Source organism: Halichoerus grypus, chromosome 4, assembly GCF_964656455.1.
Source record: "Halichoerus grypus chromosome 4, mHalGry1.hap1.1, whole genome shotgun sequence".
Classification (NCBI taxonomy): domain Eukaryota; kingdom Metazoa; phylum Chordata; class Mammalia; order Carnivora; family Phocidae; genus Halichoerus; species Halichoerus grypus.
The window spans coordinates 124,553,609-124,625,697 of NC_135715.1; the positions used below are offsets into that span (position 1 = coordinate 124,553,609).

Consider the following 72,089-nt stretch of genomic DNA (forward strand, 5'->3'; position numbering starts at 1 on the left):
CACATGGAAGACAGTAAAAAAATTCTATCATATATGTCAGTTGAATACATAAAGAAAGGTGAGAGCACAAGCAATATTTGAAGATAAATTGGTCAAAAATGTTCCTAAACTGATAAACCTATAGATTTAAGAAGTGCCTAAAACCAAAACAGGATAAATAAAAGAAAAGCAAAAACAAACAAACAAAAAAACAAACAAATAAAAAGAAAAAACAAGGCACATCACAGTAAAAACTGCTGAAAACTGAAGATAATAAGAAAAAATTTTAAGTACCAAAAATAGGTCCATTTTCTTCAAAGAAATAACAAAAAGAATCACACCTGACTTTTCATAGAAATGACAGAGGCCAGAAGAAAACAGAATGATATCTTTAAAGTCATGAAAAAAATGTATCTGTCAATTTTGCTCAGCAAAAATATTCCTCAAAAATAAGCTAAAACAAACATATTTTTCAGGAAACACAAATGAAGAGAAATTTTTGGTAGCACATCTCCACTAAAAAAAAAAAAAAGGAAAAAAAAACTAAAGGGAGATTTTATAAGTGAAACTTTAACTAAACTTTATTCAGAAGAAAAATCAGTATAGATGCAAAACCAGAACTACAAGGAGGAATGAAGAACACCAGAAAAGGTAAAGGATAAATAAATCTTGACTGGAAAACCATTAATATTTGCTGGGTTTATAATATATAGAGAAATAAAATGCATGATAACAACGATGCAAAAGGTGGGAGAACTATATGGAGTTAAAGTGTCCTAAAGTCAAGCATTTTCAAGGAAGTCATAAGAGAAAAAAATTGATCTCATTGTGATAAGTCAGTGATATATGATGTAATCTTTAGGATAACCACTGAAAAACTATTAAAAAAGTATAAATACAAGATGCCATGGAGAAAATCGAAAGAACAACAAATAGATTTGTTTAATTAAAAAGAAGACAATACGGTTAAGTGTCTGCCTTCAGCTCAGGTCATGATCTCAGGGTCATAGGATTAAGCCCCACATTGGGCTCCCTGCTCAGCATGGAGTCTACTTCTCTCTTTCCCTCTGCCCCTCCCCCAAACTCGTGCTCTCTCTCCCTCTCAAATAAATAAATGAAATCTTTTAAAAAAGAGAAGACAATAAAGGAGAGAAAAAGGAGGATAAAACAGGTTGGATAAAAAGAAAACAAATAAAGATGATAACTATAAACCCCAATTTATTATAATTACACTAGATAAAAATGGGTTAAATACTACCACAAAACATTTGAGAATTTCAGACTTGTTATAAAAGCACAGTTCAACAATATTCCAACTAAAAAGCATACCTTAACTGTAAGGACACAGAAAGGTTATAATTAAAAGAACGGAAAGAGATATGCCATCTAACACTACCAAAAGAAAGGTACAAATTTCAGAAAAACTACACTTTAAGGTAATAAGTGTTAAAACATATTGAAAGAGATACTTTATAATGAAAATGGGATAAATGCATGAGGAGAATATCACAATTCTAAATTTGTAGCCACCCAGTATAAAGCAAAAATTGATATAAATAAATGAAGAAACAGACAAATCCACAATCATAGTAGTGAATTTTCACTCACCTTTCTTAATAGGTGATTGGATAGACAAAATAGCCAGGAAGGTTATGGAAGGTCTGAACAATAAAATTAATGAACTTGAGCTAATTCATACTTATAGAACAATGAACCAAACAATGTCGGAATATTCATTTTTTCAAGTGCAAATGGAATACTTGCCAAATTTTATGTGCTGCAACATAAAGCAAGGCTTAATAAATTTTAAAGACTCAGTCATTTAGAATATGTTTTCTGACTATGGAGGAATTAAGCTAGAAATAAATTAACTAGAAAATTCCCACCTTTTAAAAAATTAAACATTGCATTTCTACGTTGTCACACATAGAAATTAGAAAATATCGTGTACTGAATGATAAGGAAATCAAAATAATTTATCAAAACTTGTGTGAGGTACCTAAAGTACTTGAAGACACACATTAGGATAAAAGGCAGAAAAGGAACAATCTAAGCTCTTATTTCAAGAAACTAGAAAAAGAACAGCAATCACAAACAAAATAGAAGAAAGAAAAGAAAGATAAAACAAATGATCAATGGAATAGAAAACAAACTTACAATAGAAAACAATTTCAACAAAGCTAAAGTTTGGTTATTTGAAAAGACTGATAAAATTGATAAACCCCTAGCAAGACTCTTCATGAAAAAGAAAAGATACAAATTGCAAATATTAGGAATGAAAAGCAGGCATCACTACAGATCATCCAGACACTAAAGTTTATTGAAAATCAAACCTGTTATTAAAAGCCTTTCCACAAAGAAAACTAAGCATATGTCACTTCACTGAAGAATTATTGTAAACATTTCAGAAGAAATAATACCAACCTTATATAAATTTTTCCAGAATATAGGAAAAAAGGAGCATTTTCCAACTTGTTTCATGAAGCCACTATAAACCTGTTACTAAGGCCTGAAAAGGAGTTTACATGAATAGAAAATCATAAGCCAATCTCTTTCATGGATTTAGAAGCAAAAATCCTAAACAAAATAGAATCAAATCTAATAATATAGAAATGGATAGTTCAACAAAACCAGGTAGAATTAATTCCCAGAATGTAAGAATTCCTTACAAAAAATGCAGGCAGCCTGATAGAAAATGGACAAAAGACTTGTACAGGCACTTCTTTTTTTTTTTTTAATTTTTTTTATTGTTATGTTAATCCCCATACATTACATCATTAGTTTTAGATGTAGTGTTCCATGATTCATTGTTTGTGCATAACACCCAGTGCTCCATGCAGAACGTGCCCTCTTTAATACCCATCACCAGGCTAACCCATCCTCCCCCCCTCCCCTCTAGAACCCTCAGTTTGTTTTTCAGAGTCCATCATCTCTCATGGTTCGTCTACCCCTCCGATTTCCCCCCCTTCATTCTTCCCCTCCTGCTACATTCTTCTTCTTCTTTTTTTCTTTCTTAACATATATTGCATTATTTGTTTCAGAGGTACAGATCTGAGATTCAACAGTCTTGCACAATTCACAGCACTTACCAGAACACATACCCTCCCCAGTGTCCATCACCCAGTCACCCCATCCCTCCCACCCCACCCCCCACTCCAGCAACCCTCAGTTTGTTTCCTGAGATTAAGAATTCCTCATATCAGTGAGGTCATATGATACATGTCTTTCTCTGTTTGACTTATTTCGCTCAGCATAATACCCTCCAGTTCCATCCACGTCATTGCAAATGGCAAGATCTTATTCCTTTTGATGGCTGCAAAATATTCCATTGTATATATATACCACATCTTCTTTATCCATTCATCTGTTGATGGACATCTTGGCTCTTTCAATAGTTTGGCTCTTGTGGACGTTGCTGCTATAAACATCGGGGTGCACGTACCCTTCCTGATCCCTACTTTTGTATCTTTGTGGTAAATACCCAGTAGTGCAATTGCTGGGTCATATGGTAGCTCTATTTTCAACTTTTTGAGGAACCTCCATACTGTTTTCCAGAGTGGCTGCACCAGCTTGCATTCCCACCAACAGTGTAGGAGGGTTCCCCTTTCTCCACATCCCCACCAACATCTGTCGTTTCCTGACTTGTTAATTTTAGCCATTCTGACTGGTGTGAGGTGGTATCTCATTGAGGTTTTGATTTGGATTTCCCTGATGCCAAGCGATGTTGAGCACTTTTTCATGTGTCTGTTGGCCATTTGGATGTCTTCTTTGGAAAAATGTCTGTTCATGTCTTCTGCCCATTTCTTGATTGGATTCTTTGTTCTTTGGGTGTTGAATTTGATAAGTTCTTTATAGATTTTGGATACTAGCCCTTTATCTGATATGTCATTTGCAAATATCTTCTCCCATTCTGTCGGTTGTCTTTTGGTTTTGTTGACTGTTTCTTTTGCTGTGCAAAAGCTTTTTATCTTGATGAAGTCCCAATAGTTCATTTTTGCCCTTGCTTCCCTTGCCTTTGGCAATGTTTCTAGGAAGAAGTGGCTGCGGCTGAGGTCGAAGAGGTTGCTGCCTGTGTTCTCCTTTAGGATTTTGATGGACTCCTGTCTCACATTTAGGTCTTTCAACCATTTTGAGTCTATTTTTGTGTGTGGTGTAAGGAAATGGTCCAGTTTCATTCTTCTGCATGTGGCTATCCAGTTTTCCCAACACCATTTGTTGAAGAGACTGTCTTTTTTCCATTGGACATTCTTTCCTACTTTGTCAAAGATTAGTTGACCATAGAGTTGAGGGTCCATTTCTGGGCTCTCTATTCGGTTCCATTGATCTATGTGTCTGTTTTTGTGCCAGTACCATACTGTCTTGATGATGACAGCTTTGTAATAGAGCTGGAAGTCCGGAATTGTGATGCCGCCAGCTTTGCTTTTCTTTTTCAACATTCCTCTGGCTATTCGGGGTCTTTTCTGGTTCCATACAAATTTTAGGATTATTTGTTCCATTTCTTTGAAAAAAGTGGATGGTATTTTGATGGGGATTGCATTGAATGTGTAGATTGCTCTAGGTAGCATTGACATCTTCACAATATTTGTTCTTCCAATCCATGAGCATGGAACGTTTTTCCATTTCTTTGTGTCTTCCTCAATTTCTTTCAGGAGTATTTTATAGTTTTCTGAGTACAGATCCTTTGCCTCTTCGGTTAGATTTATTCCTAGGTATCTTATGGTTTTGGGTACAATTGTAAATGGGATCGACTCCTTAATTTCTCTTTCTTCTGTCTTTGTACAGGCACTTCTTAAAAGTCAATACTTGAATTGCCATAAATACATGGAAAGGTGCTCAACTTTACTGAACTTCAGGGAAAAGCAAATTAAAACCATAATGGCATATACTATACATTCAAACTGAGTTTTGAAGTAATTGGTGGTAACAGTGTAAATTGGTGTAACTATTGTGGAAAGCCTTTTAGCCATATCTACTAAAGCTGGTCCAGCAGTTCCACTCCTGGTGTATGTGTGTTCACCAAAATATATGTACAAGGTTGTTCACTGTGCACAGTTCATAATAGTTCAAGTTAGAAATAAACCAAAATGTTCATCAAGAGTAGATTGGATAAATACATTGTAGTACATTTATAAAATGGCATGACATATGCCAATTGAACAATGCAAATGAACAAACTGTTGCCACACAAGCAACATGAATGAATCCCACAAACATAATGTTGAGCTAAAGAAGACAGTCAAAGAAGAGTACATAGTACAAGAAATCATTTATATAAATTTCAAAAACAAGCAAAGCTAATATATTTTGTTAAAAGTGAGGAGAGAGGTTTTCTTTCAGTTAGTGACTAAAGTGGACACAAGGGATGATTCTAGAGTGGTGGTTATGTTCTGTTTCTTGATCGGGTGTTGATTACAGTGTGCTCTTTTTTTGTCTTTGTTGTATTTTGACACAAAGTTTACTTTAAAAGGTATAAGGAAGCTCTTAGATAAATTGTTGAATGTTTTTGGACCAATGAGCAATTCTCTGTTAACTCAAGAAACTCTTTCCAATAAGGAGGAAAAGGGAAGATGGGTAACAAAAGCTTTCCTTCTTTTACCCACAGATCCTACGCATGCAGAGGTATAAGAGGGTAAGGTCAGTGTGAAGCCGGTGAGAAAGAGAATTCCAGATAAATGGAAGATTGGTCTTATTGGGAAGGAAAGGTTTGAGATAGAGGCCTTCTGGGTAAAGTGAGGGCTCTGTTTGAAGCAATTTATTTGTTCACTGTTAGAGTTTTGTGACCATCAGATAGAGATGCCCCAGAGATGTGGGGCATGGGAATGGTTCCTCAACCATCAAGAAGTTGGTTGAAATCATCCATCACAGAGGATGGAAGATGGTCAAATAATCTTAACTCAGATTCTAACCTAGATTATCTGTTTGTTTCCTATCTACCTTACACTAGGAAGATTGTGTCTTCCCCAAGAGATGAAGAGCTAGTTTACTTGTTCTATTATTTTGGCTTTCCAAGTACTCTTGTGTTTTAGCCATAACATAAAGTGCTAATTGGACGATAAAAGAAAGCCCAAATTCCACTTTGAAAAATAATAAGGTTTGTAACTTCTATCAGTCAAGTTTTCACCATCAGCTTATTTTTTTCCCCTAATTAGAGTACTGATTGTGTGTGTGTATGTGTGTATATGTGTGTGTGTGTATCTGCTAACAAAGGGGGATATTAATTTTCTACTCCTTTCTTTGATCATAAAAAAAAAGTTCTTGGTGTACAAAACCTGAGTTTCCTTTGTCTCTTGGTCATGTTTCTACTTGTGTAACTCTCCTGAAAGTCATTGTTAGTTTCTTACAGAAACAAAGAATGACACGAATAAATTTGTTTTACTAGGGCACAAAGAGAAGCTTATCTGGGTCTAATACTGATGTTTATATGTTGTTAATACACACTTAAATGACCTGAATGGCTATATTAGAAGAACCAATTTAAAAATATAACCAAAGATGAAAGGCAAACCCACTCAAGATAGTTTATGATTTTAGCTCTCAGAAAATTGTAAATGCTCAGCTGCATTAGATGTAAAAAAAAAAAAAATCCCTTCCATAATATTAGCTGAGAAAATGGTACATTGTAACAATGCATATACCAATTTACCACTCAAAAGTCTTAAGTAAGTAAAATAGTAAGTTAGAGCTCAACAATATACAATCTAAAAGCCTTCCAGAAAGGTCCATTGCAATAACAGTACATTATTTTTAAGAGCTATTAAATGCTGTGCCCATGCTGGTTTATTAATCCTCACAGTCTTCTGAAAATAAATAGAGGGGCACCTGAGTGGCTCAGTCAGTTAAGTGGTTAAGGGTCCGCCTTCGGCTCAGGTCATGATCCCAGGGTCCTGGGATCGAGCCCCGCATTGGGCTCCCTGCTCCGCGGGAAGTCTGCTTCTCCCTCTCCCACTCCCCCTGCTTGTGTTCCCTCTCTCGCTGTGTCTCTCTGTCAAAAAAATAAATAAAATCTTAAAAAAAAAAAAAGGCAATAGGTAACAAAGGAAATCCCCATGGATGTTCATGAGCTTTTTGTGACAAGAGCACCAGCAGGTGGCTGAGCCCAGGCTTCCAGGTCCTGAGCACAGGGCACACGGGATACTGGGTGGTGGGCGGCTAAACTGAAAGAGACCTCCAGGCAGAGCACCTCAGAGCATGGTCTCTGCCTGCACTGACATCACCTGGGCTCCTGGAAACAAAACCACACCGATAACAGCAGGGTCCCGGCACCCATCTGAGTGGGTTTTGGACATTGATCCAGAATCTCTGGGTGTGGGGTCAGGGAATCTGCACTTTGATTTTATTTTTGACCAAGCTTCCCCCAGGGACACTGATGCTCACTGCGGTTTGAAACCTGTTCCCTATTCACCTAGGTGGCTCAGATGGTTAAGCGTCTGCCTTCGGCTCAGGTCATGATCCCAGGGTCCTGGGATCCAGTCCCGCATCGGGCTCCCTGCTCCTTGGGAGCCTGCTTCTCCCTCTCCCTCTGCCTCTCTCTCTGTCTCTCATGAATAGATAAATAAAATCTTTAAAAATAAATAAATAAATAAACCTTCTGTTTAAAAAAAAAATGAAACCTATTCCCTTAGAGGTCATCTAGTCTACTTCCTCATTTTCAGATGAGGAAGTTGAGTCTCAGAGAGGGGAAATGACCTTTGGAAGGTCACCCAGGTGTTCAGTGGCAGAGCCTGAGTAGATCCGGGTTTGTTACTACTCCCAGGCAGGCTCCTTTTCACCACACCTTGTTGCTTCTGAGAGAATTCATTTCCTCCTCAGTGAATGTATGAGCATCCTAAGAACCAGTGCTATACACTCAGAAATACGACTCCAGGTAGTTCTGAATTTCTCTAACTTCCATATTTTATCTGATTTAAAAAAATACTGTTAAGGTCCAAAGAATATGGACTAATTAAAACTAACTCCTTCTTAATGAAGGGGGGAATCAGAGGGGGAGACGAACCATGAAGAGACTATGGACTCTGAGAAACAAACTGAGCGTTCTAGAGCAGAGGGGGGTGGGGGGATGGGCTAGCCCGGTGATGGGTATTAAAGAGGGCACGTTCTGCATGGAGCACTGGGTGTTATATGCAAACAATGAATCATGGAACACTACATCAAAAACTAATGATGTAATGTATGGTGATTAACATAACATAATAAAAAAAAAAAAAACAAAGAACGCCTTCTTTTCAGCTCTTCAGAAAGCGGGAAGGCTGGGAAACCAGGAAATCCTCTCTTCTACGACGCATGGAAGTGTGATAATTTCCATCCAGTGAAAAAAGACAATCCTGAAAGTTACAGTTTGTTATCCAGTAGGACATTAGCCAGTTTTGCATATAACTGAGGTTTTTTTTTTTTTAAGATTTTATTTATTCATTTGAGACACAGAGATACAGAGAGAGAGAGAGAGAAAGCATGAGCAGGGAGAGAGGCAGAGGGAGAGGGAGAAGCAGGCTCCTCGCTGAGCCAGGAGCCCGATGTGGGGCTTGATCCCAGGACCCTGGGATCATGACCTGAGCTGAAGGCAGACGCTTAACCATCTGAGCCACCGAGGCGCCCCATAACTGAGCTATCTTATCCTAACATTCCTTTATTAAATTGCCTAGAGACACTTGTCCTCTAATTCTCAGTTGAACCAGGCTTAATATCTCATTGGTTCCTTCATTAGTTCATGAGTTAAATACAATCTTGGACATACTCATTATGTAGTTGAATACGTGTTCTCTAAACTTTTAAAAATTGTACTTTAACATGGTAAATAAATCATTGTAGAGGCACGAAGGAGTGAGCAGCAACTCTAAGAAGTCTTCCCTGACGCCACTGGAGTTCCTGGCAATTCCTCTTCTCATTCACATAATGTGCCCCACGTGCAGAACATGGCTCTCGTACACATTGCTGTAAACACCTGCTTGGGGCAGGGACCACTGCAGGGCTTTGCATTTCATTTTTTGTTATTTGCATGTGGCAGAGACTTAAGACATTTTTGTTTCAAGAATGACTGCCTGGCTTTCCTAGTGGATGAAGATCCATCACAGCAGCGAAGGCTGACTGAGGGCCAGGACCCTATTGTACACATGCATGCACTTGCGCACTACTCCGCTGTGCTGAAAGAAATAGGGCTAATATGGACAGAATTGTGAAGAAGTTGCTTAGTTTTTGGAGACCTCCTTCTTAGTTGAAAAAGTAATAATAGTATACACTAGTACTATTTAGTGCACATGTATTACATATTATGTAAAGATAAGCACCTCTAGTCATATAACTATATGCACATGTATATATTATTTCAACCTCACAGTACCCTAGAAGCTAAATAAGTTTTCTTACCCCGATTTTCCAGAGGAGGAAAAGAAGCACAGAGAGGGAACTTACCTGACAAACGTATGCATCCAGTATGAGACACAGGATCTGAACTCTAATTCCAAAGCGCAGGAGTCGATGCAGATTTCATCAATGCCTGGCTACAGAAGCCGAAGCAAGTTACTTAACTTCCCTGAGCTTCCACCTCCTTATGCTGTCCACATTGCGGGGTTATGATGAAGATCAGAAACAATGCATGAAAAGCCTTACCATAGTGCCTGCCGTTGTCAGTGTGGAACTAAAGCTAGCAATCACCGTGATGGTCACTGTTACCCTCTTGGTTAACTTCCTCTTCACATGGGCTTGCCTGTCCCATTCACCTGACCTTTCCCTCACTTCCAGTATTTACAGCCCCTAGAAGTCAGGTCTCCAAGCACAACACAAATACCAGGGTTTCTTCTTTGAAGATACCGCCCCACATCCTAGAGCAGTTCTTCCTGAGATTTAAACCTGTGCAGGAATTCCCTGAGGGTCTTGTTACAATGCAAGTCCTGACTCAGTGGGTCTGGACTTGGAGCCCAAGCCTCTGCACGTCTAACAAGCTCCCAGGCCGGTGCTCCTGCTCTTGGTCCCAGCTCCGCACTTGGCAAAGGCCCCATCTTTCTATCACTTGCCCTCTCTGCCCTCTTACGTCCTCCAACCTAGTCTCATCCACTCAAAGACTTGTTTTTGGCTACTGTGGTAATAGAAAAACTATGGATATTCATGATTTTCTCAGGTAACAGATTTGCATTTTAATCATCTCCTTCAGTTCATCCTTTCCCTCTCTTTGCCACCTCCACGCATAGGAGGAAGAATCACTGATAATTTTACACAGCTGTGAAGAAGGACTAATGTTTGGTTTTTTAAAAAAGATGTTATTTATTTATTTGAGAGAGAGAGAGTAAAAGCAGTGGGGAGAGGGCGAAGCAGGCTCCCCGCTGAGCAGGGAGTCGGGTGTGGGGCTGGTTCCCAGGACCCTGGGATCATGACCTGAGCCGAAGGCAGATGCTTAACCGACTGAGCCCCCCAGACGCCCTGAGAGACTAATGTTTGTAGGTAAGAAGGGATAAGGGGTAAGGTTAAAGAGTGAAGAGGAAGTTCTTTGGTCCTGTCAAGTCACTTGTCCTAATGGCCATTTACTTGTATGGGTCTAGTTATTGAGTAAATAAAATAACTCACTGTAATTTCAAAATTCCTAAAACAGGCGAATGAATGTTCTTCTCTTACGAACCTATCTTTCATATTAAAAGTGGGTTATGGATGCCAGCACAGTACTCTTGTAGAAAATGTTGATTAACTTTTTGTGCAATTGAGCTATTAATAGGCAGTACTGTGGCTCTGGAAAATCTAACAAATAGTGACAGAGCCCAGTGAAATGATGCGGTGATTATCTTATCCTTTCTGCCCAAGACTAACCAGGGCCCTCCTACAGCAGCCCTCAGGCAAACTCTGCCCTTGGGGAGAGACTCAATGAATTGACATAATCAATCCTTCCTTATCCAGGTTTATAAATAAATAATTCTTAGAAAACAATCCATTTTGAATATATATATATATGCCTTCTCCAAGTGTTATTCATGCTATACCCATTTCTTTCAGATTAGGACATTGATTCATAGAGTTTTTATATCTGAAGAAATTAATTGATATCTAAGGAGAAAAAAGTCAACCATTCAGAAATACCCAGTTTTATTGATCATTACTTAGAAATATACTTTGCAACTGCCAGTGTGTTTTGCATTTATCATCATCATCATCTGGAATGTGGTAATGCCCCCCTCATTTATTACCTAAGTGTGCAAACACAGCAATGCCTGCCGGTAAGGGATATGTAAGTACAAAGGAGCATACTTCAAATGTTTACGTTGAGAAGGAGCTGCCGTTAAAAGCAGTTAACTTTCTGCTTGTGGCTGTCCACCCAATTGCATCCCCTAGCTGCTCCTGCTGCCTGCCCAGTCTCCACTTCTATCTTGCTGTCAGACTTTGACAGGCAAGAATCAAAGACAAGGAGATGACCAATATTACTTTTTCCCTTTACAGCTAGGGTTTGAGCACGTACCCAAGTCAGGCAGCAGTCATTCAACAGGAGGCTTCTGGCAAAGGACTTCCTCCGAGATAAAAAGAGATGCATGGAAAGTCTGTCTCTCTTCTAAATTTTGGAGTGATTATGTGAAGATAGAATACGCTGGAACTGAGACAGCCATTTTGTAATCACTAGAGAAAAAGAATTAGGACAAAAGTAAAACTCTGAGGAAGGAGAACAGAAAGTTGAAAAGAACCTGGGTGCTCAGTGACATTATGGAGTTCTGCCTTCAGTTGTGGAACTGCCCCTGCTTCCAGACAGTTTGTTCTGTGAAATGATAGGTGCTCTTTTGTTTCAGCCACTATTAGTGTTCCTTGCAGCCCAGAGCACCCTGACTGGTGTTCCGGTTTTCTAGAAAAGAGCCCCTGGGGTTGTGACTGAATACTTCCAAGGCAGAGTAAGCTGTGCTGTTTGAGCTCTTCCTGAAGTGGCAGACAGCAGAGGTGTGGTCAGCTGCACTTGGAAACAGGTCTATCTGGTGGGAGAATTGGCTCTCCCATCCCTGATTGAACAATCTGACTCTGCTAACTTCCTGTGCCAAATTCCTGGTGTCATTTGTAATAAAGTCTCAGGTTTGGGGCCAGCGGTGATTTTTTAGAGCTTTTAGTTTCATGGATAGGTAGACGTTTGGGGAAGTTTATTTCTCTGAATATAACCTATACAAATTATAGTCTCTTCAGTCATACAAGTGGAATAGAATTTAAAAGCAAACTATTAACAGGCAGGGGCCAATCATGTCCTTTGCAAATGATGTCACATATAAAGGTCTTTTCCTTTATATAAACTGTTTTCACTGTTACAAGAATTATCTAAAATTGAGCTCATATCCTCAGACTACACAGTGATGAAAGGGGATTTGTGTTTATGAACAAGGTAGTAACTATGAAGTGATGCAATTCTATTTTTGGAACCTTACAGGAGCCATTTGTAAATGGAGGGTAGAGGGTATGTTGATCTTGCCTGTCCACTTCTCTTTCGATTTTTATTATAGCAAAAATTCCTTTTTGATTTAGATGAATCCCCTTTTGTACAGATAACTTTTGACTTTCTATAATCACACATTATTGCAGTTATTGTTTGTGTGTAGGACATTCAACATTCAAACAAAAGTGAAGATTTTGGAATTATTAATTTCTTACCATTTTGGACTTCCAGCCCCGAGATTTTAAATGCTTACATTATGAAAATAGTAGTTAACCTCTTTCATTTCCTTCATGTTATCATGATACTTTTCTAAATCTATTTTTATGTGTCAGTGAAGTTTGCAAGCAAAATGTATTTCATTCCACAAACTACAAAAGAAAAGAAAATAAATTCAGCATAAGGAAATCACACTGATCGGTACTCATTAAATTTAGAAAGTATAAGAGCTAAGTCATCAAACAAACAAAAACAAACAAAAAAACAAGGTAGTGTCACAGAGGTCATTGGATGACAAGAGCCACAAAGATGCTATCACATCAGCTGTGGCTCCTTGGCTTTATGTTCATTCTTCCAAATACTGAGGGAGAAAAAAAAGATGCTAAGGGATGGGAGGGCAGAGGAAGATGAGGGCTGGGAAGCCTGTGGTTTCTGCTCTACCTAATTGTACTTCTCTCTACCTCCCATCCATCATCTCCATTGTCAATAACACTTTTGTGTTATAGAAAGGTTTGTATTATTTTTATAGTGTGAAATAAGTAAATAGTTAATTGAACCCTACAGTAGTCCTTCAAATATAAAATACAAATAACGATCTTGATTCTTCCAGCAATAGGGAGCCATTGAAAGAATTTTTTTTCAGGAGAATAGCATGTTCAAAGTTGTGCATTAGGGAGATTAAGAAGGCAACAGTGTGTAGGGTAGATTGAAAGGAATGGAGGAGTCTATTTGGGGAAGCTGGTTAGAGAACACTACATTGGTTTAGATAAACTTGAGAGGTTTTGGTGGGTTGAATTAGGGTGATGTCCAAGAGAAAGGAGAGGAGATAGGTGCAGAAGTTCAGTATATCTTAGGTCTTACATTCCATTCTATCTCATCTAAATTTGATACTCGAGTCCAGCTCTGCTTGAATATCCAGGGCCACTTCCAGTTAGATGTCAGAGATGCTTATCCAACCCCAACCACATGGTCTGATGGCTACACCCATAGCCACTCTTGCTGTCAGTTACAGTGTTCTAGGCACCCATCTTCAGGACCTTTGCTATGCTCTCAGTCTGAAGTTCCCTCTCCACATTGCCAGGGTTTACTTGTACTTCAGGAACCTGCTTGAGCACCATTTCCTCTGTGTAGCCCTTGCAAAACACTTCCAGGTGGTATGGCTGACCAACCCCTTCTTCGGATTCTTCTGAACTTTATTTGAATCTGGATTTGGAACTTATCATACTGAATTGCACTTACATTTAAACTCTTTTCCAATGTCCACTGTGGTGGTCCATAGTAGGTAGTTGGTAAATATTTACTGAACGGTTAAATTCTAATAATCCAAGATTCCTTATTCTTATTCAACTTTATTCTTCGGCCCTATCCTCCTTCCTTCATAACACAGCTCTTACAACTGAATTCCTGCCTTAGCCCCTGTTTCTGAGTTTCTCTTGTGCTAATGGTTTAGCAACATAGTCCATATTTAAGGGCTATTCGTCTGTGTTGTCTTATTGCCCCCTTGCCCTGCCATCGAGACCTGCCTGAAATCTGCCGGTGTCAGCTCTGCCACTTGTTGATAGACCAACTAAAAAATTGTGTGATCAACCATGTGACAACTTCCAAGTGTCACCTGATTTAGACACCTGATGACTCAACTCCTAGTTGCTGAGCCACCCCCTCCCCCACATACCTTTGTAGACTACCTGATTTATAGGTGGAGAACTCTGCACACTTGATCTCACCAGGCTGAACACCTGCCACTAGCAACTAACACCTCCCCTAACATGTGTTCCTCTCCCCAACCACCCACCAGTGGTCATGAGTGAGGCCTAATCTGATCTTCCTGACTCTCTAGTATATAACTGGTGCTACTCAGCAGAATCTCAAGATATGACACAAATCCATTGCATTTGAAAACTGCTTGGATTTGGAGGAGAGACAGACAAATGTGGGGCAGGAGTCAAAAGCTAACTGAAGCTAACGGGGTGATTAGGAATGCGGAGGAGGCATGAGGGAAAGAAAGCACATAAGAGGGAACAATTTTAGGAAGGGAGGTGATGAGTTTAGCTTTTAAGAGGAGATGACGAGTCTAATTTGGATATACCCAGGGGTAATCTTACAATATTTCATGAGGTCTGACATGGCATCAGCCAGTCAGCATAGATGCTGGTGTTAGCCATTGGGTACCTACCAGCCTAGGATAGGTTATGTGGGGTGGAGTGAGCAGGTGAACAACTTACTGGAGATTAGAGGAGTTGTAGACTTGGGCCAGCAGGTTTATCCAGATAAACTTCCCATCTGAACTTCAACCTTATTTTCCCTTCCTCTTCCTCTAAAGGTTGGACTGTGCCTATATACCAGTGGGTGGTAGTCAGCCTTTTTTCATCTTCGTATCAACCCTTAGGTGGTTTGTCTTAAAATTACCCCCAGGCTCCTAGTTAAAGAAATCCATTGCACTCACCCTCATGTCATTTTTCATGACTTTCTAACAGCAGAGTCAACCCTCCCCTTCAGCATGTAAAGACCTCTTTTATTCTTACAAACAAGAGAGGGCTGACTGCTATGGATTTATGCAAATTTAGTTTTTAACCTGCCAGCCAAAGAATAAGGCATAGAGATTAATTCTTAAGATGTTTTTCAGCTTTTGAATTTTGTGTTTCAGGGAGGATGTTTTTGATTTTTCCTTTTGGCAGGTTTGATGTAGACATAAAGATGGGAGGTTAATTGTTAGTTCTGGGTATTCAAAAAAGGTGAGGATTTTTACCACCCTGCCCAGAAAGGACAAACCTATTGCCTAAGGATTTAACCCTGGATTAGCAGCTTCTGATTCAAATTGAAAATACAATACATGTCAAATAACCAAATTGGCTACATTGGGGTTCACTCAGAGAGAGCAGAGCGTTAGCATAGCTAATGAGAACATCTCTAACAAGGGAGGGAAGAATGCTGGATTCTAGTCTAACTTCTGCTGGTGTCCTACTAGGAATTCCAGGGCATGAGATTTTGATTTTTCCAAATTCTTTCAAAGAGAAATGTGTATTTGTTTCCCCTTTTACCTGACAGGTATGTAGGAGGTTTAGGTAGAGGGAAGGCACTAGCTTGTGTGTCTCCTGGCACCTTAGGCTGATTACAAGCTTTAGCCCTTTTATTTCAGCCAGTTTAATGGGTATAAGGGGCATTGATAGCAGGACTGTTTGTCATGCAAGTCACTCGCTGGCCTATTCAGTGGAGACAGACCGCCACTTGGGTCTTGACTCTGTTATGAGCTTTGCCAAGTGATGACATGAACACCCACTCAAATGTCTGCGAAATGTCTGCCTCTTGAGTGTTCCATTTGATCCACTCCCCACCCCAGCCAGACACTGTTTCCTCACTGACCTTGCTCCAGTCCCAGGAGTGAGCTTCTTGGCTTTGATCCTGTGCCGGCAGAATCAGCTACCTCCTCTGAATGTTCAAAAGGCCCGTTTTGGCAAGCATTTCTCTCCCAGATGAGTCGCAGGGCCTTGGAGGCACATCACTTCTTAGTGAGTTTCTTAAGAATGCGCTTTACCTGGCTTTAGGCCCAGGGTTATCTGGAAGGAATGATACGTTGGCTGACTACTACATTCACAGAGATAAGTTTAATGGATTTCTCAGTATTTTCAGGTGTATTCTTTATAGTTAAGATTGACTTCATGACAAAAAACCTCTCTGTATCCTCTGCCTTTAAGCACGCCTAGGTGCTTCCCTACCTCGGAATATTGAGCTTGACTTAATGTCCTTGCCTCTGAACTGCTGCATCCACACAACCACCTTTCCCTGACGAATTCCGGAATAGGTAGTATAGATTTATTAATTGTGTTAATTTCTTCATCACCTATTCTCATATGAATCCTTGGCAATCTGGTTTCCATTCCCAGTGAACAACTGACATGATTTTTTTTTCTGTGCTTTTCTACCAGCCCTTTATCACTGTCTCGGTTATAACCCCATTAAATCTCTCAGCGGCCTTTGGCTCTGTTGATTATCTTCTTTCCTTAAGAATGTGTTCAAGTCTCTGACTTGAACACAGGATCCTTTCCTCACCTCTTCAACTCTTCCTTTACTCCTTTGCTGGCTCCCTTTTCTCCTTTTAGTCATTGACTCAAGGCTTTGTTCTTATCCCTGTGCCCATCCATTTTCAAAATTAGTACTTTTATCAAAATGGTAGTGACTCCCTCTTAATGTTTTAAACTCTAATTTCTCACGTAAAATCTGTTCCATACTTCTATCTACCTACTAGTCATTTCCATTTGGATATCCAATCTGCCTTCCCAAATTCTCCATTCTAGGAAACAGACTGATTGTTTTACATCTTGGATCTAATTACCTATTGGTTGTGGGACTCTGGGCAAGTTACTTTATATTGTCTCAGTTTCCTCAGCTGGAGTATGGGGTGATGACAGTGATAATAAAGTCCGTGGATTTAATGAGTAAAATATGGAAAAGGCTTAGCACAGCAACCAGGTACCATAGTAAATGCTTTAAAAAAAGTTAGTTATATTACTAGTCATTATCTACAATACTGTCTTCTCCTTAGTTTTTACATTTAGTAATTCACCAAATTCTCTTCTGCCTTAGTAATCTATTTTCTATCTGTTTCATTTCTACTATCCATTGAATGAATGTTTTCATAAATAGAATTTAAGAACCTCTTTGCTGTGTATTTATTGCTTATTAGGCTGCTTTCCAGTTCAAAAATGTTTACCGCTCTCAATGAATACCATTCAAATTCTTTAACTACATATCCAAATTTCAGCATCCTGTTCCTGCTTTGGTGATGAATTTCGTCTCCCACTACTTGATGTATAAACCCACCCAGACAAGGCAGTCAGCTTCCGTGTCCCTGAATATGCCATGCCATTTCTGCTACCGGAGCATGTCCTTTAGATGGTAATACCTGCCTTGGGGTGGGGGACAGGTGATATGAGCCACATGTATTTGCCATCTTTCATAACTTCTTAACGAATACATCTTACATCAAATGATTTTGAAGGTAGGAGAAAATCCTTTTGAAAGTCTTGGCACCAGGATACAATGTTCAAGGGGGCATAAAAATTATGAAAGAGAGGATAACTTTGTTTATATTATTGATTCTCTAAGTTAGACTATAATAAAAAGTATTGGTTAATTGAGCACTTTACAGTTTGCCAGGCATTGTACAGTGAATAATATCAGCTCTGTTTTCCTCTAGTTGCACCTAAATTCTCTTTCCAATATCAAGACAAAGGACAGCACAGCACATTTTGACCTCTAGATCCTTCTTGTAAAGAGAAAATTAGGTTCGGGGCGCCTGGGTGGCTCAGTCGTTAAGTGTCTGCCTTCGGCTCAGGTCATGATCCCAGGGTCCTGGGATCGAGCCCCACATCGGGATCCCTGCTCGGCGGGAAGCCTGCTTCTCCCTCTCTCACTCCCCCTGCTTGTGTTCCCTCTCTCGCTGTGCCTCTCTCTGTCAAATAAATAAATAAAATCTTAAAAAAAAAAAAAAAAAAGAGAAAATTAGGTTCAAGATTATATCCCACAGGATCCACTGCCAAACCCACCGAATTAGCATATGAGTGGTCATTATTAAACAGTATATAATTATCGAGTTCCTAATATATTCAAGGCACTGTTTAGTGCTGTGAGGAAACCTCAAAGGAGAATGAAACACGTCACTTCACTGTACATCTTCTTGACTTGGCAGTATTTTCAGCACTTGAGTGTTATTTGTTCAAATATTAGTTTTAAATGGAAAAAATATATCTACAAAGTTAAAAATGTCAAATACCATTACAAGACTTATGATTAAAAAATAATAGTCTTCTGTTCCACCCTTCCCTGAGTTTCATTACCCAGAGGTAACCACATTCAGGTCTTACAGCTTTTTGTTGAGCTACTTAATTCAATATATATAAAGAGTATTGCTTGATTTTTTTACTTCTTGCAAGTTGAGAATTTAGCTCTCTTATTATCCCCAACCTCTGCTAATTCTCACCTTCTTCTTTTTAAGATGATTATAATTTTTGACAAACTAAGTATTCAGGGTTTTTATTACTACATTTATATAAACATTTCCCACCATTCACTAAATAGTGTATTACGATCACACTTCCTTTCTCATACAACTTTTTTATTACAGTTAATAATTGCCTCATTTTGTCATTTAAAAAATTGTTGTTGTACCTCTAATTAAAAAAAAAAACCCATAAAATCCTTCCCAATATGGTCAAGCACATTAAATAATCTGTCAGTTTCATCCCTGACCACATCACTCCCAGGAGCTCTCTCTTGGAATCCTCAATTTCATGTTCCTCTCTGGACTGGCTGTTCTTAGTTTCCTGAACAGTTATCATAATGGGAAATCTCCTGATCTTTCTCTTGGGTTGGATCTCATGCTTTCCTCTTTCTTGTTTTATCCTTTTTTTGAGGCCATTCTTCACTAGCTTCCTGGGGAAGGGTTTATGAGAATACGTTTTTGACATGTCTTTTTCTAGCTTCAAACTTGAGTGATAGCATGGTTGGGTATAGAACTTTAATTTGGAAATCATTGTTCACAGAATTTTGAAAACATGTTCCATTGTCTTCCGTCTTTCAGTGTTGCTGCTGAGAAGTCCATCATTATGCTCACATCATTCCTCTATTGTTATCACTTCTTGTCCTTTTTTCAACTTTGTGATTTTTTAACCTTTTAAAACATATTTAATTTAAGTTTGTGTGATGCTTGGAGATAATTTGATGGGTTCAATCTTCTGTCCTTACTTGGGAGTGTCCAGTGTCATATTAGTTCTGAAACACTAAATATATCATGTGTAGAGTTTATTTTTGAGTTAATCACAGAGAAGTGTCCTGATATGACCATGCACTCATTATTCAGTGACTATCAATCCCATATGTTCGAAATTAATTGCCCCTTCTCAATGCATCTTATTCTTTTTTTTCATTACTTGTAGCTTAGAATAGAATAGAATAATACCATTTATATCATTTTAAGAATGTGTCTGTTTCTACTGATGCTTATAAACACATTTATTGGGATATAACTTAAATTCTATAAAATTTACCTATTTAAGTGTACAATTCACTTTTTTTAGTATAATCACAGAGTTGTATAACCATCACTACAATGTACATTATCACCCCCCCAAAAAACCCTCTATCCATTAGCAGAAAGTCCCCATTTTCCATTCCCTTCTGTCCCTGCAATCACTAATCTACTTGTATAGGTTTGTCTATTTTGGACTATTTCATATAAATGGAATCAAATGATACAATTTGTCATCCTTTATGATTAGTTTCTCTCACTTAATGTGTTTTCAATGTTTATCCACATTGAAGTAGGTATCAGTACCTCATTCCTTCTATTGTCAAATTCTACTAAACATCGAGTTTCCTGAAACAATAAGGTTTCATCTTTATATACCCAACACCTAGCATAGTATCTGGGAGCTATTAATATCTAACATATTTATTAAATAGATAGATGGCTAATGCGAAGTCCATTTTCAAATCTGCCCTCATAGTTCTACTTTCTTTTTTTTTTTTAAAGATTTTATTTCTTTATTTGAGAGAGAGAGAATGAGAGAGAAAGCACATGAGAGGGGGGAGGGTCAGAGGGAGAAGCAGACTCCCCGCCGAGCAGGGAGCCTGATGCGGGACATGATCCGGGGACTCCAGGATCACGACCTGAGCCTAAGGCAGTCGCTTAACCAACTGAGCCACCCAGGCGCCCCATAGTTCTACTTCCAAAAATTTTATCTGACCATGGTCCTCCCCTTCCTTAAGGTTTTTTATTTCAAAAAAGTTTGAAGAAGATTTATATAAAAGTTAAGGTATTCTAAATAGAGATTATTCTTAAATTCTCTTCACAGTGGGAATAGTATACTAGCCACAACTATCTCCTTTCTATCAGACCTTCATTAGTGTTTTTTGGTCTGTAACTCAGGCATTTAATCAAGTTCATAGTCATGACCAAAACAAGATTGAGGCAAAGAGTTTTTTGCTTGGTTCTAGAGTCTCTTTACTTTGCTGAAGGGGATGGCCTTGGTCATCAAACTGATGTAATAATTGGGTTCTTGTGGAAATCTGCTCTGATTTAGCACCATAATTTTTTTCCCTGACAGCACTATTTTCTCTTTTAATCTGTTTCATTTCTTTAAGCCAAATAGAATTGGGTCAAGGCTGAGGCACTAGCTTTTCTTCTGTGTTCTGTCAAGAACAGGTCAAATCGTGTGGGTTCCTCTCCTAGCTCCTTGTCCAGTCAACACTGGGAGGCAAAGAATTTGCTAAGACTTCTAAACTATACTTTCAGGATTCCCCCAAAACACTGCACTCTCAAAAGAAAATACACATACACAATGATTTAGGAAGCCTTCTCGCCCCAATATCTAAGGATAATTTAAGAAGACTTCAGCTTGAAAGAAGAGGGATGAATAAATGACATTTCAAACTTACCTTTCTGTGATTCTAAAGTATTTTAAATCCTAACATAATGAGGGGCGCTTGGGTGGCTCAGTCAGTTAAGTGTCTGCCTTCAGCTCAGGTCATGATCCCAGGGTCCTGGGATGGAGCCCCGCTTCAGGCTCCTTGCTCTGCGGGAAGCCTGCTTCTCCCTCTGCCTGCCTGCCTTGTACTTTCTCTGTCATATAAATAAATAAAATCTTAAAAAACAAATCCTAACATAATGATAGTAAAACACATGCAAGGTAGTGGTAGGATGGGTATGATTGAGCAGATACCAAAAATTAAACTCACATCTATTTGTGGGCTATAGTCTCCATCTATGTTTATGACTTCAAAAACAAGGTTTAATTTTTTAAACTAGTTTAATGGCCTTGAATTGTTTTTGAACAGCTGGAAATCTTTTACAGTAACATCAAAGGTGATTACTCCCATGGCAAGAGATCAGGGGGTTTGTGTCTCTTGGATTGATGTTAACTCAAACATTTTTTTTCTGAACACACACACACAGTATTTTTTTTAAATAAGTCTTTTATTCTGAATTCAGGGGCTATGAAAAAGCTTTAAATGCCCTCTGTAGGGGAGCTCAAACCCAACAATGCAAACATCTGACTTTATTCTTATGTTTCTTCCTCAAAAAGATGAGAAGGACACAGGGGAAAGTTTGCCTATTTTTATCCATGAAACAAGGTCACTAAATATGTTATGTCAGTTAAATCAAATTCCTATCTTTTAAAAATGTTTCCATATAATATATTGGGCCTTCTTTTTGCTACAATTCAAGAGTGACATGGGTTCTGTAACTATTATTTTCCTAGATGGTTATTAGAGTCTGAATTTTTGGTTGACATTTCTGAAATAAATATAGCTACTGGAGCACTAGCATTCTGATTTAAAAATCTGACTACATTAGAAGAAAATTAACCTTTTCAAAAAGCCACTGTTCTAAGGAATGATTTTAATCAAATGAGCTTTAAATGTTGTACCTGCATTTAGAATTTTTAGAGGGATTGCAACTCCCCAGGGATCTACTTTTTGAAGGAGAAAAAAAAATTAAATAAATACGGGAAAAGTAACTATAAAAATTATAGAGAAGTTCCTAAATGAAACCAATTTTTTAAACTGAAATGCTTTTTAAAGTAACATCAGGTTCAGAAATGAAAGTAGAAACTATTATAAGTAGTTTTGATATCGTCAAAGAAAAATATCAGGTTATATTAATATCCAGTAAATAGTATGTTTTCTTTTGAATACTCAATGATATGTTTATTTATTCATTCATTTCATATTTGATAGGTACTTATACTGTACAAAACACTGAGGGTGGTGTTAGGGAATTTTGCAGAGAAGTCCCAGATCTATTGTACACAACAGGTTGTTAAGATATGAAGCTCTTCATATACATATTAAACATTTGAGTGAAAATCACAGTGCACATAATGTTTAGTCTGTAAACTCAAGTATACAAGACATATTTTTACTCTTAGTTTTCTCTCAGTTGGCTTAATTTGGTATCTAAGTCCTGATATCATCAGCATCAAGGAGATACTATGGAGTGTCTCACCTCAAGAATTCTTGGGGTTTCTTCTCACTCTGGGATTAGGTGGAGGTGTTGGGGCTTGCTATAGACTGGATCGTTTTCCCCCCCAAGCTATGTTGAAGTTTTAACCTGTAGTACCTCAGAATGTGACCTTACTTGAAAATAGGGTCATTGTAGGCATAATTAGTTAAGATGAAGTTATACTGGAGCTATATGGGCCCTTAATCCAATATGACTGGTATTCTTATCAGAAGAGAAAAGAAACATGCTGGGAGAAGACAGCCATGAGATGATGGGGGCAGGGACTGGAGTGTTGCATCTATAAACCACAGAACACCAAGGATTGCCAGTATCACCAGAAGTTGGAAGAGGCAGGGATTGATTATCCCCTATAGATTTCAGAGGGAGCATGGCCCCACTGCCATCTTGATTTTGGACTTCCAGCCTTCAGAATGGTGAGATAATAAATGTCTTTCATTCTAAGTCACCTGGTATGTGGTAATTTGCTAGGAAATGAATATAGGTCCTTCTACTGTACAAGGTGTCAGGGTGGGATGGCAGGGCATCTGGTCTCTGGTCTTCTGGACACATAAAGTGAGCAGGCTGCTGTCCCTGTTTACCTGACTCCCCAGGCCTGGCAGTCTCTGCTATTTGAATACAATGCTTGGGACTCGGGTACTTTTTAGGAGGCAGGAACCTCTGAATCTTTTGCCTGGTATATCAGATGGCCACAGTTAAGGCTCTGACACACCCTGGAGTACTGCCTTCCCCATTTCTTCTCCTAGCCCCCGGGCAATGTTTACCATTTTGGCAGGTAGTCCCTTTCTCCTGCCTACTTTTCCAGACTGCTCTGTTTCTTCTTCCAAAACTTGTGTCCCCTTTACCCTTTCTCAAGTCTTGTAAATTCTCCTAAGGAATTAGACCTTTGGAAATCCTCGGGGAGAGGGCCTTCCTCTGTCTTCATCCCCCTCCACCTCTCTTCAGACAATAAAACCACAAACTGTCGAGGAGAGCCTGATACAGGTAGACTGGGGAAGGAAAGAGTGGAAAATGTTAAGTGGAAAATAGAAAATAATCTACCAAACCCTTATTCACTCACAAAATTATTAACAAGGCTACATTAAATTAGCCAATGGATTTTTAAACTATTTGCCCAGACTCCTTATGTCTTGACAGTAAATTAAATTTAGCAGATTGGGGCTGAACAAGGAGATCAAGAGAATAGTCTTTAATGCAATGTTTCGGTGCTGGAGAACTATTAATGGGTCTCTCCAAGACTCCATTTTAGGAAATTTTTGCATGCATAATTGACTGACTCAACCATATACATTACTGATCACCACGTGACAGGTATAATGATTTTTAAGACAGGCAAAGTAAGCAGACACAACAAATTAAGAGCCAGTTATCTTGTCTTAAGTCAGTGATTCCAAACCTGTTTCAGAATCATTGAGGCTTTTTCTAAAAATACACGCCCAGACTTCAATCCTGGGCATTGCCGTCTGGAGTAAGATCAGGGAATCCATGGTTTTTTAAAAGTCCCTGGGTGATTTTGGCCAATCTGGGGGAAGCACTAATCTAAAAGATGAGATTAATTTAATAATTTGTGCAATGATTATTAATACATGTATAGTCCAAATGAACAAATATATTTAGTGTTCTGCCTTCTATCATCTGCATAACCTTTGCTTTAGCAGAATTAGTTCAATAGGTTATACTTACCTATCTATTTTGAAATCCACAATTGGCATTTAAAAGGAATTCATTAACTTCCTGGACATAAATCTTTACTGAAGTCGCATAGGGCTGGTAGGAAGATTTTTTGCCATTTGATAAAAGGAGAAACTGAGTCTGTTTCTAAGTGACAGAAAAGTTCATCAATTACCAGGACATTCCCAAATATCCTTTAGCAGAATAAGCTCCAATGTAGCCTTCTGCATTACCCCGGGCCTTCGAGTGCTTATTTAGACCTCAATTATACTATATAGTCCTCTTAATTTAACACTATTAGCATTTTGAAATTAATCATCAAAGTATTCTAAATTAATTATGTTGTTTGACTGCTAATAAAAATGACTCATTTTCAATGGACGGCTGTCTTTAAAATATCTGCTCTAGGGCGCCTGGGTGGCTCAGTTGGTTAAGCGACTGCCTTCAGCTCAGGTCATGATCCTGGAGTTCCCGGATCGAGTCCCGCATCGAGTCCCGCATCCGGCTCCCTGCTCGGCAGGGAGTCTGCTTCTCCCTCTGACTCTCCGCCCTCTCATGTGCTCTCTCTCTCTCATTCTCTCTCTCATAAATAAATAAAATCTTTAAAAAAAATAATAATAATAATAAAAAAATAAAAAATGTGCTATGGTGAGTGCTGTGAATTGTGCAAGACTGTTGAATCACAGATCTGTACCTCCGAAACAAATAATACATTATATGTTAAAAAAAAGGAAGATAGCAGGAGGGGAAGAATGAAGGGGGGGAATCGGAGGGGGAGATGAACCATGAGAGACTATGGACTCTGAAAAACAAACTGAGGGTTCTAGAGGGGAGGGGGGAGGGGGGATTGGTTAGCCCAGTGATGGGTATTAAGGAGGGCACGTACTGCATGGAGCACTGGGTGTTATACGCAAACAATGAATCATGGAACACTACATCAAAAACTAATGATGTAATGTATGGTGATTAACATAACATAATAATAAAAAAATGTTAAAAAAATAAAATAAAATAAAAAATAAAATATCTGCTCTAATACAAAATTCTCACCTGCTTCAGCAAGTATTGTAGGTGTGCATGTGAAGGTGTGTGTGTGTGTGTGTGTGTGTGTGTGTAGTAAGGTGTGCCTATCACACTCCTTTTCCCATTCTTGGCTAAGATATGCCGATCAGGACAATAAAGCAACAATACAACGACAAAACTAGACAAGATCAGGTGAACTGCTTAACTAGATGTGCCCTGTAAATTTAGAACAAAAAGAGTTGATCTGGTAGATTTAGAAAGACATAAAACAAAGTCTATTGCAGTGCTAACATTCACTGGATAATGCAGCCAAGATAAAAATATACATATGGAGAAGCACCTAACAAACAGACACTGTCTAGCTAATTGTTGAACAAGAGTCTTTGTTTGTTAAGAACTTGATCCACAGCCCAGCCCAGAAAGCCCAAGTGCTGGTGGAAAAGGCTTCCAGGAAAGCAGGAAAGGAATGCTAACCAACCTAACCTACTGGAGCTTATCACTTCTCTAAAAGTTGTGGTATTTAGAATTGTTTGTGTAAGAAGTAATAAAGGCCGGCAGGCTGGTACCTGTTAAGCTGTTGACATATGTTGCCCGAGCAGCTCTCGGATTGGCTCTGTGTTCCTTCATGTGGGGGCCAGAGTAGTTCCATAGCTCTCATGCCGACAAAACAAGGTCTGAAAAAAAAAAAAATCAACGCTGACCTCAGTGTCACCTCCTTTGCTCTCCACGCCTGGTCAAGGGTGATGCAACTTGCATTCGGAGGTAGAGGCTGGCTTTGGGAAGACGTCAGCTTGATGCGTGCAATTACTTTGCTTGTCTTTCCTCATAGGGCTGTTTTTCTACAGAGGATTTCTGGCTCAGTAGCTTCTTTCCTTTGCTTTCCTTTCCTATTTTCACCTAAATCTGTGTCTTCTGTCCTTCGCTGGTACTCAGAGACGCAGCATCTGGTTACTCTGATGTGATTTGGGTGTTATTGTAGAGCATTTCTGTGGAGGAGCAAGGGTCTCTACTGCAAAATGCCCCCCAAAAGTATTTCTGGAAAGGTTGCTTCAGATGGGTATTTATCAGAGGTGCTGCTCTTCTCCACATGAATACTTTAGGGAATATTGGATTCTAGCTCGGTTTGGAGTGTATTTAAAGGTTTCCATTCAGTTTATTAGGCTCTAGTAGTAGGTTTATGCTAAAATAATTTGCTAAATCGAATGAAAACAGCAATAACTTGCTCAGTAACAAGAGTAATATATTTTCAGCAAATCAGGGCCACTCTTTATGGATTTTTCCTTGTCGTTTGTAAATAGAGGGCTGGTAGAAAGTGTAAGGCAGGATGACAACATTCTGTCGGTGGTACCCTGACAACCCTAGGATGTACCACTTCTACAGTTGTCTCTGAGTAATGATGAAATGACTCACCTTGCTACTTGGGAAATTTAATCTCGCAGGCGTTTTCCAGAATTAGATTCATACATAGGGAAAAAAATTCCTATGCACATCAGAGAAGCTGGTCACATTAAAATACAGTCTTGGGAGGTTATTTTCTCACATTAGAGCTGAAAGTTTCATGTGATCCTCAACTTTAACACATTTCACAGTTCATTAAATGCTACCTCCATGTGTTGTTCATGCCAGAAACCTGGGAATTATCTTCGACAGCTCTGTTTCTTTGGTGGTAGCCAACCCATTACCAAATGTGGCTGTATCAACCTCCAAAGTACATTTGAATCTGTCAACTCTTATCTCCATTGCTACGATCTTCTGCTTAGACATAATCCTGACTGGTTTTCCTGCTTTCACATTTGCCCCTTCCAATCAGTTCTGTATAGAGCAACCAACATGTGTGGGAATATTTATTTTCATCAATGCTGCACACATGCAGAGTTTTGTTTGCATAAACATAGAATGATGACAGTCATACTTCTGCAGTTCTTATAATAACTCTCCGGAAATAATAAGGAGCTGTCTCCTCTTCCTCCTTCATTCTCAATCCCCAACAGTAATCACTGGTACCCTTTTTGTAGTTGTTGAATATTTACGTTATATTTCTAAATTACATGTTTTATTGCTTTTACTTGATTTTTCTGTTACTGATAAGAACAGATACTACACTTGATCTTAGCCAAAAGGCCAAGAAGCTATCATTTTTCTGTTTCAGAAAAATCACTACTTTGAATTTCTGTTTACTATGAAATGATGAGAATTTATGCTGTCCTAAACACCCCTTTCTCTCTTCTCGGCCCTGGCCCATTTTCCTAATGGAATCATATCATAATTTTGAATTAGATCAAAATGCAGGGTTTGTATTACTCTGAATATGACTTTTAGTCTTAACTGAGTCATGTGGTAGACTATTGTTATATTTCCTTTTCTGTTTGAATAGTTTCCCCTGCTAATAATTGCCCGGTCTTTGCTGAGTTATCTATATGCATATCACTAATCCACTCCTAATTTTTCACAAGAACTGGGAGCTCTAGTACTAATATATGTTCATGTTCCAGTACAGTTTGGTGACTCGTGATGCCCGCTACACAGCTGCCGGGAGTTTTATTTTGCCATTAGTCTGAGGATTTCTATTACTTCCCTTTTGTATTGGAATCCCTATCTCTTAGATCTACTGACTGAAGAGATTTTATTCTATCCTCACTCTTGATTGAGAGAATTAATTCTGGGTTGGAAATCATTCTTGCTCAAAAATTTGAATTACTAAATTGTTTTCTAGCTTCTAGAATTAATATTGAGCAATCCAATGGTATTCGGTTGTGGATCCTTTGTATGTGACTTTTCCTCTATTTTATTTCATGAGTCCCTTCTAAGACCAATGCGTGTTGGTGTGGGTTTCTTCTTGCTCTCTGCATTGGTTTTGTTCCTTGTTTGTTCTCCTTTTTGCTATTTCTGTATTTTGGTTTCTGATTCTCCCCTTACGGATTTTCCTCGACTGTCTGGTGATTTCTGGCTTTCCATTCATATTTAAACTAGCTGCTGGGAGGATTTGTCAACTGGGAGACTTTACTCTAGAGCAGTGGGTTTGGCAAACTGAGACCCATGAGTCAAATCTGACCCACTGCTTGTTTTTTTACAGTGCTAAATGTTAAAGAAAATCATGAGAACAATAATATTTTGTAACACATGAAACTTCTTCATATTTTTACTCTAATTAGCTTACCTTAGAGAACTGAGTGAACCCAGAAGTTGGAATACCTGTAGAGAAGAAAACAGTCAATCTCACATACCCCTCCCAGGGCTTATGTTCTTCATTAAGAGCATTTCTGACCAACCCAACTAGTAGAGAGCTCTAGCACCAATACAACCCAGACGGTTCAGGCACTGTCCCCTCAAGTCTGCCTCTATCTGAATGGTTGGAAAAGACAGTGCTGATGGGGCTGCTCTGGAAAGGACACTGTGCCAGAGTGTAATTGTTCTGTACCAAGATCTGCAAGTCCCAGATGGGTCTTGTGGGACATTCTGCATCAGAGCGGCAGGACAGGGGCCAAAACATGGCAGAGATTTGTGGGAACATATGCATACCTAGCATCTGAGGTTACTTGTATTTTCAAGGTGAATGGAATCTTTTGAATACGTTGATCAATTCACATGACTCTACTACTCAAACATTTCCATGGTCTTCCATCACATTTAGCACCAACCCTAAGTTTCTGACCATGGCCTAGAATGTCTGCAAGCCCTCTTCTCTCACTCTCTGACTTCCTCTGCTGCTGGTTTACCTTTTGCTTGCTCTGCACTACCCACACCAGCCTCCTTGCTGTTCCTTGACCATGCTGAGCTAGTTTCCTTCTGAGTCTTTGCATTTGCTCTTCATCCTGCTTGGTACAGTTTCCCCAAATCTTCAGGTGTTTTGTCTGTTTCATCTCAGACCCACTCCCTGCCTTTGCCTCTCTCTGTGCTGCAAGATTGATCCTTACAAATTACAACTCCCATCCTCCCTTGCCAATTGGTTTTCAGTTAAGTTTGGTGAGTGAGAGACATTCATCTTTTGGGGTGGGGAGGAGGAAAGATGGAGAGGAAGAATCCAGGAGATTTCTTCCCTTTTCTCTCTTTTGGGTAATACCTCCAGCAATCACTGCATCTTTTCCACGGTTCCAGCATTTGCAAAATGGCCTTGGCCTCTGGGCTTTTTTTCTTTATTCTTCAGCCTAAGGGTCAATTGCAAATCTGTGGGTTGTTGCATTGTCACCTGTTTGCTCTTTAAGCATTTCTAACATCATCATCAGAATCATCAGAACTGATTCTCGGGGTGCCTGGGTGGCTCAGTCGTTAAGCGTCTGCCTTCGGCTCAGGTCATGATCCCAGGGTCCTGGGATCGAGCCCCGCATCGGGCTCCCTGCTCAGCGGGAAGCCTGCTTCTCCCTCTCCCACTCCCCCTGCTTGTGTTCCCTCTCTCACTGTGTCTCTTTCTGTCAAATAGATAAATAAAAAATCTTTAAAAAAAAAAAGAATTGATTCTCCATATTAAATCTAGACTACTGTGTGTTGGACTACTTCTTTCCTGCTTGGATCCTGACGGATATATCTTGCTTTATGTTTTCCATAGCACTTTATCACTACCTCCTGTTATATTACTATTGGTTTACTTATTTATTTCCTGTCTCCCCTATTAGAATGCAACTTCCATGAGGCCCACGTGCTTAAAGACTCCAGCAAGCATCTGAACCTGCAGAGGAATAGAGGGCCATGAATTTCCACTTCCTGATGATTTACCAGCAAGCTGGAAGTAAGGGCCAGCTATGTGGTTTTTTCTTTTTCTTTCTTTCCTTCCTTCCTTTCTTTCTTTTTTTTTTCCTGGAGAATAATAGGGAAGGAAGTAGGCACATTTGGTAGGATGGAGCCTGAATCAAGTGCTACATAGAAAGCTTTAACTGCCCTAACTTAGCTTTAGCTAAGTTATTTATTATATTTCCAGCTTTAGGGAGGATGTTCAAGTTCTGACCTCAGGAGCCCATTGAGAGTAATGGGAACTGACTCTATGTAGAAAAAGGTAAAATTGAGGGAAATTTTTGAGCATATTAAAGGAAGGGACATGTGGACTGGCGAAGGGGGGAGGATGCAGGGTTTTCTATGAGGCAAAGCAGGTAGGAACTCATGTATTGAAATAATAGTTAACACTGGCTGTGGGACACACTGTTCTGTGTCTTGTCCTAAGTGTTTTGCATTATTACCATTAATATGAATATATGTGACTAACAATGTATAAAACTGTATTAAGCCACATATTTGAAAATACCAAAACTAACCACACACTCTGTATGTTTAAATGAGCAGCCATTTAACTTGTTCTTGAATTGCTGATTTCCTTTTAAAAGAACACATCAGTTATATAAATAAATGAACCTGTAAATATCAACCCAGACACATACCAACATATAGGAGGAGTAAGTGTAACTGTTTTGCTAAACACTGAAATAACAGATGGGAATGAAGGGTGACTTCTTATCTCCTCACAGAGGTCTCTGTCCATGGAATATGTGGCTGTCTTCTACTTCATACCATTTTAAGTAGCCACTTTCATTTCCAAGGGTTATTTAGAAGTATGGGTTTTGATTTCCAAGTAGGTAGAATTGCTTGGGTATTTTTTATTATTTATTCTCATTTTATTGGATTATGAATTACAGAATGTGGCCCGAAAAGTCTCTACTTTAAAATTTTTTGCTAAGGACATCTTTTTGTGGACATTACATAACTGATTTTGTAAATATATCATGGGCACGTAGGAGGAAAACTAAGATCATCTATTTGAAGCATCTGCATTTGCATTATTATGAGTTGTTTATTGTATTATTTTATCCTTTTTTTCTTACTTATTTTGTCTTATTCTTACATTTTAGCCTACTTCTGAAACAGATATTTTTAAATCTCCTACTATATTTTATATATATTTGCATTTCTAAAGATTTTTCTTGTTTGTATGCTGTTTCATGCATATAGATCTATGTTTTATTTTTTGAAAGATCTGACTTTTATAACTTGTGGCTTTTATCATCTTAGTCTCTCTTTATCCTGTTTAGTGCTTAGAACCTTTCAACTTATATATTAATGTTTCCTCTGCTATTTATTTTTGTTTGTGAATGCCTAGTATTATTTTGCCCTCCCTTTTGTTTTTAGCCTTTTAGGAAAAAAAACCCTGTTGAAAGTGATTTTCTTATGTGTAGCTCAGGCTTAAAAAAAATTTTTTTTTTAATACTAAAGTAAAAGTATTTAAAGACAGTCTTTAAATAGGAAAATTCAATCTGGTCACATTCAGGGTTATAATTCATATATTTGGTTTTATCCCATCCACTTTAATTAATATTTACATCTTAATTTGTTATCCCTTATTTCTTCTTATTTTTATGTTTGATCAAGTTACTTTTGATTCTTTAATTTCCCCTGTCAATTTGGAGGTTCTCTTGAACATTTCTATTCTGCCATTGGTATATTTCCCTTTTGTTACCCTTTTGATCAAACACACATTTATCTATTGGATTGACCCCAAGTTTTGAACTCTGCAAAACCTCAAGGCCTTTGGTCAAGTCATAAGCGAATGATGCACATCGAGAGGCAATATTTTCCTTCCCGCTAATAAGGTTTCAGGAGCTTAAGCTATTAATGGGGAAAAGTAGGTGGATTCTAACAGTAGAGTTTGTGAAGAAGTCAAGACCAGGAAAACACAAATGAGACAGTGCCCTCATTGGGTAGCTGCACAGGGCCCACAAGGCAAGCCACAGAGGTCTGAAGATGGAATTAGGGGTCATCTGGTACAAACGCCGTGGAGGATCAGCACATGCACCTTTTATCCGGTTTGACAGAACTGCCCTCCCTAGGTCTTCCAGGGTATGCCTTAGGAGAAAGCTTCTGGTTCCAAATGGCCAGGTGGTCAGAGGAATGCTGACAAGTAAGAGGTTGGGAAATATAAATTGGTCAATCTCTCTATGGTGGGAAGCCTAATGATCAGTAGGAAGAAGAATGGCCAAAATTTTATATGAATATGGAACAGCAATTAAACCTGTAACAGTAAACCGTAAAGCACAGTAATGAACTCACATATATGACTCTAACATTGCAACAGTATTCATGAAAATATGAACGCATTGTTCATTAGAGAATCCAGTTCTCATCTCTTTATGAGGCAGCACTGTGTTACCCTGCAAATCTCTGAGACCAGCTTCCCCAGGCCTCTGTGACTTTGAACTTCTGCTCTCCAAGACCATCACTTTCTTCTAATGGACAGAATATAAAGTGGGGCCTGAGTAGAGGCTGAAGAGCCCACCTCTTTGGCTTGTTTCCTCCTTATTCTACTCTTCTTTCCTGTTCTGTGTTTTTCAGTTAACCCTGGAAAGCCCACCTCACCTGCTTTCTCCAATATATTTAGATTTGGAACTTGGTTCAGAACTTGGTCAAGATGCATCTTTTCCAAAGGAATTCCATGACTAATCCTAGCCCATTTTACAATTTAGGCTTTGTGTACCCCTTCCTAACTAAATATTTATGTGTTTTTTTTTTCTTTTTCCATCAATATAGGAAGTTCTTTAAGGTAATAAATTTTGCTTGGTTTTCTCCTTCTTTACACTAGGATACTTATACATGGGCCTTAAATACTTAAAAATGTTTGCTTAATTGATGTTTGCACTGAAAGTATAGAAATACACAAATATAAAAATGAAGGGATGAATTTTTAAGACACCAGTAGAATAGCATTGCAAATTATTTTAGGAAGAGCTATTGAAATATCAATGGATAAGAAAAACTATTTTTAGAACTGTAAGAATCAGTGAAGCAGAATTCTAGCATTAAATGGTGTTATTGAAAATGATGAAAGAACCAACAACACAATAAAAATGGATGAAGGCTATAAATACATTCTCAGAGACAGAAATACAAAAGCCTCTTGTTAAACACATGAAGAGATACTCAACCTCACTCATAGTAAGAGAAATTCATATTAAACTGATAGGAACTTCTGATTCTTGCCAAGACAGAGTAAGAGGAATCAGATTTAATCTTCTGCCTTAATAAAATAGGAAACTAGACAAAATATATGAGACAAGTTTTCAGATATTAGGCAATAAGCAACCTAAGTCTGTGATCCCTGAGGAAAAAAATAAAACAACAGCAAACAAACAAACAACAAAAAAGAAAGACCTACACAGTAGTCCCCCCTTATCTGTGGTCTTGCGTTCTGTAGTTTTAGTTGCCATGGTCAACTGTGTTTGTTAGTAGCTTCACACTACGTCACAGCGCCTGCGTCATTCCCCTCACTTCATCTCATCACAGAGGCATTTTATCATCTCACATCATCAGGAGAAGAGGAAGGTGAGTACAGTATAATAAGATATTTTGAAAGAGAGAGAGAGAGAGACCACATTCACATAACTTTTATTACAGTACATTGCTATAATTGTTCTGTTTTATTATGAGTTATTATTGGTCAATCTCTTCCTGTGTCTAATTTACAAATTAAACTTTATCGTAGGTATGAATGTATAGGAAAAAACAATATATGTATATAGGGTTTGGTACTATCCATGGTTTCAGGCATTCACTGATATGTCTTGGAATGTATTCCCCACAAAAAAAATGAAACTACTGTAATTGCTCTGGCTTGCTGTGCCTGGACAGTTTCTAGACTTCAGTGCAGAAAGGGGGAACGCAACAGAATATGCACTCTGGCTGAGAAGAGGACAAAGATTAGAGTGCAGGGAAGCCAAAAGCTAGAAACTGTGGGGCAGATACTGGAAATGAGGAACTGGCTCAGAGGGAAGTGGAAATCTGCAGGGAGGTCCCTTGAGGGTTTTGCTGATTACTAATGGATACATGCATGAGAAGAAACCACCTGCAGCTGGCTTAAAATCCAATGAATGTCAGTAGGCAGATAAATTCCAGGACCTCCCATAATGCTGGAAATAGTTTGTGTTCATGCCTACCAGGGTGGAAAGACCTAATACTTACGCAGAGTAGAACCTAAGTAGAGCTAAATTGGTCCTAGACTAAAGTCTGATCTAGACCTATCCTAACAAAGTTTAAAAGCAAGCCTTGAAATAATGCAACTGATTTCAAATTACTTAATTAAGCATAAAAATAAAACACAATATTATTTAAAGGAATACAAGAAATCCAGCAACAAACAACATAAAATCATAATGTCCAGAAAAACTACCAGGCATGCAAATATGCAGACAATATAATCCATAACTTGGAAAAAAGTTATCAATACAAACACACAGACAGAAATGATGAAACTAGCAGACAAGAATGTTAAAACAGCTATTATAAATATAATTCATGTGTTTATTAAACCTTGGGCAGTATGAGAAGGAAAATGGGAGACAAAAAATAAATAAATGGTACTTATATGAAGTATATTTTCTAGTTTTCAAATAAATGAAAATTCAATATCTGAAATGAAAAATGTACTGGATGAGGTTAATATCAAATTAGTAATTATAGAATAAGTGATCAATGAATCTGAAGACATAGCAATGGAAACTATCTGAAATGAAGCACGCAGGGGAAAAAAATGAAAAAAAGAACTGGGCAGCAGTAACCTATAGGTTAAGCAGTCTAATACACATTTAATTAGAGTCCCATAAAAAGGAGTGGGATAGAAAAATTATTTAAAAAAATACTGATCAAGAACTTTCTAAATTTGATGAAATTTCAAACTCATAAATCCAAGAGACTCAATGAATCCAGCAGATTTTACATACAGATAACCAGGACAGAGCACACCCTAATCAAATTGTTGAAAAACACTAACAAAGAAAAGAATCTTAAAAGCAGACAGAGAATACAGACATATTATGCAGAGAACAAAGATAGTAATGATAGAAGAATACTTATCAGATGTTATGCAAGCCAGAAGATAGCACAGAGACATCTTTAAAGCACTAAAAGAAAAGAAATCTGTCAACCTAGAATTCTTTAACCAGTCAAAATGAAAAGTAAAAAAAAAAAAAAGACATTCAGACATATAAAAGCTGAAGGAATTCATTATCAGTATATCTGTACTTCAAGAAATATTTTTAAAAATTTATTAGGGAGAAGGAAAAGAATACCAAAGGGAAATTTGGATCTATGCAAAGGAATGATGAACACTAGAAATGGAAAATATATGGGTACTATACCAGGCAGATCTTTCTTGCCTAAAAATGTCTTTAAAAATGAATTATCTGGGGCCCCTGAGAGTCTCAGCTGGTTAAGCATCCAACTCTTGATTTCAGCTCAGGTCATGATCTCAGGGTCCTGGGATGGAGCCCTGTGCCTGGCTCTGCAATGGGGGAGGAGGGTGTCTGCTTCAGGATTCTCTCTCTCCCTCTGCCCCTCCCCTTGCTCTCTCTCTCTCTCTCTCAAATAAATAAATCTTTAAAACAAACAAGCCGCAAAACAAATTATCTGTTTAAAGCAAAAATACCAACAATGTATTATGGAGGTTATAGCATATGTAGTAGTAAAAAGCAGGAAGAATAACACCAAGGACAGGAAGGAGGAAATGGAAGTACACTGTTGTACGGTTCTTACCCTTACACCTATAGAGGTTATAATACTATTTAAAAGCAGACAGTGATAAGTTGAAGATGTAAATTGCAAACCCCAAGGTAACCACTGAAATAATGAAACAAAGATATATAGCTGAGTCAATAGCAGAAATAAAATGGGAACATACAAAAACACTCAGTTAACTTAAAAGAAGGCAGGAAAGGGGGGAAAGAAATAAAGAGTGAATGGAACAAAAAGAAACAAATAGAAAAATAGTAGATTTAAACTCAATTGCATTGTTAATCACATTACATATGTGAATAGTCTAAATGTTGCAATTGAAATGCAAAGATTGTGAGACTGGATAAAATGCAGGATCCAGTGATACGCTGTTTATAAGAAACCCAAAAATCTAAAAACACAGGTAAAAGAAAAAAAAATGAAAAAATTATACCATGCAAACACTTATAAAGTAAAAAAGCTGGAGTGGCTTTATTAATATCAAACAGAGTAGAATTGAGAATAAGGAACAATAACAGGAAAAGACGAATATTTCTTTAATGATAAACAAGTCAGCTTATCAAGGGGACATAGGAATTCTGGATTAGGTGCATGCACCTACTAAGTAGTCAAAATACATTAAGCAAAAACTGATAGATCATAAAGGAGAAATAGATAAATCTACAATTATAGGTAGAAATGTTAATACTATTCTTTCAGTAATTGATAGAACAAGTAGACAGAAAATCAGAAATTATATATAATACTCAAACAATCCTGTCAACCATCCTGACCTAATTAACATTGAACACTCCATCTAACAACAAAAAAATATACATTCTTTTCAAATGGACACAGAACATTTATCAAGATAGAGCATAAAACATAAAACAAGTGTCATAAAAAGCATGTTTTCTGACCAAAAAAGTTTTAAGTTAGAAATTGATAATAGGAAGATATCTGAAAATCCTAAATATTTGAAAATGAATCGACACATTTCTAAATAATCCATGGTTCAAAGAAGAAATCACAATGGTAAGTTAGAAAATATTTTAAGCTGAATGAAAGTAAAACACAACAAAATAAAATCTGTGAGAATAATAAACATTGTCAAAGCAATGTTTATTAAAAAGAAATTTATAACATTAAGTGTTCATATTAAGAAAGGAGAAAGTTCTTAAATCAACGATCCACGCTTAAATCTTAAACTAGAATAAGAAAAGTAAATAAAGCCTAATGTGAGCAAAAGAATGAAATAATAAAGTCAAATCCAGAAGCCTTGAAGTAGAAAATAGAAAACGGAGAAAAACAATGAAACCACAGTTGGATTTTTGAAAAGATTAATAATATTGATAAACTTTTAGTTAGATTGTTCAGAAAAAAATAAAATAAAATACAACCAATATCAAGAATGGGAGAGGTGAAATTACTTCAGATTCTACAAGTATTTAAAAGATAATAAGAGAATATTATGAGGAATTTCATGGCATTAAATTTGATATAAGATAAAATGAACAAATTTATGAATGACATTAATTAAATTCACTTAAGGAGAAATAGATAATACAAATAGTCCTAAACCTACTCAAGAAATTGAATTAGTAGTTAAAAACTTGTCCAAAAAGAAAATTGCATGTCCAGTAAGCTTCATTGGTTAATTAACCAAATGTTTAATTTAAAAAAACCCACTATTTCTATGTGACCTCTTTCAGAAAACAGATGAGAAAGGAATACTTCCCAACTCACTTTATGAGGCCAGCATTAGACTAATACCAAACCCATAAAAGACAAGGGAAAAAAAAAACAAACTATAGACCACCAAACTTCATGGACATAGAGGCAATAAACTTTGACAAAATTTTAGTAGATCATAACCAGCAATAAAAAGGATAATACATCCATCATGACCAGGTGGTGTTCATCATAGGGATGCAAGGTTGTTTTAGCATTTGGAAGTCAATCAGTGGAATTCACCACATCAATAGACTAAAAAAGAAAAGCCATATAACCATCTTAACAGATGCATAAAAAAAATTTGACAAAATTCAACACTCATTCATGAAAAAACTCTCAGCACAGTAAGAATAAGAAGGAACTTCCTCAATATGATAAAGGGAATTTATGAAAACCTACATCCTACATCACAATTAATGGGAAAAGACCAAAGAATTTCCCCTCAGATTAAGAGCAAGACAAAAATGTTCACTCTCATCATTCTTTCCCCCAAATGGTACTGGAGATATGAGCTAGTGCAACATGTCTAGGAAAAGAAATAAAGGCATACATATAAGAAAGAATAATATTCTATTTACAAGTAACATAATCATCTACCTAAAAAAATTAATAAGCGAATTTAGCAACAACTTATATGACACAAGGCCAATATACAAAAATGAAATACATCTTTATGCTATCAACAATGGGAAATTAAAATGAAAACACCATTTACAAGAGCATCAAAATGAAATATTAAAGATTAAGGTTTTTTAAAAAATATTTAAAATCTGTATGATAGAATCTATAAAACATTGCCAAGAGAAATGAAAGATCTAAATTAGTGAAGAGAAAGGCTATCTTTATGGATTAGAAGAGTTAATATTGTTAAAATATCAATTTTCCCCAAATTGATATATAATTTCAGCACAATCCCAATAAAAATGTAGCAATATTTATGAAATTCACAAGGTGATTCTAAATGTGTATAGAAATAAAAAGGACCTAGAATAACCAACATGCCTTTGAAGAAGAACAAAATTATAGGACTTATGCAACCTGAAATTAAGAGTTACTATAAAGGTAAGGTCATTAAGATAGCATAATATTGGTATAAAGATAGGCACACAGAGCAATGGAACAAAATAGAGTCCAGAAACAGACTCTCATATATATGGTCAAAAATGTCAAGGAGATTCCACAGGGAAAATATAGTCTTTTCGATAAAGGGTGCTGGGGCAAATGGATATATGTATCTAAGAAGATGAAACACAACCCTTACTTCACATCATACACAAAGATTAACTCAAAATGGATCATAGACAGAAATATAAAAGCTAAACTAGCAAACTTCTAGAAGAAAATATAGGTGAAAACCTATGTGACCTTGGTTAGCAGAGATCTATTAGAAAACCAAAAGCACAAACTATATACCAATAAGTGGTTACATTGGACTTCATTAAAATAAAGAATTAGAATATTTTCCTCTTCAAATGAATCTTTTAAGAAAGAAAGGCAAACCATACCTTGGAAAAACATTTTAAAAAATATGTCTTTTTTTAAAAGATTGTATTTATTTATTTGACAGAGAGAGACACAGCGAGAGAGGGAACACAAGCAGGGGGAGTGGAGAGGGAGAAGCAGGCTTCCCGCGGAGCAGGGAGCCCGATGCAGGGCTCGATCCCAGGACCCTGGGATCATGACCCAAGCCAAAAGCAGACGCTTAATGACTGAGCCACCCAGATGCCCCCCAAAATATGTCTTTAATAATAGACTTTAGGGCGCCTGGGTGGCTCAGTTGGTTAAGCGACTGCCTTCGGCTCAGGTCATGATCCTGGAGTCCCGGGATCGAGTCCCGCATCGGGCTCCCTGCTCAGCAGGGAGTCTGCTTCTCCCTCTGACCCTCCCCCCTCTCATGTGCTCTCTCTCTCCTCTCATCCTCTCTCTCAAATAAATAAATAAAATCTTTAAAAAAAAAATAAAAAAAAATAATAGACTTTAACTGGCGTATATAAGAATACTTAAACTCAATAATAAGAAAACAACATGATAAATATTGGACAAAATATCTGAATAGGCATTTCACCAAAGAAGACACGTGAATGGCAAATAAGCATATGAAAAGATGCTCAATATCATTACCCTGAGGAAAAAGCAAATTAAAACCTCAATTACTATATCCACTAAAATGACTATAGTTAAAAACAGACAATATTTTGTATTGGGAAGGATATGATGCAAATGCAACTCTCACATATTGCCCGTGGGAATAAAAAAGGGATACAGCAACTTTGGAAAACAATTTGATAGTTTCTTAGAATGTTAAAAATACACATCATACAACTCAGCAATACCACTTTTAGAGTATCCAAGGTATCCAAGAGAATTAAAACATATTTTCAGGGGCGCCTGGCTGGCTCAGTCATTAAACGTCTGCCTTCGGGTCATCCTTACAATAGAATACTACTCTGCAACAGAAAGGAATGAAAGATTGGTACACACAACACAGATAATGCTCAGAAACATTTTGCTTAGGAAAAGAAATACAGAAAAAGAGTGTATGCCATATGAAGTTTATATGAAGTTCTATAAAAGACAAAACAATAATAACCAAAAGCAAATTAGTGATTGTAAGGGATTGGGAATGGGACTAGGGGATTGTCTATGGAAGGGCATGAGGGAATTTTTTTGTGTGTGGTGGAAAAGTTCTTTCTTACATTTGTGGTTGTGGCTCTATGACCATATACAGTTGTCAAAATTCATCAAATTGTACACTTAAAATAAATTTTATTATATAAATTATACCTTTATAAAGCTGATTTTAAAAAACTACTCAATCAATTTTTCACCTATGAAATTGGCAAAACCCTTAAAGTTTGATAATGCACTGTATTGATAAGACTTTGAAGAAACAGACACTGTTATGCATCATTTGTATGAGTATAAAACAGTTCATTATATTTTAAAGGACCATTTGGTAGTATCTGTCAAAATTACAAATGTATATAGCCTTAGACTCAGAAACTCTATTTCTCAGAAATCATGGTAGTCATATTCTCGCATATGTGCAAAAAGTTTATGTATAAGAATACATTCTACCTTGTGTAATAGCAAATGGTTAGAAATAACCTGAATGTCTATCACTGGGGAACTGGTCCGATAAATTACAGTATGTCATACTACAGAATGCCAGACTGTTATTGAAAAGATTGTGGAAAACTTTTTTGAAGGTACATTGTAAATTGGAAAAAGCAAAGTGCTGCAAAATATGTAAAAGAAATGTGAAGAAATGTAGGGGAAAAAAGAAGTCATATTGGCTTAAACATACTTAAAAATTCTCTGGAAGGGCAAATATTTAATAAAATAAAATGGGAAGAGGGAACTGAAAAAAAACAGAACACTATATACATTTCATACTTTTTGACTTTGAATTCTAGAAATTAATAGTTTAATAACAATGAGAATTCATGAAGTCTATGTAATACAAGCACAAAGACATGAGAGGAAAAAATCTCTGAGAAGAAAAACATGTATCTAAGGGAAAAAGAAAGAACATGGATGCTAAGTAAGGATTTGGATGAAGTTAATTATGATGCAAATTGATTAGACATTTAATTAGTCATCTTAAATCTTTTAGACATGCATGAAAGATGAACAAATGATGTCTATAAAAGAAGTTATAAAAATCTTGAAAACACACTCATTAAAATGTATTAAAAATATTCAACTCAGTGTACAACTTAGTAGCTACGGATAACATTATTAAGATAATTATCATTCTTATTCAAGAAATAATTACAGAAAACCTATTGCAGCTATATCACTGTGTCTACAGGATGCATGAAGCAGAGACATACTTCTTCCCTTTAGAAGGCTAAGAATTCTTGATGAGGACAAGACTCAAACACATGAAACTTTAAATAAATACAAGCCAAAATATGGCGGCACAGGCCTGTAGGATCAGCAAGGAGATGGCCAGTGAGGTGGGCCAAGATAGCGAGTAGGAATAAAATGGGAAGGGGCACCTTTTCTAGGATGAGGTGCATTGTGTGAGCAGTGACAGGGAGTAAAGGAGGGAATGGAACAATGCACAGGTCAGACCAGAGGGAAGGACTTCAGGTGAGAGAAGTTGCAGATAAAGTAGAGACTGTGATGCTGAACTTCTTCCAGGCACAAGGTGCCATGGAAGCTTGGAGCAGGGCTGAGCCCTGCACAGTGGAGTTGTAAATAAAGCATGTCCAGTTGCGGTGGGCAGGATGGATGGCAGTCTCGAGAGGTTGCAGGCAGAGACCAATTAGGGAACTGTTGTCATGACTTAGGTGTGAGTGATAACAGATTCTGGACAAAGGTCTGGCTGAGGGATTGGAAAGGAAGGCATGGATCCAAAATAGATTACTTCACAAGACATGGCAGAGTTGGTGACCAATCAGATGTGTAAGAGAAAGGAAGGAAAGAATCAAAGCCATCTCTGGGGCTTGAGATTGTCTTGCAGAGACAGTGATGGTGCCATTTGCAGAAAGAATGGAGTCAGGGAAGATGCTTAGAGGAGGAAGAGGGGGAGTTTGATTTTAAAAATACTGTGTTAGAGGGGCGCCTGGGTGGCTCAGTCGGTTAAGCATCTGACTCTTGGTTTTGGCTCAGGTCGTGATCTCAGGGTCCTGAGACTGAGCCCCGCATCTGGCTCCGCACTCAGCAGGGAGTCTGCTTCCCCTCTCCCTCTGCCACCCCCACCCTGCCTGCTCGTGGGCATGCTCTCTCTAAAATAAATAAGTAAATCTTTTTAAAAAATACTATGTTGGAGTGGTATACTGGGTATCAAGTAAAAATGTACAAATATAGTTAGGAGGAGAGACCAGACTTGCATAACTGAAATATGGAAGTCATCAAAGGACAGAAGAATAAAGAGGGAAAGTAACAGTTTGATGGGAGGGAAAGCTATGAAGGAGAACAATACAGACAAAGTGTGGCCCCAATAATGGCTAACGCAGTAGGGAGGCCAAAGGGAATAAGGCCTGGAAAAAATCCATTAGCTATGGTGCTTAGGAGGTCAGCAGTTCCAGGAAAGTGGGCAGTTGAGGACAGGATTCCAGGGGAAGAGGTTGTGGGGGAAGAGGCCCCAAAGCATGAGAGACAGGGGGGTACTGACCACTTGCTTAAAGAAGTGTCACGAAAAACAGGGAGAAAAAATAGAGCCAGAGTACTACCAAATAGTCACATATTTCGGGAAGCAAAGGCAAAGGAGGGACCCGAAGAGGCATTGCACGTGAGTTCTGAAGACAAGGACCAGATGCTTAAGATCTACAATTGTATTAATTTTAAACAGTTTGAAACGATATTGACATTTTTATCAGTGCATATATTTCAAAGAAAGCCAGTCTTCCAACGAAAGCGAAGAATAATGTGTTTCTTGGCACTCTAGAATAGAGGTCCCAGTCTAGAACCCCACAGGCTGAATCGGGCTCACAGACACCTGTCGCCGAGTGCCACAGTCCCCACGCCTCCCGGTTATCCCATAACCAGCCTAAGCCATGTAGACATTTGCATTTTCAACTTCTGCTCTAATACTTTCTAAGGCTAAACCATCCAAATGAAAGAGAAACATTAAAATAAATAACCCAATAATTCAAGGCAAATACATCTTGGCTTTGTCTGAATATACTGTTTTTTTTTAACACACTGAGTTCAGTAAATATTATTTCTAGTTGTTATTTTCTTCTGAATTATCTCGCCGTGCAGAGCCTGTCTGTTCCCCCACCCCCGGGGCTCTCACTCTTGAAGAACTGATTAAGGTTTGAGGGCTCTCACCCTTGCCTTTACCATGTGCTCCTGGTTGCTTGAGTGTTCCTTTTATCCCGTTCTGTTTAATTACCATGCAAACCCTCTGTTGAGCTTTTAATTAGCAAGTTATCTTCATCTGAAGACTGGAAACCCTGGGCTCTTTCAGCATATATTAGACAGCTAAAATATGAAATTAAAGAAAACAGAGTTTTAGCCAACAGAAACAAGTGACTCATTTCCTTGTGAAAACACACAAGGTTTATGTTACTCCAGCAACGATATTCCAGAACAGCGTCTCTCCCCTTCCCTTTTAGAGCTTTTATGTGTTCTTGTCACAGTCTGTGTTCTATGGTGACCTAATGTGGAACCAAGTCACTTAGTGATTCATGAGACAGGAGAACGGTGCTTTCAACTCAGCCCATCCAATGTCCTTTTGACCGAAGGGAGAAAAGTTTACTTTGCACAAAGAGAGGAACTGTTAAGAAGAGAGAAAGAACTCTTGACTGAGTGCTGTCCTAGGGTGTAAGTGTGGTCCTGCTGTGACTTTCAAAACACCACGACTGGTTCCAGTATGTTCGAATTCTAAGTGTTTTTCTAAAGGCAGCTGATTAAATCATAGTGTGTAACCTGTATTCGTGCCGCGCAGGGAGATGAAGATTTAGAGACTGGTTCGCAAAGACCCCAGATGTTTCTTGGGCCTCGCACCATGGGCGGGAATTTCATGGTGCCGAGGGCCAAAATTTCAATCCAAATCACTCCAACTCTCCAAAGCAGAAATGTGTAGAGCAAAAACAGTTGCACTCTCTTTTTTTTTCCCCCTAGGTTTTAAGCTGTCTGAGGTACTGGAAAAGAAGTGGAGAGAACCTTCAATTTATTAGGCTCTCGCTGCTGATGTTATTTGAAAATTATGGTCTGGATGAAGGAAAGGCTTCAGGATTTTAAGTTTAGAGACTCTTCGTGAGCAGCTTTATATTTTTATTGAAAGGGCAGTAAATTTTGTAGCTATTAGAATGTAACAGACTAAAAATTACTGGTGTATGAAGATTTTTAGTTTCTTATACTTACAATCTGTCTGTGCAAGAGATTTTCAGCCTTGCTCAGCCATTTTTCCCCCTCAAAAAGTGTCTTGCCAGTTCTCTGGGCTTTGGAGAGAGAACAGAACAGGCAGAGGAAGAGATAGATGGGAAAAGTGGGAGGATGAAGGAAAACAATTTAGTGTCAATTTATATATAATGTATTTACATATAATGTCAGTTTATATCATGAGGGGCTCGGAGAAAGAAGATAGGTTAAAAAATTAAGAAAAGTTGGGGCGCCTGGGTGGCTCAGTCGGTTGAGCAGCTGGGTCTTGATTTTGGCTCAGGTCATGATCTCGGGGTCCTGGAATCAAGCCTGGCATTGGGCTCAGGGCTCAGCAGGAAGTCCACTTGAGGATTCTCTCTTTCCCTCTCCCTCTACTCCTCCCCACCCCCCGCTCGTGTGCTCTCTCTCTTTCGAATAAATAAAAAATAAATCTTAAAAAAATAGTAGGAAAAGTTATATTGACTGAAGGTAGGGAAGGAGATTTTTTGGAAGATTTGAGGAGAAAGGTCTAGGAATAGTTCATATATGTGATAGTGGCAGATGGGAAGGGAGAAAAAAGGAGGATTTTAATAATAATTGCTGGGATTCATCACAGTGTTGAGGAAATACAAGAAAAGGACCTGATTTATTTTGAAATCAAAATTAAGTTTGTTTGCAACAATTGTATATGTTTAGCCACAACAAGGCTCTGGAACATGAACCGTATGGATCATGGTATCGTAAACATTAAAAAGTACTATTATTTTAAAAATTGTTTGGCAAAACTCAAAATTATTCCTCCTGGAAAGATAATCTTAACTTGGAGAATGCTGAGTAGAAGTTCTTTTCTTTCTTTTCTTTCTTTCATTTTTTTCTTTCTGTGTGTCATTTCTAAATATTAAGGTAGAAGGTAAAAGTCAACAATTTATTTAGGATGAAACACTCTTATTTAGTGTTGTCATCCAGAAGGTGGCTCTGATGTGAATGACTTTCCCTCCCAATGTAAACAAATGAAAGGCATTGGGAACAATATTAAGTTTGAATTAGTTCATTATAATTTTTTACACATTTTCTTTTAATTAAACAATATACCGATTTTTTTTTTTACTGTGATTTTTCTCTTTTTTCTGACATCAACTCTGTTTCTGGGTATTAAAAAAAAAAAGTCCATCTATTGGGCATGTAGCTTGTGGAGTTACAATTACAAATTCCCCATAGAAATACTGATAACAATTTTTTGAAATTAATAATCCAAAGAATTGCAAAATATTTTCAATTTGTTCAGCAATGTAAAATGAGAAAGCAGTTTGCTGTACAGGATAAAGAAGGCATGTTTTACATTTTTAAAATTATGATTCTCTACTATAAATATTAATGGATCACATCTACATAACTGTATAAGTGCCAAGCCGTTTGTAAATATTTCAAACATGAAATATTAAATATGAATGAATTATAATTGACTACAAGAATTGAACTTTCATAAAAATAAACACTAACCAGAGCCTTGACCATCAGTTTTAAAAAGATGTTATATGCCACACCATATTGGCTATGAAATGCATCATTATTATTAGCGAACAATGAAACATCAGATTCCCTATTTGTTTGGCCAACTGTTTTGGGGCCATCTATTAAATTTCATGATAATACTGCCAAATTTAGTGAGCAATTTTGCTTACGCAAATTTAGGAGAAAATTCCAGATGATTTTATTCTATAATAAATACTGGCTATGTCTAGGTGATAGGAGAATGAGTAAGACTGAGGGAAACTCTGGAGTCATGGAACCAAAAAACCCTTGATTAAATAAAAATTTTTTAATCATGATAAAATACACATAACATAAAATATACCGTCTTAATTTAAAATTTACCATTTTTAAGTCTACAGACGAGTAGTAAGTATATTCACTTTGTCGTACAACCAATCCCAGAATTCTTTTCATCTTGCAAAACTGAAACTCTACACCCATTAAAGAACTATTTCCCATTCTTCCCTTCCTCTGGCCTCTGGCAACCTCCATTCTACTTTCTGTCTCTATGAATTTCACTAGTCTAGATACCTTATGTTAGTGAAATCACATAGTAGTTGTCTTTTTGTGACTGGCTTATTTCATGCAGCATAATGTCCTCAGCGTTCGTCTATGTCAACGCCTGCGTCAGAATTTCCTTTCTTGCATGAGATCATGCCATTTGAAAGAACATGGACGGACCTAGAGGGTATTATGGTAAGTAAAATAAGTCAGACTAGAAGGACAAATACCATATAACTCCACTTGTAAGTGGCATGTAAAGAAAAAGTGAATAAACAAACAAAAAGCAGAATCAGCCCTATAAACACAGAGAACAAACCGATGGCTGCCAGAGAGGAGGGGAGCAGGGAGCTGGGCAAAATGGGTGGAGGGGAGAGGGAGATACCGGCCTCCAATTATGGAATGAGAAAGTCACAGGAGTAAAAGGCAGAGCATAAAGAATACAGTCAGTGACATTGTAATAGCGATGTAACAGGACGGATGGTAGCTATACTTGGGGTGAACATAGAATAGTGGATAAGCTTGTCAAATCACTAAGTTGTACACCTGAAACTAATGTCACATTGTTTGTCAACTATATTCAAATAAAAAAAGTCCTGTCTTTATAATATAATAAAGGTTGAGTAATATTCTATTGCTTGTATATACCACATTTTATTTTATCCATTCATCCATCCACTGATGGACACTTGAGTTGTTTCCATCTTTTGGCTATTGTGCATAATGCTGGGTGTAAATATACTTCTTCAAGACCATGCTTCCAATTATTTTGCACATATACCCAGAAGTGGAATTGCTGCATCATATGGTGGTTCTATATTCGATTTTTTGAGGGACCACCATACTTTTTCACAGTAGCTGCATCATTTTATTTCCTTTACTTCCTGCAACACAAAAAGATTCCAATTTCTCCACAGCCTTGCCAACACTTATTTTCTGTTTGTTTGATTTTTTTAAAATATTGGCATCCTAATCAGTGTGAGGTTGTCCTTGATTAAATTTAACTAAATTCAAACACAAAAATTATTAAATAGAGTGAAATCTCTTGTACATGCAGAAAGAACCATAACTCAATTTTTGCTTAAGTTGCTTATTCTTCCTTTTCAGTTTATTTTTAAAAGTGAGATATATATCATGTAACAACATATTTTAAAATAAAATTATTTTACACTTAAGAGTCTACTTGTCTATTGCTGAGTATAAAGCATCCCTAACTTAGTGCCTTACAACAATGAAAGTAATTTGCAATCAATAATTTAGTTCAGAAATCAACGATCTGTACAGGGTTTGGAGGGGACTGCTCATCTCTGTTTCACTTGGCATCAGCTAGAATGGATATTTGGAGACTGGAACATTCTCACTCACTCATGTCTGCTGGTTAGTGCTGGCTGTTGGCTGGGACCTCAGCTAGGCATGTGGGCAGGAATGCCTACATTTGGCCTCTCCATGTAGGTTCTTGTCTTCCTCATAGCGTGGTGACTAAGTTCCAAAAGCGAGTGTCCTAAGAGAGAGCTAGGAGGAAGTTGTATTGCCTTTTATGTTCTATTCTTAAATAACACATGGTGCTGCTTTTTTCTACTTTCTTGTTAAAGAGGTCATAGAAGCTCACCCAAGTTCAAGGAGGAGACATAGATTCTACCTCTTGATGCCCAATCAAGGTTCTTGTTCCAATGGCAAGGTTCTGGAGGAGCATATGGAATGAGAACTATTGTTGTGGCCATTTTTGGAAACCATGATCTGCCATTCTTAGTGACTTACTAAGCCAGGTAACTGTATGTGGAAGCATCTAACACTAGAAATAGTCACATTTATGTTATGTTTTAAGGTATATTATAGATCTTAACCATGCTACGTTATATAGAGATGTACTAAAGATACTTGGTGTTTGTGTGTGTGTGTATGTGTGTTTGTGCAAATTATCCTCTATTTACATACAAATAAATTCTGTCTATCCTGCCTCTATTCTACGGCTCATCTATAAGCCTTGCAGGCTCAGAGCAAGAGTGTAGCTGGAAAATCACATATCATGTATTTAAATGAATAATAGTTTTCAAGTAATCAAGTTAGTAACGTGTTAAGAAGAATCGTTTCTTCTCTTAACTTGACAAATGTTCATTCCTAACAACCTGGAAGGACAGATTTTAACTTAGAATTTTCAACCTGACAGGTTCTCTGTCAATATGATTGGGAGAGAGTGCCCCTGACTGCTAGCTTCTGTTTCCTTTCCTCCCCACCAGTCCCAGCTCCATCCAACACATTGAAGAATCTCTGTGCATGTTCGTGTGGACAATTCAGCCCATGTCCAAACCTCAGCTACAATCCCATACTACAAGTGGCTACTTTTTAGCCACCCCTCAGGCCTAGGAGTACAAACATCAGAAGTGTAGAACATCTTCCAGAAGTTGATGCAGGGAAGGTGCCCATGTAGACGTTGGCAGCCTACGTGGCATTTGGGGGCCATTTGTGTAGGGAATTCTAGGGTCTAAAATTTACTGAATGGGATGTAGAAGTGGGGATGTGGGTTCTAGGTGACCATGTCCACTTAGCCCCGTCCACTCAGCTCCCATAGGGATCCCAGTGCAGGGATCTCTAAAACTCAGGAACCAAAACAGGGAGCCTCTTGCCTGGGTCTGAGGGTGGTAGCTGTGGGAAGGTAGGAGACTGAGCAGTGCTGCACCCTGCCTGAGGCTTTGCTTTGAATGTTAGGTGCAGCCCTATTTTCTCTCCTCTCATGTTTTTCTTCTTTCTTTCTTTTCCCTTTTTCTTTCTCTTGCTCTTTTTTTCTCTTATTTCCCCTTTTTATTCTTCTATTTCCTTTCTAGATCTTCTAGCCCCTCTTTTTTCATCTTTGTAACATCCCACCCCTCATAGTTAAATTCTGGGACTTTGTTAGAGGCCTTCCTTTTGTGATAGCATCGTCTGCTGGGACTGAGGTGGTTCTGTCCCAACAGCGATTCTACTGCTTTTCTTCATCTGCCATTTTACTTTATTTTCCTGCATATCTAATTTGGAGTCTGAGCCTGCATATAGGTGTTATTGATATCCATGCTCATAGTTTGAAGACTTAAAAACCAAGCTTTCTCATATAGGAACCATTTCATTTCAAGGTGATCAAAAAATGGTTTGCCCTATTGACCTCCAACCATGTGTGAACAAACAACTTTTATTAGAACTGGTGATACTTGGAAAGGATATTTGGAAAGAGTGAGTCAAAGCTGTTTGTATCTTATGAAAAACATTTTTCCCCCTGGTTTTTAGTTTATTTTAATTCAAGTACCTTAGCAGATGCTTTGAGTTCAGTTCCAATTGGTTTATCCAAAACTAATATGACAGAATTAATTAACTCACCATTCACCTCTTTTTTCTTCTATCTTGTTTCATGTTCTCCAAGCCTCCTCTTTGGCTTGAAATAGTTCGCTATCTTATACCTAACAGCTTATTTCCTGCTCCCCAACTAAAGGTTACTTCAGTTCCTACTGTATTTGCACATCCTCCATATCCAGATGGGTGACTCTAAGAGGTAACTAAATTATACTCCAATCAACTGCCTTTTAGGTCATTATCTCTGCCAGTTCTCGTCTCTGGTAAAATTCTAAGGCCAGACTACTAACATACACCTTTCTACATAGAAATAAACAAATAAAAAATAAGAAAGTCACATCATGACCAAATCTCTTTAATGTTAATTAAATAAAAAGCAGAACATGTGTTAGTTTCAACTTTTTTCCATTTAGATTTTAAACGGGGCAGAAGCTTCTGGATACTACATTTTTTGCATATATCCAGAAGCTCTCAGTATATGTTGGATATATAGAATTTAAGACACTGAAAATTGAAAACTAAAGTTGATGTAAAAATAGATCTGTCAACTCCTAATTCCCAAAGGTATAATATAAGCATTGGGAAGTTAAGCATGGAAGCTATGGGCCATTACAAAATGTTTCAATTTTTCTGATATGACCTGCCTGACACATTTTAACTTTTGGTTATTTTTGAGAAAATGTATGTTTTTGTTTTTAAAGTGACACTTGCTGTTACTTTCAGTTTTTAGTGTAGAAAATTTGGAATAGCGCAAGAGTAGAACATAAATAACTTCATAAACCAAAGATCCCCTTTATTTCCATGCACATGTGTTTCCTTATTACAAATAGTGTATTTTTCTCATGACAAAATATCTTCTTCTACAGCAATGTTTATAATATTTTACAGCAATATAAAAATACTTTGTGTAAGTAACATATGCAATTGGTAATAAAGTTTCAAACCATATAGGTGAGTTCAAAATAAAAAATAAAATTTTCCCCTGGAAAATATGACATGTATTCTTATGTCACTAAATGTGTGTTGTTTCAAAGAAAATATTACTAAGAGGCGCCTGGGTGGCTCAGATGGTTAAGCATCTGCCTTCGGCTCAGGTCATGATCCCCCAGGGTCCTGGGATCGAGCCCCGCATCGGGCTCCCTGTTCAGCAGGAAGCCTGCTTCTCCCTCTCCCACTCCCCCTGCTTGTGTTCCCTCTCTCGCTGTCTCTCTCTCTGTCAAATAAATAAATAAAATCTTAAAAAAAAAAAAAAAAAGAATAATACCTACAATAGCATTTAAAAAAAAAAAAGAAAATATTACTAAAAAACAAATTAACAGGAGAAAGTGAGAGAAAAGGAGTGACTTAAATCTTCATTCTCATCTTCTTTCTCTTTTATTAGAGTATGATTTTCTTTTTTAAAAAAAGACGAAAAAAATCTAGCTATTTTAATTATATACTTTTTACAAATAACTTACTTTCCCCTTGAAGACATTCTTGTTGGAATCTATGATTCCCTGCCTGTTATAAGTTTTAGCTATTGTTTTATAGACTGGCTGATTGCTGTCAACTTGAGATTTTTTTTTTTTCTTTTTTAGAGAGAGCGTGTGCATGCGCAAGTGAGAGGGGGCAGAGGGAGAGACAGAACCTTAAGCAGGCTCCACACCCAGTGTGAAGCCCCACACAGGGCTCTATGTTATGACCCTGAGGTCACGACCTGAGCCAAAATCAAGAGTCAGATCCTTAACTGAATGAACCACCCAGGTGTCCCTTGAGATTTCTTTTCATGGCATTCTTGGGTTAGCATTATTGTTCCTTGGATTTCATATCTTCCTTTTTTTGATTAACTTTTCAATCAGTTGTAATATATCCTTTGGTAATATTTTCAAGACAGTCTATGGGTCATGATAAGCTTTCTTGTTTTTCCATGTCCAAAAATAAATCTATTTTGCACTTATATCTGATGATATTTTGGCTAGATACAGAATATAGATTCAAATTTTTTCTCAGTACTATTAAGGCATTGCTCAATTGACTTATTGAATCTAATGATCCTAATGAAAATTCTGATACCATTCTGATTCTCATTTCTTTATACATAACTGTTCCTTTTTGGAATCTTGTAGGATCGTTACTTATCATTGGACTTGTGAAAATATCCTGAATGTGTCCAAGTAGTGGCCTTCGAAGAAACATCAATAGTATTATAACAAACCACTCAAGGAGTTAATACTTTAAAACAACAGCAGTGAACTGTTTCTTATCATTCTGTTGGTCAGGAAATAGCGCAGGATTTGGTGAGGCTGTTGTTTTGCCCCACAGGGGTCAACGGGGATTGCTCACTCAGTCGCATTCAGCTGGCTGCTGGGGTGGGCTGGAAGCACAAAGACTTCATTCCCATCTTCGTTGCCTCGGTGCTCTTCCCCGTAGCTTCTTTCTCCAGATGGTGTTCTTCATTCTATGGGCTAACCTAAGCTTCCTTGCAGCATGGCACCTGGCTTTCCCAAAAAGGGCTAAGTCGGAGCTACCAAGGCTACATTAAACATTCTCTCAGAAGCTACCCAATGCCACTCTTGCCATATTCTGTTGGTCAAAGCAAGTTTCAGGATAATCCTGGTTCAAGTTTAGAAAAATTGATTCTACTTTTTGCTAAGAGAAATAACAGTCTCATCACAAAAGCCATCTGGTATAGGAGGTATCGTTGTGGTCATCTTTGGAAACAATCAACCAAAAGGATTAATGAGAATTTTCAATCCTTAGATCTATCGTTTTCAATTTTAGGAAATTTCTTGTCACTATTTTCTCCCCCTCTCTGTTATATTCTGTTATATTCTCTGTCTTCCCATTTAGGAAGTTCTGTTAGATAGATATTGAACCTTCTGGGTTTATCTTCTATATCTTAACTTTTCTTCCAAGTTCTGTTTTTTTTTTAATTTTTTTTTTTTTAAGATTTTATTTATTTATTTGAGAGGGACAGAAAGAGAGAGCATGAGTGGGGGGAGGGGCAGAAGGAGAGGGAGAGGCACACTCCTTGTTGAGCAGGGAGCCTGACTTGGGGCTCAATCTCAGGATCCTGGGATCATGACCTGAGCTGAAGGCAGAAGTTTAGCCAACTGAGCCACCCATGTGCCCCCCTAAGTTCTGTTTTTTTATCTTTTAGAAGATTTATTTTTCCCCAGAACCTCAATTGAATTTCATATTTTGCAACGTTTTAAATTTCTAAGAACTCTAAGGAGTTCTTTGATTGCATATTTTTCTTAGCATTGTATTCTTATTTTCTATATGCAACTTATTCTCTAATATTTTTAAAATTGAAAGTTATTTTCTGTTCCCTTAATTATCACTGTTTCTTTTGTGGTCCATTGTTTTATTTCTTCATCATATTTATGAACAAAGCACAGAAAGACAAGCTTGTTTGGTAGAGGTAACTAGTTTGAGTTTTCTCTGTAGGTGTCTAGACCTGTTGAACCAACGAGTTTCTCCCATTCATGGAGACATGAGTGTGAATATGAGCAGTGAAAGATTACTGGGAAGTTTCACTTAGGAAGTAATACCAGAAAGCAAGTAGGCAAGTAAACTAACTCTATTCTGTGTTATGCCAAATAAGGAAGGCTTTGTTCTAGAGCACTTCCATTCCCCACTGGTCCTAATTTCTCCCCAGCATATTGGTCAGGTTTTAGTTTTGTTTCGTTTTTTGTTTTTTTGTTTTGTTTTGTTTGCTTAGTACTTTAGTTTTATCCTGGAGACAAACATTGCAACTCTCCTAGGAAGATTAGGATGGGTTTGATGAGGGGCCAAATTGTATAGTTGCTGTGCAAATGATTCTTAATCATCTTGATCTTTACTCCTTTCCTAGTTTGGCCCCCTCCAAGCTTAGAGCCTCTCCTTGGCTTTGTTGCTGAGGAAAATTATTCTTACCCTCTTTCAGCCTTTTCAGTGTCCATTCTACTTTCTATCTTCTAGAGATTTATCAAAAGCTCTGGTTGCCTGATGTTTCCTCCTCTCCTTTGCAACACTGCTATGCACTTATTCTTTTTGTGCTTCTTTACTGTCCTAACTTGGGGATATACTCTGTCTGCCATAATGAAATGGAGGACCACAACATGATGTTAATGGTTACTTAGTATTCCACCATATGGATGGACTGTAATTTACTTAAATAAGATCCTATTTCTGAGCAGTTAGATTGCTTCCATTATTTGGTTGTTACTCTTATAAATGTGTGAAGGAGGACAAAATGTTATTTTAAGAGATAGTTCTGGGCATAGCTAGAGTAGGACAGATGAGTCAATCAGATAGCTACAGTGTTTCTCATAAGAAATAAGATTTTTTGGGAGGAAGGAGTAAATGAGCCGGGGAGAAGAGAAGATTGAGAGATCGAGGAGGTCCAAAATATAGCAGGAAACTGAAGCCCAGGTAGAAGAGACAACCAGAAGTAAGGAGGACCTCGTCAGGAGAGGGGAGTCTGAGTTCGCTGTGCCCTGCTGCTATGTAACACCCTCTGTGGCCTCACACCTACAGCAGAGTCTAATATCACAGGCTCGGGGGGGAAAGGATTGGCAGTGTCTAGCAATGAAGGGTGACATGATGCAGAAAGAGACATTGGGGATGAAGAATACAGCAGAAATAGGTACTGGAAACCAGAAGTTACTAGGAGAAATATAAGCAAGCCTTCTCCTTCCCACCCTCCATAGATCCCCAGAGACATTGGAAGGGGGTTTGGGTTTCCCACTGGGTGTGAGATAGGGATTCAGGGAAATTTTAGTCAAAACTTGAAGTACTAACTCCCCATATTGGGTTTCTTCCACTCCATCTCAATTTCTTTTTATTGGGATACACTGCGTCAGGAAAAGTCTCTTCTTTTTTTTTTAAGAGACATCATACACATGAGTGGTGGGGGAAGGGCAGAAGGAGAGAGAGAATCTTAAGCAGGCTCTGCGTTGAGTGGGGGGCCCATCAGGAGGCTCGATCTCACAACCCTGAGATCATGACCTGAGCCAAAACCAAGAGTCAGACACTTAACTGATTGAGCCACCCAGGCACCCCAAAAGTCTCTTCCTTTTAATTAGAAAAAGTTTTCAGGATGCCTTCAATGAGTGGGGTTGAACTGCTGACCTAACCCTAATTCCACCATATAAGGGCTTAGGCTTGGCCAAGAGGGTGGCCTGAAGGACCAGCTTGCCTGTCTCACCATATCCTCCACGCCACTAAGAGGCCTTAGACTGTTGTGAAAGAAAGCTCGGCTCACACTGACTTATAGAAAAGAGGGAGAAATGATGAGCTGACTTGATGTGAAGTCCTGCTATAGAGTAGGCTTGAAGTTAAGCTTCATTCTGTCTCTCCCTGATATTGCTATTCAAGGAGTCAAAAAACGGCTGCAGATGATGGCACCCAGAGCAGGAAGAGAGGATATCTTCCAGATGTTTTTCTTGAAACTTTTCTCAGAAGCCCCCAGTAAATGTCCCCTTACACATGTCCACTCTTAAACCAATCCCTATTCTCAATGGTTCAGGTGGGTCCTGAACCAGCCAAGAGATATGGGATCACATGATTAAATAAGACTGGGGGGTAGGGGGGATGGAAAGACCGGGAGAAAGGAGAAAGGATGTTAAGTCTCAATGCCCAGTGTATTCTCTTTTTCATAGTCAGGGCTCCCTTTCTCTATCTCTGATGCCCATATGATAGGATCTTGCTAATTAAATGCGGCTGTCTTCATGTCCTCTCTCTGATTTGAGGCCTCCATGAAGGAGAGGTAGAATTAAACTTGGTTTCTCATTGCTCTCCAAGCCCACTGCTATTTTCTGACCCTTTCCAACAAGGACTACCTTCTGTCTCTCCTTAGTTGGATTCTCAGCATCAAAGTAGTTGTCAAGAAATTCCCATAGCCTCTACAGTCTAGCAAATGTTTTACCTCATAAGCACCGCCCTTATGCAGATATTGGCATCCCCAGCTATCGCTGGGATGTTGCCATGACAATTCTATGCCTCCTCCTCCGTGCAGACTATAGTTTGCTAGCTACCAGAGGATATAAACATTTCAGATGTTGTTAGATATCTCTAATTGCCTTTAGAGGAGATGGTACCAATTCGTACTCCCATAAATAAGAAATGAGTGTCTGTCTCCTATCACATCCTTGCCAACATTGTGTACTATCAACCTTTTGATCATTGCAAGTTTTAATAGGCTAACAACTGGAATTCTTAACTTTATCTCTTGGTTAGCTAGAATATACATCAAGTAATTTGTTTTGTGTTTAAGCATCTCTGCGGGAAGTATTTTCTGAGCCCTCCATATCTAAGACAACCTATTGCCTACACATGTGAATGCAAACCTGAAAGTTCTAAGTTCACAACACAATTGCATCTTGTTTATGAAGGGAGTATGAAGCTAGGCTGATTTTTATCTTGATACATAACTTGATGTTGTTTTGAGTCCTTAAAAATTATGGGTTTTTTTTTTCTTTTGTCATCTAGGCTTTTCTCCCCCCAGAACTTATTTATGCATAAGTTTTTTGTATGTATGTATATATGTGTGTGTGAACACACCAGTTTCCCTCAAGAACATGTTCTTGTATTTTAGTTCTACTATTGCCACTGTCTATTAGTTCTGGTTTTTTTTCAGCAAACCCAATTTTTGATAAATTGTATCTTGGCACCCTATTTCTTGTGTCTATTTGGCATTTGATATCTGGTGCACTTTTTCTTCACTAACTCTCCTATGATAATACATAGCACATCTTGCACATCTTAAAACTTATTAATATACACTAATACCATTTGGTAATTTATTCATGTATTTCATTAATAAGGCATTTACAGTCTTTATTCTTTGGAGTCAGGCTCTTAGTAATTACAAAGATAAGATGTTTGCAAGGGCATTCTTTTGGACATAACTAAATGCAGGCTTTGGACCATATAACCAGACTTTGCCCAAAGCCCTTCTCTGTGACACTCCATTGCTTGGACAATTCTCATATAACCCCACCTGTGTGAGGAATTCAAGGCCAAAATTGGTGACACGTGTTTAACATTATACATTGTACCAATTATGAACTTTATTTCAAGAAGATGAAGTGATTAAGCATTAGATAGCCACACAATTCCTGCAAACAATCTTTCTCTACTTCTTACATGTCATTGTCAACATTTATAAATAAAAGACTCTAGGTTTCATGAATCAGTAGACTAGGTAATTGGGGGTGAACTGGCTGGAGTAATTATGTGAAACCACATCCAGCTGAACCTTGACGTATTTTGTAGCTGTAACAACATAGAAGAAAGTCTCAAACAGTAGTTCTTCATCTTGGCTGCACTTTGGAACCATCTGGGGATATGTGGATGAGCCCAAACACACCGACCTCTCCATGTGCCCATGTCGAGCACATCAAACAGTCTGGACAAACTGACCACCCTAATAATATCTACACAAATGAGCAAAGCATATGCCCTTTGATGTAGCAGTTCCATTTCCAGGAATATATCTTACAGAAATACTTGTATATATGCATAAAGATTCATTTTAAAGGTATTTATTTATTCATCCAACAAATATTTGTGGAGCCCATATCCATGGCCAGCACCATTCTAAATACTGGGGCTAGTAAACTGTTTGTGGCCAGGAAGATTACAGCCTTGTGGGAAAGGCCAGATAACACACACACAAACAGATAAACTGGGGAAAGTAACAGATAACATAAGTAACATAAGTGCTATGCAGAGAATTCAAACATGGTACCCAGTGATGTCCTCTGGAACGTTTACTTCTCACACAGGACGAGGGGAGATCTATTTTAGGCTCTGTCTGCCTTGACTTTCCACGCTATTTCCACAGGCTGTGGAAGCCTGTGGTGGGGAAGAACCTCTCTGAGGTGTCTCCCCCTAGATTTCCAGCAGGGAATGGGACTATATCCTGGGAAGCAAGGCAATCTTTTCTGTCCCCAGATGCTCTGAACCTTACCTGATTTCTTTCTGTCTTTTAAAAAATTTTATTTGTTTTTATTCTGGTAAGATACACATAACATAAAATTTATCATTTTAACCACTTTAAAGTATACGATTCTGTGTTATTAAGTACATTCAGACTATTGTGCAACCATCACCACTATCCATCTCCAGAACTTTTTCATGAATTTTAATGAATCCCAGCTTATCAATGATTTCTTTCATGGATTGTGTCTTTGGTGTTTTATCTAAAAGGCATCACAAGTTATAAGCATTTTAAGAAATAAATCAGGGACCAAACAAAGTCAAGGAATATGTTGTTTCTATAAACAAGGAAAAACAAATAGTAGAAAAAGTACACGCACACACATATTCATTCGTTCATTCATTCATTCATTCATTCTTCTCAGAGACCAAGCCATCAGGACAGACAACAGGGAATAGAGAATCAGAAGATCAATAGGGACAAAGAATTAACCAATAATAAAATTCAAAATAAATTGTGTGAGATAAATATTCACAGTAACTTATTGAAATCATTGCATATGCACTTGTTATGACTTTATAGAATTTAAGAGGAATAAGAGTATTGGAAAGGTAATACTATATTGTTTTTTAAAATTACTGTGTAAAACAGGAAGGATAAGCTTAATTTCCACACCTAGGAAATATATTAGAAAAAATTATAAAAAAATAATTTTTTAATTCTTAGAAAATAGATATTGATTAATCACCATCAAAGCTTTGGCAAGAGAAACTTCAGGTGGGTTAATCTGACATATTTCTTCTGAGAGCCACTGATCAAGATGATACACGGAATACTTTAAAAAATTGTTATTAATAGTTCATAGCCCTCTTGGAGGGACATAAAATGATTTAAAGTCTGCAAACTGACTTCTTACATGTATCATAGATAAAATACAGTAGGGCAATTAGTGGTCATCATGGAGTTGCAAGAATATTGGGTGGATACTTTTGGGATACTTGCCTTTGTATTGACTGACTTGATAAGGAGAGAGTAAATTTCATCTCCTGCAGGAGGAATGTAGGCTAAAGATTAAAAAAGTCCCTTTTTTTCTGGCTGTGAAACACTGGAATACGTAACCATCAGAAATCATGGAAGCTCATTCTTTGGAACACTGTGAGAATATGGGGAATTCTCCCTGATTAAAACTGCTTTGATAAAGTTGAACACTAGTCAGAAACCGACAGCACGCAGCTCGATAGAAATAAGTGGAAAGTATTAATAAGTAAACCCTGCTACAACACTCACCAGATACCCATCAGCATTCTAAACCCTTCCATCAGCCAATACTGAGAGGGAAATAAAAAGCATGAATATCATGTAGGGTGATAAGTTCTCAGCTTGTGTCGGGGAAAAGACTTGGGATTCTCATTTAAAGAAATATTAAAAGATTTAATTTTTATGGCAGTCCACTGAACAATTAGAAGTTGGTAACCTATCTGTATTTTTAAAGAAAGAATGAAGCCAATAAAGTGACAGGTATGAAACCAACGTAGGAAAAAGGAAACATTTCCAAAAATCTGCTATGTGTCAGGCACCACGTCACCTATTGTTTCGTGACTTATCTCATTTAATCTGCACAATAATCCCTATAAGTGAGGGTCATTGTCACCATGTGATAGATGAGGAAACTGACGCTTGGAGCAAACGCCCTGTTGCCTGAAATGTGCCGATATCCAGGTCTTTAGGACTCTAGATTATGGGCTCTCTCCCTATGATTTATACTACCTTCTATATAACAACAGGCACACTGGTGATCAATAAAAGCCTGAGTGGAATAAAATGGAAGGCTATAAAATTATAGTCTCCTATGACTATAGCTAAAAGAAAGTACATATGCATTTTGACTCAGTTATCCATTGCTGAGTAGCAAATATCTTAAAGGGACAAACAACAATCATTTTAACATGCCCACAGATTCTTCTGGTCAGGAATTAGGCAGGGCACCATGTGCTCCACAATATCTGGGTTTTTCTCTGCTCCACAGTGTCTGGGTTCTCAGTTTAGAAACTTGAATGACTGGGAGTGACTGGATCAGGTGGGCCTGGAATCATCTGGAGGCTTCTCTCAGATTCTGGGCACCTGGGCTGGGAGGACTCAAAGGGTGGGCTCAGCTGGAACGATGGATGGCAGGCCTTATGCATGGTCTTCCCATGTAGTTTGGGTTCTAGGAGGGGCATCCTCCAAGGGAGCAGCTGGAGGGTGAGCATTCCAAGAGAACCAGATGGACCTTTGCTGGCCCAGCTGTGGAAGTCACGCAGCATCACTTCTGCCTCATTCTGTTCACTACCCGTGAGTCATGAAGACCCACCCAGATCAAGAGAAGGCAATGAGATTCCACCTGTTGTTGAGGGAGTGGCAAGGACATGTGCAGAGGAGCAGGTGGGATGGAGGGATGGTCGGTACCACTTTCAGATAAAATAGTCTGTCACACATATGATCTGTGATCGGATAAGAACAAGAAAGTAAAAACTATTTAGCTGGAAGGATTGGCGTGTGCATGTGCGTGTGTGTACCTTTTGAAAATTTCTCTTGTAAAATAGTTTTGCAAAAGCATTTTTAAATGACAAGCATGACCCTTGGAAGTGTGAACAGCTGTAGTTGGAACAGAGATGTTGGCTCTGCTTTCTGGTCTGCCTAGCACGCCCTCCAGGTAGAAATAGTAGCAGGATGACTTATTTCCTAAGCTCAGTTGAACTTAAGAGAAAAAGGCAAAGGTGGGGTGTGGCCTAAGGTACAGGAGGGATGTGACTTATTTGTCTTCAGAAGCATTACTGTGACTTATTAGAAATGATTTAAACCGTTGCTCAAAGGATTTAGTGTAGATCCAAAAAAAAAAAAAAAAAAAATCCCTGGCACAGTAAAGTTAGAAACTCCAATGAGTTTTCTGGAGGAAGAGTGTGAAATCTTTCTTTCAACTGTCAGCCTCACTTGAAGGTTTGCAAAAATAGAACTTACCCAGGGTGAGCAGGACAAATGATAGCCTATGGGTAGGCAAGCAGATGTTCTGCCTTAACCTTAGTAAGTGCTGCTGGACTGAATTTACTATTCCGTAAGAGGGAAGTTTGAACTCAGAGGTAGATTGTTTCTCTCTGTGCTTTGAGTCTAGAATTTTCCCGGATCTTTTAATAAGGATGGTTGAGTTTTTAGGTGTCAGTAAAAGGATTCCCGTTGCCTGTGTTTAGAAAAGCACTGCCTAGATTTTGCCCAAATATTAGTTTATGAGTTGAAGTTTTTTCCAAGTCTTAGTTGGTAATTTTTAGTGAATTTCTGCTGCTTAGTTATAGTGAGCCAATGTAAATGTGAAATTAAATCCATAGAACTAAATGTGCATGATGAATAGAACTTTGGTCTGTGTTGAGTAGTCTCACTTGGAGAATTACTGAGCTTGAAGAAACAGGGAGCAGCCGTCAATGAAAACTTTGTGCTCTGTAGAAACCAGCCTACATAAATATTTTATTTAGCTGAGATAATAACAGATTCGTAGAGTAACTTATTTTTTACTGTTGCAATCAAATACGATTTGATCTAGAAACTCTAACTATATATTTACCTCCAGTGATGTTAAACACTTATTTAGACACATCAAAAAAATTAATTTTGCCTTTTAGAACAAAATATGAAATCTGATTAGGTGGGATCCATAGCTCTCCTTATTGGAAGTGACCATTTTCCCAGTGATGGTGAATAATTTTACATGTCATTTTTCAAAAAAGAATATTTTGGAGTTGATAAATACAACATGATCCATTTTAAAAGTCATTTTTCAGAATCCAAGAGAATTATATTTTGGAAAAGGTGTGGTGATTTGAGAGTTTCTAAGAGTATAAAATATAGGAGATGGATTGTCATTGGGAAATGCTGGCCCCTTCACTCTCCTTCATGCCCACCCATAGTTCTGTCCTCCATCTCTTCTTGAAGAAAGAACAAAGCAAAGCAGCTAAATCCCCAGAAGAGAGATCGTGCTTGATTACAAGGCAGAAGAGCCCGTCCTTGAGAGCTATGAGGCAGCGGGTGCTGATGCTTGGGAATATCCTCTGCATATTTTAACTTTGGATTGGTTCCCAGGTCTGGGCTGCAAAGATGGACTGCAAACCTGTCACTCTGCTCCAAAAAGCACTGCTTCGGTGCTAGAGGACTTATCAGTCAGTGTTGTCCTCCCTCGCCTTGGTCAGCAGAGACATGGAAATACTAGCTGAACTCAAATGACGGGAAAAAAAGGGGCATTGTCCCCTGGTGTAGAGACAGAAGTAGCTTGTTCTCTGGATTCCCACCCAGGATCGAGACGCCCGTACTGTCTGCCTAAAGATGTTGATGCAAACACACTCCACCACGACCAACACTGTGACAGCACAGCAAACACAATCACAACCACAGCAAAGACTGCTGAGCCCAGGAGCAGAAATGGTACGGCCCGATTGCCGAGAAGCCATCTAGAGGGACACTTTTCTGCTTTATTCGTGCACTGTTTTAAAATAAAGGTCCTATTTTGATGATTCACTAGAAACTTCTGAAGTCTTTAGCTTGAGGACTAATACTGATAGCCGTACTTCTTTTTAAGTAATACTAATCATATAACTCGTATTTTTTTTCTGACTGCTCTATCACTGGGGTGGATAAAACCATATGAATGAGATTGATGAAAAAATAATAAACAGTGGTAGTAGCCAACATGTTTGAGTAGGGACGATGTGCTAGAACTCTGTGTATACATTATCTCCTAATATATTAAGTCACCACAAGTGACTTAAAGTCTATGAAGTAGGCATTCTTATTATCCCATTTTACAGATGAATACCCTAAGGCCTACAAAGATTAAGTAAATTGCTTTAAGTCATAAGCCAATAAGTGGCATAGCCAGAATGAGACACCAGCTTTGTCTGATTCCCAAACCTAACCTGGTAACTGTCTTCCTGCTCGTGGTGTTATGAAGAATGACAAGTGAACACAGTGTCATGCTGACACGGCAAATTCCAAAATTGCTTGGTTCCAGTGATTGACAAAAACAGTTAGCTCAAGAAAATTCTTATCCATCCAAAACTCCAATTGAAGTCATGCTGAAGCGATGCCAGGAGGCCAGGGACATTAATTTGACAAATGAGAAGTGTATGTTGTCACCCCTGGGCAAGGAAGTATGCTTTCAGAATGTAGTTGCCTGTCTCTCTACTAGTTTGTAAATCTCAAGCTTTCTGTATTCCAGGGTTGAAATAAAAGCCCAGTTGGGCACATAGAATCAGACCTAGACCGGAGCAACGAGTCACAGCCAATTCAAATATTCTGCTAATTCAACAAAGGTTATACTCCCAGGGTATAAAATCCCCATTAGAATCCACAACTTATAATAGAAACAGTGTCTAAAATGTTTCATGTTCAGTGGGTAATCCTCGGCAAATACGAATTTCTCCAGATGTTAGTAATAAGACCTAACTTTTATTGAGCATTTACTATGTGCCAGGTACCTTCCTGAGCTTTCTATGTGTGGACTCATGCAATTTTCACATCAACCTTATGAGTAAAAGACTATTGTTATCATCTTTTCTAGTCAAAAGTTTAGGCTTAAAGAAGTTGAAGAATTTGCCCAAGGTCACATGGTATGTAGGGAGCTAGACCTGTATGACTCAAAAGCCAGTGCTCATGGTGTCATTGTTCTTATGATTCTGGTGTATAAAGAGAGCATGCAAGAAGAAAGAGAATAAGCTAAAGTCAGCAAAGGATGAGAGTTGGCTGCCTCCCCCTTTTTCTTATTTATGGAGATAATTCTTCGAGAACACTCTTTAAGCTATAGGAATTGGACATCCCTTGGTCACTAATGTTCTCCCAGTCTACCAGTGCCTTCCCAGTTCCTGGCTCCTCTTTCTACCTCTGCAGCTAATGCTCTACATTCTGTATCCTCACCTATCCTCTCCCCAGCATTACCCTTTCCCCCTTGCTTCCCCCCAAAACCTGGCATACAAACCTCCAGCCTTGGGCAGACCCAGCCCTTGCCGCTCTCTGAACTAAGCCAAACTGGCTTCCAGGAACTGCTAGAGAAAGCACCAGCCAACTGGTGCAATGTGCATTTTTACCCCTCGCTTCCTTACTCCACACCTCCCACAGTCAGTCCCAGGAGAAAATCTTCTGGAAAACTTCTATGCCCCCTACTCAACAAATTTATCTCCACTTAAATTAGACCTTTTCCATCACATCCCCTACTTCACTCCCATATGGACCCATATTTCAGAGGAAGAAATGGAACATTCCATGGGAAATGTTATGGACGGCAGCCCAAATGTTGGAGATGAGTGAGATTGCTCCGGTGTACAGTAAGAAGCTAATGGAACTAAGGATAGAAGTTGGCATTTATTATATGGTCATAGGAACAAAGACAGTAAAGGAACACAGAGAAGAATGTCACGGAAGATTCCAAGAGTAGGTGGTGTTAGGGAAGCCAGCAAAGGAATGGAAAGTCCACAGTGTTAAATGCTGTGGAAGGGTCACCTAACTAATTGCAGCTCAACTGTTAGATTTCCTAAAGAGAAGTTCAGCAGGTACATTTGCCCTGAAGATTCAGTGGAGGGACAGGGATTCAAGGTCAGATTGCCATGGGTTGATGAACAAATGGTAGAAGATACTATGAAAATAGTGACTATAGAACACTCTGTGTTTAGGGAAGTGTTCAGGCCTCTACCATACTTTCTTTGCCTGGTCTATGTTGACTTCTCTGCCTAGCTCCCATTCTACATGTTTGCCAATGTCCATTGGGAAAGCTCTAGAACGTCTTTCAAGATGCTCAGTGGTAAACAAATATACGGAAGAAGCCATAGATGAGTGTAGGTCCAGGAAGAAGTTATTTTCATTTTTTAAGATGGGAAAGACTTGCACATCATCAGTTCATCAGTTACTGTCTACTGAGTGTTTCAGCTAAGCTCTGTGAAAGGCAGGGCGCTTGACCTCAAGGGGTGAAAGTCCGTCAGGAACAACAGACATTAAATGGATAATTTTAAACAAGTAAGCAATTTTGAGACAAATAGTGAAATATCAGGTGCTCTGGGAATATAGAACAACAATTGCCTATGGGTTTGAGAAGGGGTAAAAAGAAGGCCAAGTGGAAGGAATGGTGGAGTGAAGACAGCATTCAAGCATACTTTAAAACCTATGCAAAGGCCCTGAGGTAGGTTAGCACATAGAAAATACCTGGAACCAGTAGGAAGTGCTATATGGCTGGAGCACAGAGAAAAAGTGGGGAGTTTTCAAGATGAGGCTGGAGATGAGAATGGGAAGCATGCAGGAATGCAGCTCCAGCTACATGGAAGGAGCCCACAGAGAAGGTGAGCATGGAAATAAAGAAGGGAAAGAGGATAATTGCCATAGGAAGTTCCTGCAGAAATTAAAAACAAAATTCTGACTGCTTCTAGGTGACCCCAAATGGGTTTTCCAGAGCTATTTCCAACATAAAAATGGAAATGATCTCTTCCTTTTATGACACTCCTAAGATTTTCTCCCCTCCACTCCCAATCTCAAACCCAGATCTTTGCCTTGTATTCTCCTTCCCGGTAAATGAGATTCAACCTTTGACCAAGATGCCTAGTTTAGAAAGTCATAAACTTGGAGATGGCATTACTCTCAAACCCTAGTAATGCTCTTCTACTTCATGTGATCAGTTCCTAAGTCCTAACAGCTTTCAAACCTGTGCTCTCCACTCCGTCTCCAGAGACACTGCCCTGGTTCAGTCTCAGTTTCTCTTACTTGGACCATACAGCCTCCCAAGCCCTCTTGCTGTCTCCAATCCATCAAGTACACAGTTGCCAAAGTAGCCTTTTTAATATTCAAATATATGGATATGACTCCTTTCCGTAAGAGGAAAAAAAAAAAAACTTTGCTATTTTCCCCATTGCCTGTAAAATCCAAACTCCTTAGCTCAGCACACGTGCCTTTTGCAGTCAAATGCTCTACCACTGAACTATACCCCCAACACATGTGCCTTTTGGAGTCTGGAACTCTCCAATATCATCTCTTGCTTTGCTACCTCATGCATATTTTAGGGCTACTCGCAATCTCTCCACTTAGGCACATCAGCCTGGGAATTCTCTCTTCAGCATATCTATGTGCTAATCCCAAATCATCCTCAAGGTCAAGTGTTATTTCCTCCAGAATGTCTCCCCTGTGCTTCCTCCCCAGGCAGGTTTTGGTTCCTCCCTGCTCTCACAGTGTCCTGCGCGTGCAACTCCCATATTGCGTATCGAACGCTGTCACAATTGTGGGTTTGCTACCTGGTGCTCCTACCTAACTGTACATGTTAGACATAGAAACTGACTGAAACGTGTTAATTTTCAGATTCCCAGAAACCAGCACAGTACCTGGCATAAAGCACTCAACATGAATGATGAATTGAATCTATTTCTTCGGCAGTTAGCTAAGAACAGGAACTCTATACAAAATTTTGCTGGAGGTCCTCCCCCCACCCACCCCCAGCCATGGAACAGCTTTGAGATTTTGAATTAGAAGTCATGTTAGGTCCGGAATTATACCTCATTCACCTGAGTTGTAATTACATCATATGGGAAACTATCTGAGAACCTTTTGCAGTTGTCTATTGCAATTTGATGCATTTAAATTTTTTATTGTGACCTCCCAACCTCAGGCCAAAATAGATGTAGTGGCTTATAAATTCAAAAAGATAATTGTGTTGGTCATGGCTGGTTGTGATTGTCCAGGTCTTTCTATTAATCAAACCCTGATTTTGTTCATTTTGTTCAGGTGGCAATGAGCCCAGAAAAAAAAAAAAAATTCAGTGTCCTTTCTACCTGGGATTGATCATATGATAAAGTTCAGACTAATGAAAATAAGCAGGAATGGTACATACCTTTTGATATTTGTTTTTCGTCTTCATTCCAGGAATAAGGATTCAGTGCTGGAGTAGAACAGCTATCTTAAGAGCACAAGACAACAATTGTAGAAGGAGAGTCTTTGCCCTGAAGGAAAGATTCTTATGTGAGCAAAATAAGATCCTACTTGTTTAAGCACCTATTTGAGGAGTTTCTTATGTTCACGGCCAAACCTAATTCCTAACTGATAGAATAATAAATGTTAGAAGTAGGAGAGAAATATGAGACAAAGGGAAAACAAGGCCAGGAACCTAAAAAAGAACCAGGAATGTATTTAATAAGAAAAGTACATACTGTGAAGTGCTATGTACTTCCTACCGGCAGGCCCGGTATTTGACTCTGAGGTGTCTAGAAGACTGTAAGAAGAGGGAATGTGGTCAGCTATGTGTATAAGAGAAAAAGCAAACTTACTCAGAAGAAGAAAATGAATTTCGATAGCAAGACAAAGCAGATATTTCTTTCCAAGGCTCCTTATTAAAGGAACAGCATGACATAATAAACAATGTCCTTGTCAGCATCCTTATAGCAGTAACCATCTCTGGGTGGTTCTAATAACTGATGGTCTTATCCAAAGTGCAGTGAGGCAAAACAATTAGAATATTTAGACAAATAATAGGCTACACATAGTTCAGACAATCCTCCATAGATAAGCTTTCTTTAATTTTTTTTTTAGGTGCATCCCATTAAAAAATCTGTTGGAAACTGTGGGCCTTCCAACAGAAAAATGTATATGCACACCGAATTTTAACTATACAGTTGACACTTGCATGATGCGAAAGTGGGAATCCTGACCCCCTGCACACTTGAAAATCCACATATAAATTTTGACTCCCCCCAAAACTAACTACTAATAACCTACTGTTGATTGGAAGTCTTACTGAAAACATAAACCATTGATTAACACGTATTTTGTATGTTATATATATTATGTACTGAATTCTTACAATAAAGTAAGCTAGAGAAAAAAAATGCTAATAAGAAAATCATGGGGCGCCTGGATGGCTCAGTCAATTAAGCATCCAACTCTTGGTTTCGACTCAGGTCATGATCTCAGGGTCATGGGATCAAGCCCCCGTGGGGCTCCGTGCTCAGCACGGAATCTGTTTGAGATTCTTTACCCTTCCTCTCCCTCTGCTCCTCCCCCTGCTCATGCTTTCTCTCAAATAAATAAAATCTTAAAAAAAATGAAGAAAATCCTAAGGAAGAGTAAGTGTAGTGACAGTTCTGCCCTGTAAACTAGCCCTATAGAAGTGGACCCACGCGGTTCAAACCCAAGTTGTTCAATGGTCAACTATAATTTCAAGTTACAGACATTTAAGGAATTGGAAGTTCTAGGCTAAAAACCCAACTCCAATCTGGATTTTTTTTTTTTTTTTTTTTGTATCTAGCAGTAGTGGGGACTTATTTGACAACATGTATATGTCACCATATAAGTAGGGTGACCAACTGTCCTGGTTTGCCCAGGACCGAGAGGTTTTCTGAGATGCAGAACTATCAGCATTAACCAGGACAGTCCCAAGTAAACGGCAATAGTTGGTCACACTATATATAAGTGCAGAACCATATACTTTGATTGCCAGGCAAGTTTCTCTCCTCTGTGTGTGTGTGTGTGTGTGTGTGTGTTATAGAGGTGAGAAGACTTTTTTTTCTATGAAAATTAAGGGTTTCACAAGGATACTTGCTTGAATTCATAGTCACCTATGATACCAAGGGACTCTCCCAAGCAGAACCAAGAGGCTTCCTCAAAATAAAATTTGAATCTAGCCCCATGCATGAACAAATGGACAAACATGTTACCAAAATCTAACCCCTTTTCATAAACCTACAATAATTGGTATTCTGTACTCATCTTGACTGTTTTTTATGTCCCCAGAAGTGCAGTTACAGGTTTTTGGTATATCTCCTGAAATAAATCTTTTGCAAAACGTATTCTAAAGTAACCGAATGGAGAGACTTGCTATGTGGAAATAAGTAGTCATAAAGCTGTTATAAGTTGGAGAGATTAATAAAAAAAATACAACTTTGGTTGCAGAATGGTTGATTTTAGGTTTTAGAATCATGAGGTCCTTCTTTGTGTTAATATTTGTATAGTAGGCCTAGTTTTTATTAAAGTTACCAGTTGACTCTCATATTAAAACCCATATTACCAGGTGTAAAGAAATTGTTGATTTTAAATCTAACAGGAAGGCTGGCCCTCAAAAGCTGGATAAGCAACAAAAACAGTTATCATATGAGTAGAGAAGCCAAGGTCTATCTTTGTTTTACTCATTTATTATTAACTGGGCAATTATTAACTGCCCAGTCAGGAGAGTTCTCCTCCCTCCCTTTCCTCACAGAAAGTAGGATTCTTTTTTTTTTTTTTTTTGAAAGTAGGTTGTAGTATTCTTATAAAATTCCCAAGAGGTCTCAATGGTCAATGTTCTCAATTCAAGTTGTTTGGCCCATCCTCAATTCTAGAAGGCTTGTAAAAGTCAGGAAAAACTACAAACAATATTATATTATTTCTGAAGACTTCCTCATAAGAAGATAGAAGGCCCCTCACTTGCAGAGCCATAGAGGATGCTGGGAGCTGCTGGTTATGTTCAAGCTGGGAAGAGGAAGCCAGAGAACAATCTGGAAGAATTTCTTGTAAGCATTTCTGGCAAGAGATCTCAGAAGAAAAGTCCAAGACTCCTCACATTTCTTGTGATTGTTTCTCTCATTCTAAAATGTACCTAATTTTGTATTTGTAATTTCATGTTCTTTTTCTTAAAAGTGACCCTCCAACTTGTACAAGCCTCGGGCCCCCCAGAAACATGAACTGTCCCTGCTGGAAGTCCACTAGATCCTTCTTTCCCTGAGAAACTTACTACTTGCCAACAAAAGTCCGGTCTAAGTTTTCTATAGAACAGCTAATTAACTAGAGCCAAGGGTTTAGCTTCCAGTAACCTGTTATAATATCTTATGGTTCAGGATGCCTGGGTGGCTCAGTCGGTTAAGCGACCACCTTCAGCTTAGGTCATGATCCCAGGGTCCTCCCAGGGACCTGGGATGTGGCAAACATGGACCCTGGGATCGATCCCGCATCGGGCATCTTGCTTAGCAGGGAACCTGCTTCTCCCTCTGCCTGCCGTTCCCCCTGCTTGTGCTCTCTCTCTCTTTCTCTGACTAATAAATAAATATAATCTTTAAAAAAATATCTTATGGTTCAACTCTAAAGAACAAAGTTGTTGGAAGGTGGTGACAGAAGGTTGATTCCTTGGAATACCAGAAAAGCTATAAAAATAAAATTGATCATGCTTTGAGCAAATTCCAGTTTGTAATATAAATTAAGCTGGGGCAAACTAGGAACTGTAGGCATAATCTCTGTTGAATAAGAGAGAAAACTAATGAAGGTGGAGCCGTAAGGCACTGTTTTATATTATACAAATAGAAGATATACTAGTGTGCTTGACTAAAACAAAACTACAATCTAAAATCTAAAATTCTGTCTATGCATGTGTGTGTGTGTGTGTGTGTGTCTGTCTGTCTGTCTCCATTTCCCTCCTCTCATCCCAAAACGGGGTGGGGCGAGGAGGGGGCTGGGTTCTCCTATTGTAAAAGACAAAAATGATCCTTCTAGGGTCTTCTTGAGCTAGTCAAGTCTTTTTAACTTGAAAAAGAAAATTATGAGATCCCCTATGTGATGGGCAATGTTTCCCTTTAATCACTGATGCTGTTACGTAAATAGATCTTAGGCTGAGAAGTAGTCACTTAGTTTGGCAACTATAATCTGACCATTATATTCCCTAATCCAAAGTAAATAGCTTCCTATAGAACTGATTGATCTGGGATGCAAGTGTCAAAGAATTTTGGAATATGAATAAAAGCATTAAGAAAAATAGTCATTGCATTTAGAGTTATGAATGGAAGATATCATTGATTCAGTGGATCAGTGATTACAGGAAGATGAAATTTCCCTTAAAAAGGAAAACAGTCATTGCGTCGGTAGAACCCACTTTGACTTTCAAAAACTTTTCAAAGATTAGAGAGGGTAGATGGAAAAAAAATTTTTAAGCAAAGTTGTCTTAGCACCAGTGACATACTGAAAAAAAAAAAGTACATGTTTGCCACGTCCCAGGTTATACCTAATAGAGTTTGACGAAAAAAAAAACATGGCGGTTAAGGCTTATTAATTAGTCAAGCACATTATCAGCATGAACGCTGAGGTTCTTTGTCCTTCATTTCTTTTTTTTTTTTTAAAGATTTTATTTATTTATATGACAGAGAGAGACAGTGAGAGAGGGAACACAAGCAGGGGAAGTGTGAGAGGGAGAAGAAGGCCTCCCGCTGAGCGGGGCGCCAGATGCGGGACTCGATCCCAGAACGCTGGGATCATGACCTGAGCTGAAGGCAGACGCTTAACGACTGAGCCACCCAGGCTCCCGTGTCCTTCATTTCTTATTGCATGCCTCTGCTTGCCTGTTGCCAGATTACTGAAGCTTCCTTTCAAAGAGTAAACCACTGGAGTAAGAAAATGTGAACATACCACTTTGGGGCACCAGGTATGGATTGTGGGTCAATGAATCTTGACATTTTAGGTATCCAAGTAAAGAAAGGAAAAAGAATATGGGGAAGGATTTTTAAAAAGCATTATTAGGTAAGGGCACCTGGGTGGCTCAGTTGGTTAAGCGGCCAGCTCTTGATTTCTACTTAAGTCATGATCTCATGGGCATGATCTCAGGGTCATGAGATGGAGCTCTGAGTCAGGCTCTGTGCTCAGCAGGGAGTCTGCTTGAGATTCTCTCTCTGCCCCTCCCCACCCCTCCGCACACACACTCTCCCTCTATTACTCTCTCGAATAAATAAATAAATATTTTTTTTAAAAAGCTTTAAAAGCTGTGTATGAAGAACTTGATGACTTTGGGAGATAGTTTCTCAGTCTTTCCAACTAAAAGTATTTCTCTCTCTGTGAATTTCTGTTATATAACTTTGGATTTGTAAGTAGTTTCCTTTTTTTTTTTAACTACAGAATACCTCATATTTCCTTATCACATAGCTTCTTGCTATTTGTGAGAAGTTCTCCATTCTCCTTTTGGTTAAGGGATACATGGAATTGGACTTAGTAATACAACAACTAATCTTAAGCCAAATTTGAGCCAACCTTATTAATGCAAACTAAATCTCTTCTATGTGTCTCCATTTTACAAGGACATGTTCTGAAATATGATAAGAAAAGCTATCCTTGAAGTATTTCTAGACAAATTAAAAGCAGGAAATACCAGAGATTTCATGTGCTGAACTCTCATGAGATTTACTGCCCAATTTAGCAGGTTCAGCATGAGCCTGGGATGTGCCTCTGTACATTTTGATGTGAATTCCGAGTGGACTGAACTTGTAAAGCTTTAGAATTTCATCCATCACTTAGCATTTCTTTGATTTGGGGTTATATGTCACCATTAATCACAAAAATACAAGATCCCTTGAAGTATGGCTACTTGGGCTCCTCTGTAGAATTAATAGGATATAAATGAACAAACCAACAAACAAATCAAGTTGATCCATGAGCCTAATGATCCAGATTTAAGTCTAAAAGTTATTTAAAATTCTGTATTTTCAAATAATTTTCAGAATGCTTAAATATAGCATTCTCTCAGGGGTCTG

The 72,089-nt window shown here is 38.3% G+C and overlaps 1 pseudogene; it reads right to left on the reverse strand.

Moving 5' to 3' along the window:
• Positions 1–27,315: 27,315 nt before the first annotated feature.
• Positions 27,316–27,422, reverse strand: LOC118551179 (U2 spliceosomal RNA; annotated as a pseudogene).
• Positions 27,423–72,089: the final 44,667 nt, after the last annotated feature.